This window comes from Coregonus lavaretus (assembly GCF_964263955.1).
Source record: "Coregonus lavaretus genome assembly, contig: HAP1_SCAFFOLD_47, whole genome shotgun sequence".
NCBI classification, from domain to species: domain Eukaryota; kingdom Metazoa; phylum Chordata; class Actinopteri; order Salmoniformes; family Salmonidae; genus Coregonus; species Coregonus lavaretus.
In genome coordinates, this window is record NW_028161510.1 from 3,658,787 (window position 1) to 3,730,875 (window position 72,089).

At 42.1% G+C, this 72,089-nt stretch overlaps 3 protein-coding genes across 5 annotated transcripts; all 3 read right to left on the reverse strand.

Moving 5' to 3' along the window:
• Positions 1-3,736: 3,736 nt before the first annotated feature.
• LOC311120579 (uncharacterized protein) lies at positions 3,737-23,570 on the reverse strand. Of its 2 annotated transcripts, none has more exons than XM_084195168.1 (2): positions 22,984-23,570; positions 3,737-5,141 (listed from the first exon to the last, which is right to left on the reverse strand). In XM_084195168.1, the coding sequence occupies exons 1-2, from the start codon at positions 23,354-23,356 to the stop codon at positions 4,504-4,506; spliced, it is 1,011 nt and encodes a 336-aa protein (XP_084051294.1). In that variant the 5' UTR covers positions 23,357-23,570; the 3' UTR covers positions 3,737-4,503. The 2 variants fall into 2 exon arrangements, with proteins under 2 accessions (XP_084051294.1, XP_084051293.1); XM_084195167.1 differs by lacking the exon at positions 3,737-5,141 and adding an exon at positions 10,892-12,927.
• Positions 23,571-27,861: 4,291 nt separating this feature from the next.
• On the reverse strand, positions 27,862-42,758 carry LOC311120577 (uncharacterized protein). Of its 2 annotated transcripts, none has more exons than XM_084195165.1 (2): positions 42,212-42,758; positions 27,862-29,411 (listed from the first exon to the last, which is right to left on the reverse strand). In XM_084195165.1, exons 1-2 carry the CDS (start codon positions 42,591-42,593, stop codon positions 28,522-28,524), a joined length of 1,272 nt encoding a protein of 423 aa, XP_084051291.1. In that variant the 5' UTR covers positions 42,594-42,758; the 3' UTR covers positions 27,862-28,521. The 2 variants fall into 2 exon arrangements, with proteins under 2 accessions (XP_084051291.1, XP_084051290.1); XM_084195164.1 differs by lacking the exon at positions 27,862-29,411 and adding an exon at positions 35,403-37,360 and having other exon boundaries at positions 42,212-42,752.
• A 9,217-nt stretch (positions 42,759-51,975) lies between these two features.
• On the reverse strand, positions 51,976-64,381 carry LOC311120533 (uncharacterized protein; the record flags this gene model as incomplete). The annotated part of the gene is made up of 4 exons (XM_084195117.1): positions 63,764-64,381; positions 56,741-56,939; positions 56,300-56,608; positions 51,976-51,988 (listed from the first exon to the last, which is right to left on the reverse strand). The coding sequence occupies exons 1-4, from the start codon at positions 64,179-64,181 to the stop codon at positions 51,976-51,978; spliced, it is 939 nt and encodes a 312-aa protein (XP_084051243.1). The 5' UTR covers positions 64,182-64,381.
• Positions 64,382-72,089: the final 7,708 nt, after the last annotated feature.

Genomic DNA, 72,089 nt, shown 5'->3' on the forward strand with positions numbered 1-72,089 from the left:
CCTCCTGTCTCCTGATTCTGTCTCTTTGACCCTACTCTCCTCCCTTTCCGCATCCTATGACTCACACTGTCCCCTTTCCTCCCGGCCGGCTCGGCCCTCCCTTCCTGCTCCGTGGCTGAGTGACTCATTGCGAGCTTACAGAGGGTAGTGCGTACGGCCCAGTACATCACTGGGGCCATGCTTCCTGCCATCCAGGACCGCTATACCAGGTGGTGTCAGAGGAAGGCCCTCAAAATTGTCAAAGACTCCAGCCACCCTAGTCATAGACTGTTCTCTCTGCTGGGGGTAGCCATTTGATTAGCTGTTCAGGAGTCTTATGGCTTGGGTGTAGAAGCTGTTAGAAAGCCTTTTGGACCTGGACTTCGCGCTCCGGTACCGCTTGCCGTGGTGGTAGCAAAAAAACAGTCTATGACTAGGGTGGCTAGAGTCTTTGATCATTTTTAGGGGAAGTAATCAGGGTAGTGATGAAGTCCAGGTGTGCGTAATGATGGTTGCCAGGTGTGCGTAATGATGGTTGCCAGGTAGCGTAACGATGGTTGCCAGGTGTGCGTAACGATGGTTGCCAGGTGTGCGTAACGATGGTTTCCAGGTGTGCGTAATGATGCCAGGACCGGTGGTTAGTAGACCGGCGACGTCGAGCACCGGAGCAGGAGGACACGTGACAGAGGTCACATTTCTCCACACCACAGGAGGCTGGTGGCACCTTAATTGGGGAGGACGGGCTCATGTTAATGGCTGGAGCGGAAATAGTGGAATGGCATCAAATCCATCAAACACATGGTTTCCATGATGCCATTCCATTGGCTCCCTTCCAGTCATTATGAGCCGTCCTCCACTCAGCAGACTCCTGTCCTCCAAAACCCATCTCTCTAAGCTTTTTACACAAACGGGGTACTTTGTTATTGTTTCAACTGCGGATTGCACTTTTTTAAAAAGAAAAATATTATTATGGTCATTTCTTAGGCCATTTCTTAACATCTGCATTAAGGCCATTTCTAAACATCTGCATTAAGGCCATTTCTTAACATCTGCATTAAGGCCATTTCTTAACATCTGCATTAAGGCCATTTCTAAACATCGGCATTAAGGCCATTTCTTAACATCTGCATTAAGGCCATTTCTAAACATCTGCATTAAGGCCATTTCTTAACATCTGCATTAAGGCCATTTCTTAACATCTGCATTAAGGCCATTTCTAAACATCTGCATTAAGGCCATTTCTAAACATCTGCATTAAGGCCATTTCTTAACATCTGCATTAAGGCCATTTCTTAACATCTGCATTAAGGCCATTTCTTAACATCTGCATTAAGGCCATTTCTTCTTCATTCAGTCCAATAAACAGAGAAGCTACAGCCCTGTAGAAAGTCCACTTCAACTGTCTTCACACTTTGTAGCGTTACAAAGTGGGATTGAAATAGATTGAATTAGAATTTTTGGTAATTGATCTACAAAGAATACTCCATAATGTTAAATGTGAAAAGAAAATTTTACAAATCTTTACAAATTAAACAAAAATGTAATAACTAAAATGGTAATTGCATAAGTATTCACACCCTTTGTTTAGGCAAGCATAAATTAGTTCAGAAGTGAGCTTGGGCTTAACAAATCACATAATAAGTTATATGGACTCACTCTGTGTGAAATAATAGTTGACATAATTTTTTGAATGACTACCACTTCCAACAACCTACAACACAAGGAAACCCTGCTTCAGTCTGCTTTACCTAGAGGAAAACCTGCTTCAGTCTGCTTTACCTAGAGGAAACCCTGCTTCAGTCTGCTTTACCTAGAGGAAACCCTGCTTCAGTCTGCTTTACCTAGAGGAAACCCTGCTTCAGTCTGCTTTACCTAGAGGAAACCCTGCTTCAGTCTGCTTTACCTAGAGGAAACCCTGCTTCAGTCTGCTTTACCTAGAGGAAACCCTGCTTCAGTCTGCTTTACCTAGAGGAAACCCTGCTTCAGTCTGCTTTACCTAGAGGAAACCCTGCTTCAGTCTGCTTTACCTAGAGGAAACCCTGCTTCAGTCTGCTTTACCTAGAGGAAACCCTGCTTCAGTCTGCTTTACCTAGAGGAAACCCTGCTTCAGTCTGCTTTACCTAGAGGGAAACCCTGCTTCAGTCTGCTTTACCTAGAGGAAACCCTGCTTCAGTCTGCTTTACCTAGAGGAAACCCTGCTTCAGTCTGCTTTACCTAGAGGAAACCCTGCTTCAGTCTGCTTTACCTAGAGGAAACCCTGCTTCAGTCTGCTTTACCTAGAGGAAACCCTGCTTCAGTCTGCTTTACCTAGAGGAAACCCTGCTTCAGTCTGCTTTACCTAGAGGAAACCCTGCTTCAGTCTGCTTTACCTAGAGGAAACCCTGCTTCAGTCTGCTTTACCTAGAGGAAACCCTGCTTCAGTCTGCTTTACCTAGAGGAAACCCTGCTTCAGTCTGCTTTACCTAGAGGAAACCCTGCTTCAGTCTGCTTTACCTAGAGGAAACCCTGCTTCAGTCTGCTTTACCTAGAGGGAACCCTGCTTCAGTCTGCTTTACCTAGAGGAAACCCTGCTTCAGTCTGCTTTACCTAGAGGAAACCCTGCTTCAGTCTGCTTTACATAGAGGAAACCCTGCTTCAGTCTGCTTTACATAGAGGAAACCCTGCTTCAGTCTGCTTTACCTAGAGGGAACCCTGCTTCAGTCTGCTTTACCTAGAGGGAACCCTGCTTCAGTCTGCTTTACCTAGAGGAAACCCTGCTTCAGTCTGCTTTACCTAGAGGAAACCCTGCTTCAGTCTGCTTTACCTAGAGGAAACCCTGCTTCAGTCTGCTTTACCTAGAGGAAAACCTGCTTCAATCTGCTTTACCTAGAGGAAACCCTGCTTCAGTCTGCTTTACACCAGACACTGGGAGAGGAATTCACCTTTCAGCAGGACAATAACCTACAACACAAGGCCAAGTCTACACTGGAGTTGCTCACCAAGAAGACACTGAATGTTCCTGAGTGGCCTAGTTACAGTTTGGGCTTTAATCTGCTTGAAAAATCTATGGCAAGACTTGAAAATTGCCATCTAACATCTTGACAGAGCTTGAAGAATGTTGAAAATAATTATGGGCAAATATTGCACAATCCAGGTGTGCAAAGCTCTTATGAGACTTACCCAAGAAGACTCAGCTGTAATCGCTGCCAAAAGGTATTTCTAACATTTATTGACTCACTGAATACTAACCAAGATACAGTATATTAGCGTTTTATTTTTCATCAATCTTTTTTAAAAAGTCTGCAATTTTTCTTTCACGTTGACAGTATTTTTTGTAGATCGTTGATAAAAAAAAGAGAATTAAATCAATTTTAATCCCACTTTGTAACACAATAAAATGTGATGAAATCCAAGGGGGGTGAAGACTCTCTTAGGCCCTGTAGATCTACTAAACTAGGTCTATACTGCTCCTACATGGTGTAACAATACATCATATAGATGTATATAATGAACAGACTAGATCTATACTGCTCCTACATGGTGTAACAATACATCATATAGATGTATATAATGAACAGACTAGATCTATACTGCTCCTACATGGTGTAACAATACATCATGTAGATGTATATAATGAACAGACTAGATCTATACTGCTCCTACATGGTGTAACAATACATCATGTAGATGTATATAATGAACAGACTAGGTCTATACTGCTCCTACATGGTGTAACAATACATCATATAGATGTATATAATGAACAGACATAAATGTAGAATAATGAACTAGTGTTCCACATTTTATTTCTATTCAGATAAAATTACACTGCATTAATAAAATCATTTTTACAATCAGCACCAGTTCTCTCTGACATGGTGGAATAATACTGATGGGAACAGTCATGAGGTAGTGAATGTTTTTCATGTCAACAACTTATCAATGTTCTCAGAACAACATCATCACATTTTCATACTCCTTTAGCTTGACGTCTAGTACACAAATTAACTCAATGAAACACAACAAGTAAATTCAAAAGGTTTCAATGTTAGAATCAAGAAATGCACATGCTATGAATCTAGTTAATCATTTACATTTTGCAATATCAAAATCATGTAATCAAATTCATTTTGCAATATCCAAATCATATATCCAATCAATTTCAATCAAATTCATTTAGCAAAAGCCTAATCTTATATATCAAATCAAAGTCTATAGGTTTCAAGGTTAGAATCAAGAAATGCAAAGTTCCATTCATCTATATAATAATTTACATTTAGCAATATCCAAATTATATAATGAACAACTGAGGGTGTATACCTGTAACCAATGCATTAAAGTTCATAACCAAAACAAAATACACATTTTATAGTATTTAATCTGATTTTAGATATGATCAGGCCTCGAGGTGAAAAAACAAAAATATGCCTATTTTTGAGTAAGAATTCATATAAACAAAATGATTTCATGTGGCATAAACAAAAACACAAATTGTCAGTTAAAAACATAAGTCAGAACACAGCCTCTCTATTCTCTCATGTGATTTCAGGTTCTCTGACTGGGAAATTGTCCTTCCACACAGAGAGAGAGCAGTGGTGGGGCTTTTTTCGTGTGTGTTCTCTTATGCTCCTTCAGACTCCTTAACCAGGTAAAACTCTTTCCACACTGGGAACATAAAAAATGCTTTTCTCCTGTGTGTATTCTCTCATGCTCCTTCAGGCTCCCTAACCAAGTAAAACTCTTTCCACACTGGGAACATTGGAAAGGCTTTTCCCCTGTGTGTGTCCTCTCATGAGCTTTTAGGTCCCCTACTCGGGAAAATCTCTTTTTACACTGGGAGCAGTGGTAAGGCTTTTCTCCTGTGTGTTTTCTCTCATGCTCTTTTAGGTGCCCTATCTGAGTAAAACTGTTTCCACAATGGGAACATTGGAATGGCTTTTCTCCCGTGTGTATTCGCTCATGCCTTTTCAGGTTAGTTAACACGGTAAAACTCTTTCTACACTGGGAACATTGGAAAGGCTTTTCTCCTGTGTGTGTCCACTCATGCCGTTTTAGGTTCCCTAAGCAGCTAAAACTCTTTCCACAGTGGGAGCAGTGGTGGTGTGTCGCTGGTTTGGACGTCTCTGGTTCTGGTTCCCCTGTAGGACTCTTCCCGCTGTCAGAGTGAGAGTCTGGTCTCTCTCCTGCCAAAGACAAACAGATTATTTAGAGACTTGAATGAAACCTCCACATGATAAAACTGTCTTCCTATGAGGTTTAATCCAGACTAGATCCCTCAATAAAAGAGCAGAGCTTGTCATCACAGAGTGGCTGTAGTGCTTTGTAGGCTGGGTAAATCCATTTGAATTCAATACATTTTTGACAGCATCCTTTTTGATTTAAAAAAAGCTTTCCTTACATGTTTGCCTTTGGAAGAAGTGGCAAGATAGTGACTTTTTGGAACTGAAAGCCAAAACATTCATGACATAATAATAATAATAATAATAATATGCCATTTAGCAGACGCTTTTATCCAAAGCGACTTACAGTCATGCGTGCATACATTTTTTTTGTGTATGGGTGGTCCCGGGGATCGAACCCACTACCTTGGCGTTACAAGCGCCGTGCTCTACCAGCTGAGCTACAGAGGACCACATAAAAGGTGCTCAAAGTTGACTCTTTTTGCAAACCCCACCATGCAATGAATCATCCATCGTCTTCATCACTGGAAAATATTAACGGTTTAGTTCGATATCATATAAAAGCTTCCAAACAGTGTTGTCAAACTATTTGATATTTATTGGGGGGAAAAAAAGTGTTTTAATAAAAACTAATGTAACCCCTTTACCGTCAATGATCTAAAAACGTTTAAACTCAGATTTTAAAAAATATATATTTTCACGTTGTAGCTTTACATCATCTGAGGTTTTTGGGTTGTGCCTGCCATCGGTTGAGACAGCATTCTCTTGAATACAGGGCGGGTGTCATTTCAAATTATAGAAATATAATTCATAGAATGGACCTATCCCTTCAGACCGCTGCAATTTAGCTGATACACCATAATGACATTTTAATTGGATAGAAATGTTTACTTCTAATTACTACAACACAAAAAGGACCACCGGTCCAATGTCAAGTTAAATGGTAAAATGTATATTATGTATATTCTATTACAGTGGGGAAAAAAAGTATTTAGTCAGCCACCAATTGTGCAAGTTCTCCCACTTAAAAAGATGAGAGAGGCCTGTAATTTTCATCATAGGTACACGTCAACTATGACAGACAAATTGAGTGAAAAAAATCCAGAAAATCACATTGTAGGATTTTTAATGAATTTATTTGCAAATTATGGTGGAAAATAAGTATTTGGTCAATGACAAAAGTTTCTCAATACTTTGTTATATACCCTTTGTTGGCAATGACACTGGTCAAACGTTTTCTGTAAGTCTTCACAAGGTTTTCACACACTGTTGCTGGTATTTTGGCCCATTCCTCCATGCAGATCTCCTCTAGAGCAGTGATGTTTTGGGGCTGTCGCTGGGCAACACGGACTTTCAACTCCCTCCAAAGATTTTCTATGGGGTTGAGATCTGGAGACTGGCTAGGCCACTCCAGGACCTTGAAATGCTTCTTACGAAGCCACTCCTTCGTTGCCCGGGCGGTGTGTTTGGGATCATTGTCATGCTGAAAGACCCAGCCACGTTTCATCTTCAATGCCCTTGCTGATGGAAGGAGGTTTTCACTCAAAATCTCACGATACATGGCCCCATTCATTCTTTCCTTTACACGGATCAGTCGTCCTGGTCCCTTTGCAGAAAAACAGCCCCAAAGCATGATGTTTCCACCCCCATGCTTCACAGTAGGTATGGTGTTCTTTGGATGCAACTCAGCATTCTTTGTCCTCCAAACACGACGAGTTGAGTTTTTACCAAAAGGTTCTATTTTGGTTTCATCTGACCATATGACATTTTCCCAATCCTCTTCTGGATCATCCAAATGCACTCTAGCAAACTTCAGATGGGCCTGGACATGTACTGGCTTAAGCAGGGGGACACGTCTGCACTGCAGGATTTGAGTCCCTGGCGGCGTAGTGTGTTACTGATGGTAGGCTTTGTAACTTTGGTCCCAGCTCTCTGCAGGTCATTCACTAGGTCCCCCCGTGTGGTTCTGGGATTCTGAGAACTTGCACAATCGGTGGCTGACTAAATACTTTTTTCCCCCACTGTATCCATATAGGTTTCCTATGGAGGATTGACAGTCCCCCCGGGGGGCCTGATTGGTGTCACTTATGCCCCCAGCCCCAGTTAACAAACCTGACTCCAACAATCAACTAATCGTGATCTTCAGTTTAGAATGCAATTAGTTTAAAATCAGCTGTGTTTGCTAGGGATTGGGGAAAAGTGTGACACCACTCTGTCCCCGAGGACTGGAGCTGCCCGTCCCGGATTTAAAAACAACACATATTTTCAAGTCAACATTCTCTGTGGACCTCCAACGATCTTTGTGGTTCCATTTGAAAGTTGAAATGTTATTCCCATTTTAGTAAAATGTATCAGCCAAAACATGACACCACCTTTTATTCTCAACAGACGGCACAACACAGGAACCTCAGATGTAAAATAGGGTCTAAGCTGCAACATACTGTATGCGAAAATGAAAAAAAATCAGAGTTTACAAGTTTAAGATAATTGACTTTAAAGGTGCAAATATTACAGATTTTATTTGATTTTTTCCCAGAAATGATTAAATAGTTTGATAACCATGTTTTTTTTTAAATGATATCGATCTGAACCGTTTTATCTTTTCCAGTGATGAAGACATGGATGTCTGATGGGTATGATGGGTAATGATCTGGCTGTGTCAAAACTAGTCAGAATTTAGAGCTGTGCAGGAATCCCTTGCTGATTTAAAACTTGTGCTTAATAAAAGTAAAACTAAATACATGTTGTTTTCAAACTCTCGTAAGAATGTTTCAGATGAACTACATGTTCACTCATTAGATGGTTCTCCAATCGAACGTGTGCCCCGCATATAAATACTTAATCATTTGGATTGACATGGATTTTATGTTTAAAATACATATAGATGAGCTGCTTAAAAAGCTAAGATTTAAAGTTGGCTTTTTCTACAGAAACAAATCGTGCCTTTCTCTAAGCAGTAGGAAGCAGATTATTCAGTCAACCTTTTTAACTGTTCTTGATTATGGTGATATTATTTATCAAAGTGCAGCTGCTACTACTCCTAAACCTTTGGATACCGTCTACCACAGTGCCCTTCGTTTTGTTACAGGCGACAGTTTTAATACTCATCACTGCATCCTGTTTCAAAAGGTTGGCTGGACTTCGCTAAAGACCCGTAGATCTCTACATTACCCCCTTTCTGTTTCCAAGGCCCTACTTCATAACCTTCTGTCTTATCTAACTTTACTGTTGAAGTATAGGCACCTGAGTTGTTTAACCCGTTCACAGGATTGGTTAACTCTTGAGGTTCCTAGGGTCTCCACCGAGCTAAAAGGTAAATCTGCTTTTAGTTTAAATTCACCACTAAGGACTCAAATTCAAAGTAAATGAAGCAATCTTTATTATCACGGAGAGGTTCACAAACTCAATACAAGCCCGATGAAACTCTGAAAAGGGACGTTCCCTTTTCAGTCCCTTTATACTGCTACACAAACAAGTAATTATAACCATGGTTGGTTCCTGCATGAGACTGACTGATATACCACACCAGGCTTCTTACCTTGAAACTGTGATACTCCTTATAGTTCCCAGAGCAATGTTCTGGGCGTACTGCCAATGCTTATCAGTGATAGAAGGGATTCCTCGATGTACAATCAGTCAGTCACTCGCAAGTTGGATATTAGAAAAGCAGCATTGTGCTAAATATAAAATAAAATGTCCATCACACACCGTATTGCTGGAATAAAATTCTAAATACATTTTATCTTGATGTTCTGGTGCTGTTCAGGCAATTTAAAGTATTGATTGGGGAATTATTTGTGGAGGAATGTAACTGTTTTTCTGGGAGATTTTGCGATGTTTTATTTTTGCTTCCCATGACTGTGTTTTTGTATTTTAATTAGTATATGTTTGGGTATAATGTGTATATTGATGTTGTATGTACATGTGTAAAAGAGACCTAGGACTCAATATATTTTCCCATGACTGTGTTTGTACATGTGTAAAATATATTTTCCCTGCTAAAGTAAGGGTTCAATAAAAAAAGGCTGTACTATTTGCAGCTCAAATCAATTTAAACTTGCGCCCATCTCTGTGAACTAATCCATTACGGAGACTAAAATACAATTAATGCTTGATCCGAAAATGTGGTCAGAGGCTCCATATTAAGGGTGTGACGCAATTGCGCAGCCTCCAGAGGCATGCAGAGGCCAAATCGAGCTCTGTACCGCATCGCCGTGCGCCTCCCAAAATGTTTGTAACAATGCACTGCTCCGTGAAGAGCAAGAAGTGTGAATGCCCTGACTTCTGCTGAGGCCGTATCACCGTAAATACTGCATGGCCAATGGAGACGTTGGGATTGACCATGCACTCAGATGCACAATGCACTTCTCTCTCCAGAATGCACTCTCTCCCACCAATTTGTGCACATTCATTGTTTCATAACTTCATTGTGTGAATTGTTTGTGTTTGATTGTCAGTGTCTATCAATTCCCCATTACATACATCACCAGAAGTACATTTACCGTAATTTCTATAATTTCTAATCTACAATGTTTGTTACGGTAACTTCTGTTAATGCATTCAATATATTATTATTATATAAATGTGCCCATTTTGGGGATCTGATAGTATTTCTGATTGGCTTAACGCACCACCACTAATGAGCTGTAGAGCTTCTCAAATTATTATTTTTCTTCACCTCAAACAGGAAGTAAACAAAGTTTTGGTTAGCTTTATGTTGGCTATTTTTAAATAGTTGGCCATGGCAATAGAAGTTACTTTTAGATTTGTATAATCTTCATTTAGATTTAGATAGAATTTTGATTAACCTAAATTAACATTTACGAGTTTTGTCTTCTGTTTGGAGCGCTCCTGTCAATGTTGAGTAAAGGACACTCACCTGATTATTCTTAGCAGTAGGACTATAGGCTACCTGGCCTGAAAAAAATATTTCCAGCTCTCTCCCTTTCGATAACCACACAGCGTGAAAGCGAAAAATGTCATGCTCTGATCCAGTGGAAACATCATAAAATAGGCCTGGCTGATTACTTCTTATCAGTGCTTGACTTGGACTGAAATAGGTTCCGGTACTCATTTTGGGTGCTGATACTGTTTATATTTAGGTGCAGGAGCTCCACAATTCTTTTCAGCTGATATTCTATAAAAACAATCTGAGGTGCCGGTACTCAGCTCCGGTGAGCTCCTGCCCAAATCAACCACTGCTTCTTATCCCTTGCTCAAATAGCAGCTGTGTCTGTCCCGAGCTCACTGGAGCAGGAAACTGAGGGCTCAGAATATTTGATACAATGTTGCAAGTTCGATAGCACAAGCTTCAGGCTGGACAGTTGATACCATGTTTCAAGTTCATTGGGCTGGACCCAGTTGATACCATGTTTCAAATTCTATAAAAGGAAGGAACAGGAGCTCAAGCAGTAGAACATCTGAGGTACTCTGCCCAAGTCAACCACCGCTTTTTATCCCTTGGCGCAAAATCGCCTACAGCTGTGTCTGTCCCGAGCTCACTGGATACTTTCCGAATGCAAAATGTAAAATGTAGTCTGAACACTTCCATGTTCATTCACTGCTTCACATGGTGTGCATGTAAACATTAGCCTTTTGCTGAGAGTTTCCATTGGTGAGGGTGGAAAATCTCAATTTCTAACATGTATGCCCCCAGAATTAAATAGAGCATCTGACCAAATTTAGAAATATTTTAGTTCTGAGTTACATTGAGACTGTCTCTTTTACAAGGGTAGCATAAAATACAAAGAACAGAATTTAGTATTTTTTTTATTTGATTTTATCTGGATCCATTACGTTGTCATTGGTAAAAATAGAAAAGAGTTGAGGGCCTAGATAGCTGCCCTGCGGTACACCACACTTTACATGTTAAACATTAGAGAAGCTTCCATTAAAGAAAACCCTCTGTGTTCTTTTACATAGATAGCTCTGAATCCACGATATGGCGGAGGTTGAAAAGCCATAACAAACAATTTTTTCAACAACAGGTTATGGTCAATCATATCAAAGGCTGCACTGAAATCTAACAGTACAGCTCCCACAATCTTCTAATTATCAATTTCTTTCAACCAATCATCAGTAATTTGCGTCAGTGTACAGTTCATGTTGAGTGCCTTTCTCTATAAGCATGCTGAAAAGTCTGTTGTTTACAGAGAAAATTTATTTGGTCAAACAGTTTACTAAGAGCTGGCAGCAAGCTGATAGGTCTGCTGGTAGAACCAGTAAAGATGCTTTACCACTCTTGGGTAGCAGAATGACTTCGGCTTCCCTCCAGGCCTGAGCACAAAGACTTTCCTCTAGGCTCAGATTAAAGATGTGACAGATAGGAGTGGCTATAGAGTCAGCTACCATCCTCAGTAGCTTTCCATCTAAGTTGTCAATGCCAGGAGGTTTGTCATTATTGATTGATAACAATAATTTTTACTAGGGAGCATAATTTTAGAGACCATTCCATGCGGTAAAAACTAAAGATAAAAAGTGATTTAATAACCCATGAGTGTGAATAAAAACACCTCCAACACAAACACACTTTTTTCCCATTTTCTAAATGTCTGACATATAACGCTCTGCCCATGTGCTATATAAAAACGATATGCAATGATGATTGTTCTGCTACCCAGGTCTGGTATTGGAGATCATTCCACACTCTGTGTTCTACTACCCAGGTCTGGTATTGGAGATCATTCCACATTCTGTGTTCTACTACCCAGGTCTGGTGTTGGAGATCATTCCACACTCTGTGGCTCTCCCGCATGTATTTTCTGATGTTTAATCAGAGACCTTGAATGAGAGTATCTCTTGTCACATTGATCACAGCTGTAAGGCTTCTCTCCTGTGTGTGTTCTCTGGTGTTGTGTCAGGTTTCTTAGGGAAGCAAAGCTCTTCCCACAGTCAGAGCAGTGGTAAGGTTTGCCTCCAGTGTGTGTTGTGTGGATTCTCTGGTGTACAGTCAGGTGTGCTGACTGAGTGAATCTCTTCCCACATTGATCACAGCTATAAGGCTTCTCTCCTGTGTGGGTTCTCTGGTGCAGCTTCAAAGTCTGTGATGTTGAAAAGCTTTTCCCACAATCTGAACAGTGGTGAAGCTTCTCTCCTGTGTGTGTCAGCTCGTGTGTTTTCAGATTACTTGAATGAGTAAAACTCTTCCCACATTGATCACAGCTATAAGGCTTCTCTCCTGTGTGGGTTCTCTGGTGCAGCATCAAAGTCTGTGATGTTGAAAAGCTTTTCCCACAATCTGAACAGTGGTGAAGCTTCTCTCCTGTGTGTGTCCGCTGGTGTGTTTTCAGGTTGCTTGGCTGAGTAAAACTCTTGTCACATTCATCACAGCTATAAGGTTTCTCTCCTGTGTGTGTCCGCTGGTGTGTTTTCATATTTCTTGAATGAGTAAAACTCTTGTCACATTGATCACAGCTAAAAGGTTTCTCTCCTGTGTGTATCCGCTGATGTGTTTTCAGATTACTTGAATGAGTAAAACTCTTCCCACATTGATCACAGCTATAAGGTTTCTCTCCTGTGTGTGTCAGCTCGTGTGTTTTCATATTTCTTGAATGAGCAAAACACTTCCCACATTGATCACAGCTATAAGATTTCTCTCCTGTGTGTACTCGCTGGTGTATTTCATGTTTTGATGAAGATTTGCAACGTTTCCCACAGTGAGGTTTCTTCCCTGTGGGTCTCCGCTGGTGTTTCTTGAGGTGTTCTGATCTGGAGAGACTCTTCTCTGCCTTGTCAGCATCATGATGTTGTTGAGGCTCCCCAGAGGATCCACAAAAGTCACGTCTCTCTCCTGTGTGAACGACAAAGTCACACAGTCACTAACCAGGTTTCCATTCAACCATTTCATTCAGATGAATTACCTGACACATGAAAAAAGTCACGACTGCGCTGATGGTAACATGAAATGCAGGTACAATTTTATAAATGCCGACAGACATTTGTTCATTCAACACGGTGGGAACTTTTTCTGTCAGTAAAATTAATTATTCGAGAAATGGCAGCGGAAACGCTTTTATGTGTCAAGCGATGATATGTTGTGTGGTCCTCCCACTACGACTCATGAAACCATGCAGTTTATTAGGCTACAGATGAAATAAGTTACGATGAACTTCACAGGGGTTGGTGAAAGTGCCACGGTGATGAGCTTGACGCTCCAATTCCAATAAGTATCGACGGTATTATTCTGGTGACATGATGATCGATGCTTGGCTGCCGATTCCCATTGAACTTGTTGTTTCTTTATTCGGTAGATGGGAATTTAACCCCAGGAGTTATTCTGCTACTACGTCATCACGCACTGACCTTTATCTGAAAACAGGTGGGATGGGAACGTGCATATTTTTGTATGAATATATTTAGAATATTCACATGAAAATCTGTCACAAATTGGAAGGAAAACCTAGCTAATCTAGTGAATTTTTAAAACAGTTTTTCACAAAACTTTGACAATTGTCTTCTAAGTCTTGTTTTGGTTCGTTTTTGGTCCACCAGCCACTGTGGCAGGCAGGTTAAAGAATATACCAGCCACTGTGGCAGGCAGGTTAAAGAATATACCAGCCACTGTGGCAGGCAGGTTAAAGAATATACCAGCCACTGTGGCAGGCAGATTAAAGAATATACCAGCCATTCAGTTTTTTGTTACCAGCCAAAATATTGTTTTTGCCATGATTACACCAAAAATCACAAAAATGAATGACCATGCTTTGTTTCTAAAACCAGAAATATATTAGTAGTAACAAGTAATGAATGACCATGCTTTGTTTCTAAAACCAGAAATATATTAGTAGTAACAAGTAATGAATGACCATGCTTTGTTTCTAAAACCAGAAATATATTAGTAGTAACAAGTAATGAATGACCATGCTTTGTTTCTAAAACCAGAAATATATTAGTAGTAACAAGTAATGAATGACCATGCTTTGTTTCTAAAACCAGAAATATATTAGTAGTAACAAGTAATGAATGACCATGCTTTGTTTCTAAAAACCAGAAATATATTAGTAGTAACAAGTAATGAATGACCATGCTTTGTTTCTAAAAACCAGAAATATATTAGTAGTAACAAGTAATGAATGACCATGCTTTGTTTCTAAAAACCAGAAATATATTAGTAGTAACAAGTAATGAATGACCATGCTTTGTTTCTAAAACCAGAAATATATTAGTAGTAACAAGTAATGTGGTCTATTGCTCAATGTCATTACATTTTTGTGACCCGAGTTTTTTTAACCACAGTGTGTTAAAACCATTAAACTTAGACACAATAGTAATGAACAGTTTATTATTTTATTTATTTAATTGTTTACTTCAGTTTATTTAGTAAATACTTGAACACTTATTTTGTATTTTTGTTATTAAAACTGCATTGTTGGTTAAGGGCCTCTACTGGATCAGTGTCCCGAAATCGGGACGGTTGTCGCTCGATATGCGATAATGTGACTAGAATGGTGTTGTAAACAACAGCCAGCTTTCCGGGACATAGACATGTCTTATATGGGCAGAAAAGCTTAAATTCTCGATAATCTAACTGCACTGTCCAATTTACAGTAGCTATTACAGTGAAAAAATACCATGCTATTGTTTGAGGACAGTGCACAACAACTGTCACGCCCTGGCTCTGGGGACTCTAGTATGTTGAGCCAGGGTGTGAGTTTTCATTGGGTTTTGTTCTAGGTTAGTATTTCTATGTTGGCCAGGGTGGCTCCCAATCGGAGACGGCTGTAGCTCGTTGTCTCTGATTGGGAGCCATACTTAGGTAGCCGTTTGGCATTGTTTGGTGTGGGATCTTGTTCCTGTGTAGGTTTGTGTTTTGCACCTTTGGACGTCACGTATCGATTTGTTGTTTTGTTCGTGTAATCATTAAATAAACAAGTATGTTCACCTTCCACGCTGCGCCTTGGTCCTCCTCCTTCAGCGTACGTGACAACAAAAAAAAAGTTATCACGGCAACTGGTTTGATACATTCACCTCTGAAGGTAAATAATGTACTTACATTCAGTAATCTTGCTCTGATTTGACATCCTGAGGGTCCCAGAGATAAAATGTAGCGTAGTTTTGTTTGATAAAATCCATTTTTATATCCTAACACGAACCATGTTGTATGCAGCGTTTCGCATGAATTCCGACTCTCTCAACTTGCAACAAAACAATCGATGAAATCTAAACGCTAAACCTGGTTTCACCCAGTCAAGTTCGGTTTCTGTGCAATCCTCAGACACTCTAGAAGGCAACCAATCTTGTTTCATCATTCTACATTACGTATTGGCTAAAACAACACGTATATTAGCCCACGACGGACAGAGCTCTCCAGCAGGTTTACCAAAACATTCAAGGGCCATTTTCTAAAAAGTGAGGTTAAAAGTTTATCAACTTTGAAAGCAAGAATTACTTTCCCATTGTTCCTCAACTGTAGTGTATTTATATACAATTTTCTAGCTCTGAGTCTCTACTTTTATCCAATGTAAAAAACACAATTTCAAATTGAGCTACATAAGACCGAATCGAGCTGGTCGGTCACAAATGTCCAAAGGTGAATCTGCTCGTCATGACATCAAGGTGCCATCTGGCGATCCAAAAGCAGTAGTCAAAGAGTTGATCGGTACTGCTTTGGTGGAGGAGGAAATCCTTCTGGAAGGAGGTTGAAAAGGGTCCTACAGGTAGTAGGGTGAGTCCTGTAGACGGGCGACTGCCAGAGTTAGAACTGAAGGCAAAGTTGGAACCTGTAGACGGGCGACTGCCAGAGTTAGAACTGAAGGCAAAGTTGGATCCTGTAGACGGGCGACTGCCAGAGTTAGAACTGAAGGCAAAGTTGGATCCTGTAGACGGGCAACTGCCAGAGTTAGAACTGAAGGCAAAGTTGGATCCTGTAGACGGGCGACTGCCAGAGTTAGAACTGAAGGCAAAGTTGGAGCAACAGAAATTAGAGTTGGAGTACAGGGAAAGAGAACATGAGGAGAGACTGGAACAAACATAAATTAGAGTTGGAGTATAGGGAAAGACATCAGGAACACGCCATTCGACTAAAAGAGAGAGATCTGGAAACGCTCCGAATCCAGTCAGGCCGTCCTGCACCCTTCAGAGTTTCATCTTGGTTGGAACAGCCGGCTTGTACCGCCCCTCAACGTAAAGGAGGTGGATGTATATTTTATTCTGTTTGAGCCACTTGCCACATCCCTAAAATGGCAGCGGGATATTTGGTCCCTAAAATGGCGGAGGGATATTTGGTCCCTAAAATGGCGGCGGGATATTTGGTCCCTAAAATGGCGGCGGGATATTTGGTCCCTGCTCCTCCATAGTGTTCTGGTTGGAAAGGCTCAGGAAGGGAAACGCCGCTTTCTCTCTTGACCAGAGTTCAGATTAAGACACTGTTAAAGCTGCTATCCTTCAGGCTTACGAGTTGGTCCCCAGAGGCATACAGACAACAGTTCCCTAAAATTACGAAAGACAGAATAACAAAGCCATATTGAGTTGGCAAGGGAACAAGCATGTATTTTTGGCTTGGTGGTGTGGTTCTCAAGAGGTCAAGGACCTTGAGGATTTAAAAGACTCGTACTTCTTCTCTGGTTCCAATGTGTTAGTACCTGGTTCCAGTGTGTTAGTACCTGGTTCCAGTGTGTTAGTACCAAGGCGTGGAGATGCTTCAGCAGCTGGTTCCAGTGTGTTAGTACCAAGGCGTGGAGATGCTTCAGCAACTGGTTCCAGTGTGTTAGTACAAGGCGTGGAGATGCTTCAGCAACTGGTTCCAGTGTGTTAGTACCAAGGCGTGGAGATGCTTCAGCAACTGGTACCAGTGTGTTAGTACAAGGCGTGGAGATGCTTCAGCAACTGGTTCCAGTGTGTTAGTACCAAGGCGTGGAGATGCTTCAGCAACTGGTTCCAGTGTGTTAGTTAGTACAAGGCGTGGAGATGCTTCAGCAACTGGTTCCAGTGTGTTAGTACCAAGGCGTGGAGATGCTTCAGCAGCTGGTTCCAGTGTGTTAGTACCTGGTTCCAGTGTGTTAGTACCAAGGCGTGGAGATGCTTCAGCAACTGGTTCCAGTGTGTTAGTTAGTACAAGGAGTGGAGATGCTTCAGCAACTGGTTCCAGTGTGTTAGTACCAAGGCGTGGAGATGCTTCAGCAGCTGGTTCCAGTGTGTTAGTACCTGGTTCCAGTGTGTTAGTACCAAGGCGTGGAGATGCTTCAGCAACTGGTTCCAGTGTGTTAGTACAAGGCGTGGAGATGCTTCAGCAACTGGTTCCAGTGTGTTAGTACCAAGGCGTGGAGATGCTTCAGCAGCTGGTTCCAGTGTGTTAGTACCAAGGCGTGGAGATGCTTCAGTAACTGGTTACAGTGTGTTAGTACCAAGGCGTGGAGATGCTTCAGCAGCTGGTTCCAGTGTGTTAGTACCAAGGCGTGGAGATGCTTCAGCAACTGGTTCCAGTGTGTTAGTACCAAGGCGTGGAGATGCTTCAGCAACTGGTTACAGTGTGTTAGTACCTGGTTCCAGTGTGTTAGTACCAAGGCGTGGAGATGCTTCAGCAACTGGTTACAGTGTGTTAGTACCAAGGCGCGGAGATGCTTCAGCAACTGGTTACAGTGTGTTAGTACAAGGCGTGGAGATGCTTCAGCAGCTGGTTCCAGTGTGTTAGTACCATGCGTGGAGATGCTTCAGCAACTGGTTACAGTGTTAGTACAAGGCGTGGAGATGCTTCAGCAACTGGTTCCAGTGTGTTAGTACCAAGGCGTGGAGATGCTTCAGCAACTGGTACCAGTGTGTTATTACCAAGGCGTGGAGATGCTTCAGCAACTGGTTACAGTGTGTTAGTACAAGGCGTGGAGATGCTTCAGCAACTGGTTCCAGTGTGTTAGTACCAAGGCGTGGAGATGCTTCAGCAACTGGTTCCAGTGTGTTAGTACCAAGGCGTGGAGATGCTTCAGCAACTGGTTCCAGTGTGTTAGTACCAAGGCGTGGAGATGCTTCAGCAACTGGTTACAGTGTGTTAGTACCAAGGCGTGGAGATGCTTCAGCAACTGGTTACAGTGTGTTAGTACCAAGGCGTGGAGATGCTTCAGCAACTGGTTCCAGTGTGTTAGTACCAAGGCGTGGAGATGCTTCAGCAACTGATTCCAGTGTGTTAGTACCAAGGCGTGGAGATGCTTCAGCAACTGGTTCCAGTGTGTTAGTACCAAGGCGTGGAGATGCGTTGCATTGGTAGTTCCTTTCTAAAATGTGGAACTCTAGTCTGGTCTTATTTCTGGTTCCGTTGTCGTTGGAGTGAGGCCTGTAATTAAATATATGCATTCACAGAAATTAATCTAACCAAATGACAGGGGATTAACGGTAGATTTACTACTGGTGACATATGTAATGGGGAATAGATTTTTTGTTAAATCAAAGGGCAATTCAAAGAATTGGTGGAAGCCAGCGGAGGACATTGTGAAGAGAGACTGGCCTATATCTTCTCCACATAACCCTTCCCCTTCTTCTCGTCTCAACATATTAAATTATACTGAAGAGGCATTATCTTCACACATATTCTAGATGCTTTTCACTGACAGTCACCACTCAGCAATCAGATAGACCTATCGCCACGGCAATGCCCAAACTGCTGGCTTCCCAAACAGGCTGTGATCTGAAACTATCCACAGCTATTTTTTATTAAAGACGCTAATGATCCCTGATTCCTCTGTGGCCAAGTCATGCTTTCTGGTGAAGTATTTTTATTTTATTTCTGTATAGACAGGAGTAAATATATAGTTTTGACAAATTAATTTCCATTGACTTTTCTATTGGACCCAGACCTGTGTCATTTCTCTTCTGTTCCATTAACTTTCCTATTGGACCCAGCGCTATGCCATTTATCTTCTGTTCTATTGGTTCTCATATCACCTCTTTCGTTGTCCAGAAGCCAAAGGCACAATCCTAGTCATATTAGCATCCCATCCTAGTCATATTAGCATCCCATCCTAGTCATATTAGCATCCCATCCTAGTCATATTAGCATCCCATCCTAGTTGTTGCATCTTTAGATTCCCCCTCTTTCTAAGTTTCTAAAATAGATTTTTTATCTCTGTCACATTTGGAACCACTATTAGGTGTGCTGGTTAGAACGGTGTTTTCCCGTGAATAGCGTTTTGGAAAATATTTTGAAAATTACACTACCGTTCAAAAGTTTGGGGTCACTTAGAAATGTCCTTGTTTTCCATGAAAACATACATGAAATTAGTTTGAATAGGAAATATAGCAAAATGCATAGTAAATGTAGTCATTGACAAGGTTAGAAATAATGATTTTTAATAGAAATAATAATTGTCCCCTTCAAACTTTGCTTTCGTCAAAGAATCCTCCATTTGCAGCAATTACAGCCTTGCAGACCTTTGGCATTCTAGTTGTCAATTTGTTGAGGTAATCTGAAGAGATTTCACCTCATGCTTCCTGAAGCACCTCCCATAAGTTGGATTGGCTTGATGGGCACTTCTTACGTACCATACGGTCAAGCTGCTCCCACAACAGCTCAATAGGGTTGAGATCCGGTGACTGTGCTGGCCACTCCATTATAGACAGAATACCAGCTGACTGCTTCTTCCCTAAGTAGTTCTTGCATAGTTTGGAGCTGTGCTTTGGGTCATTGTCCTGTTGTAGGAGGAAATTGGCTCCAATCAAACGCCGTCCACAGGGTATGGCATGGCGTTGCAAAATGGAGTGATAGCCTTCCTTCTTCAAGATCCCTTTTACCCTGTACACATCTCCCACTTTACCACCACCAAAGCACCCCCAGACCATCATATTGCCTCCACCATGCTTGACAGATGGCATCAAGCACTCCTCCAGCATCTTTTCATTTGGTCTGCGTCTCACAAATGTTCTTCTTTGTGATCCGAACACCTCAAACTTTGATTCGTCTGTCCATAATACTTTTTTCCAATCTTCCTCTGTCCAGTGTCAGTGTTATTTTGCCCATCTTAATCTTTTATTTTTATTGGCCAGTCTGAGATGTCTTTTTCTTTGCAACTCTGCCTAGAAGGTCAGCATCCCGGAGTCGCGTCTTCACTGTTGACGTCGAGACTGGTGTTTTGCGGGTACTATTTAATGAAGCTGCCAGTTGAGGACCTGTGAGGCGCCTGTTTCTCAAACTAGACACTAATGTATTTGTCCTCTTGTTCAGTTGTGCACCGGGGCCTCCCACTCCTCTTTCTATTCTGGTTAGAGCCAGTTTGCGCTGTTCTGTGAAGGGAGTAGTACACAGCGTTGTACGAGATCTTCCGTTTCTTGGCAATTTCTCGCATGGAATAGCCTTCATTTCTCAGAACAAGAATAGACTGACGAGTTTCAGAAGAAAGTTCTTTGTTTCTGGCCGTTTTAAGCCTGTAATCGAACCCACAATTGCTGATGCTCCAGATCCTCAACTAGTCTCAAGAAGGCCAGTTGTATTGCTTCTTTAAATCAGCACAACCGTTTTCAGCTATGCTAACATAATTGCAAAAGGGTTTTAAAATTATAAACTTGGATTAGGAAACACAATGTGCCATTGGAACACAGGACTGATGGTTGCTGATAATGAGCCTCTTTACGCCTATGTAGATATTCCATTTTAAAAAATCAGCCGTTTCCAGCTACAATAGCCATTCACAACATTAACAATGTCTACACTCAATTTCTGATCAATTTGATGTTATTTTAAAATGGACAAAAAAAAAGATTTTCTTTCGAAAACAAGGACATTTCTAAGTGACCCCCAAACTTTTGAACGGTGGTGTATGTTTTATTGGCTTCTTCATTACATGAGTTGCATGTCCTGTTAAGATTCATTACCATAATCTAAATGTGATTTCTGTCATTCTGAGCACCGTGGGTCGAGCACCGTGGGTCGATCACCGTGGGTCGACGAGCCTAATGGGTTATGCACCCAATACATACGGTGGGTCCGGTAAAGTTCTCAAATGGCCGGTAAATTAAAATCTTCCCGGTCACTTTGTCCGACGCCACATCTTCCTAACAGAAACCCTGGTAGCATTATTTAGCATTTAGCATTGTTAGCATGTAATGTGTATATATTATATTATACATTATAATGGGTGTAGCATTACTGAGCGAGGTCAGTGCCATCACCCAAACTGGTTGTAGATCTCAATGTGATGTGGACAGGAAGCTTTTTATAAATGTAGGAAATAAAACATATAAGTATCTCAACTGAATATTTTAAAGAAATCAAAGGAGGGGAATATGTGTAGAGTGGATGACAAAGGAGAGGGAACCCACAGTAGTTGTCTGTTATTGGAGAGGGAACACACAGTAGTTGTCTGTTATTGGAGAGGGAACCCACAGTAGTTGTCTGTTATTGGAGAGGGAACCCACAGTAGTGGTCTGTTATTGGAGAGGGAACCCACAGTAGTTGTCTGTTATTGGAGAGGGAACCCACAGTAGTTGTCTGTTATTGGAGAGGGAACCCACAGTAGTTGTCTGTTATTGGAGAGGGAACCCACAGTAGTTGTCTGTTATTGGAGAGGGAACCCACAGTAGTTGTCTGTTATTGAAGAGGGAACCCACAGTAGTTGTCTGTTATTGGAGAGGGAACCCACAGTAGTTGTCTGTTATTGGAGAGGGAACCCACAGTAGTTGTCTGTTATTGGAGAGGGAACCCACAGTAGTTGTCTGTTATTGGAGAGGGAACCCACAGTAGTTGTCTGTTATTGGAGAGGGAACCCACAGTAGTTATTGGAGAAGGAACCCACAGTAGTTGTCTGTTATTGGAGAGGGAACCCACAGTAGTGGTCTGTTATTGGAGAGGGAACCCACAGTAGTGTTCTGTTATTGGAGAGGGAACCCACAGTAGTTATTGGAGAGGGAACCCACAGTAGTTGTCTGTTATTGGAGAGGGAACCCACAGTAGTTGTCTGTTATTGGAGAGGGAACCCACAGTAGTTGTCTGTTATTGGAGAAGGAACCCACAGTAGTTGTCTGTTATTGGAGAGGGAACCCACAGTAGTTATTGGAGAGGGAACCCACAGTAGTTGTCTGTTATTGGAGAGGGAACCCACAGTAGTTGTCTGTTATTGGAGAGGGAACCCACAGTAGTGGTCTGTTATTGGAGAGGGAACCCACAGTAGTTATTGGAGAGGGAACCCACAGTAGTTAATGGAGAGGGAACCCACAGTAGTTGTCTGTTATTGGAGAGGGAACCCACAGTAGTTGTCTGTTATTGGAGAGGGAACCCACAGTAGTTGTCTGTTTTTGGAGAAGGAACCCACAGTAGTTGTCTGTTATTGGAGAGGGAACCCACAGTAGTTATTGGAGAGGGAACCCACAGTAGTTGTCTGTTATTGGAGAGGGAACCCACAGTAGTTGTCTGTTATTGGAGAGGGAACCCACAGTAGTGGTCTGTTATTGGAGAGGGAACCCACAGTAGTTATTGGAGAGGGAACCCACAGTAGTTGTCTGTTATTGGAGAGGGAACCCACAGTAGTTGTCTGTTATTGGAGAGGGAACCCACAGTAGTTGTCTGTTATTGGAGAGGGAACCCACAGTAGTTGTCTGTTATTGGAGAGGGAACCCACAGTAGTGGTCTGTAGATCTCTAGGACGTGTGGATAGGAAGACACAACTTGTTATTATTACTGGAAAATATTCATTTAAAATCCGGGAACTTTAAAACTTTAGCTCTCCAGGTCAGTAGGGTGGATGTTGCTATGGTGACCAGTAGGTTGCAGTAGTACACGTGACATACCGACAACTTTGAGAAAAAACACTATAGGAGATGGCTTTGCAAATTCATGACATGAGGCTAATAGCATAGCATCTCTCTCCATTGAATTGACGAGCGAACTCCAAATATCCAAAGTGAAAAACACATTTAAGGCGGTACTTACTGGTGATCAGATCTCCTATCTCCATCTCCTCTTCCAATGTGACAGTAATCTCTCCCTCCTTCTTCACTCCAAAACCTGCATCCTCCTCTATCTCTTCCTCCTCTTCTTTCACTGTAACATCTTCCTCCTCTTTCACTCTGAACGCGTCTTCCTCTTCTTTCACTGTAACATCCTCCTCTTTCACTCTGAACGCGTCTTCCTCTTCTTTCACTGTAACATCTTTCTCTTCTTCTTTCACGGTAACAGCTTCACCCTCTACTTGTTTTTGTATTGTAACATCCTCCTCTTCCTCCTCCTCTTTCACCAGAGCTTCTTTCTCCGTCCAGCAGACCTCCTCTTCTTTAGCAGGAAGAGAGTAGCTTGGTGAGCTCATGGTCGGGGATGTTAGCTAGCTAGGCTAGTGCTAACTTAACAAGCCAGCTAGCTGACTAATAACAACTTAATATTAAATTAAATAGGTTAACAAGTAGATACGACGGAAGTGTGTTTAAACACAGTAGCTAATATACACAGAAAGCGTCTAGTGCTTGAATCTTTCGGCTGTTGGCTAACCAGCTATGGAGGTGGTTGACTGTTGCCTCCCGTCCACTAGATTATACGTCACGCTTTCAGCATCGCCTGAAAGACGCACAGCGCCATATGCTGACTGGAGTGGGTATCGCAGTTGAGGAAAATATTTTATTTTCAAAATTTATTTTAAATGTATATAATTAAATAATACTATTATATTGAGACGTAGAAAGACAAGGATGTGTTGATTAGTGCAGATTTTTAACGAGTTCAAATAAAAACAATTATACTACAGTACATCTGCATTTAAGGCAGTTTCATTAAGTCAAACAAAATCTAAATAAGTAACTATCTAACATGCTGCTCCAACATAGTGTAACAATACATCATATAGATGTATATAATGAACAGACTAGATTTATACTGCTCCAACATGGTGTAACAATACATCATGTAGATGTATATAATGAACAGACTAGATCTATACTGCTACTACATGGTGTAACAATACATCATGTACAGTGGGGAAAAAAATATTTAGTCAGCCACTAATTGTGCAAGTTCTCCCACTTAAAAAGTTGCCTGTAATTTTCATCATAGGTACACGTCAACTATGACAGACAAATTGAGAGAAAAAAATCCAGAAAATCACATTGTAGGATTTTTTATGAATTTATTTGCAAATTATGGTGGAAAATAAGTATTTGGTCACCTACAAACAAGCAAGATTTCTGGCTCTCACAGACCTGTAACTTCTTCTTTAAGAGGCTCCTCTGTCCTCCACTCGTTACCTGTATTAATGGAACTTGTTTGAACTTGTTATCAGTATAAAAGACACCTGTCCACAACCTCAAACAGTCACACTCCAAACTCCACTATGGCCAAGACCAAAGAGCTGTCAAAGGACACCAGAAACAAAATTGTAGACCTGCACCAGGCTGGGAAGACTGAATCTGCAATAGGTAAGCAGCTTGGTTTGAAGAAATCAACCGTGGGAGCAATTATTAGGAAATGGAAGACATACAAGACCACTGATAATCTCCCTTGATCTGGGACTCACCCCGTGGGGTCAAAATGATCACAAGAACGGTGAGCAAAAATCCCAGAACCACACGGGGGGACCTAGTGAATGACCTGCAGAGAGCTGGGACCAAAGTAACAAAGCCTACCATCAGTAACACACTACGCCGCCAGGGACTCAAACCCGGCAGTCAGTACAGGCTGACTAAATACTTTTATTCCCCACTGTAGATGTATATAATGAACAGACTAGGTCTATACTGCTCCTATATGGTGTAACAATACAGTGCATTCGGAAAGTGTTCAGACCCATTGGCTTTTCCCATATTTTGTTATGTTACAGCCTTATTCTAAAATAGACTAAAATAAAATAAAAATCCTCATCAATATACACATAATGACGAAGCAAAAACACGTTTTTGTTGCTAATTTATATAAATAAAGAAATAATGAAGTATTACATTTACATAAATATTAATATTAACATTAATTAATTAATATATTAATAAAAAAATTAATATATCATTTACATACAGTGAGGGAAAAAAGTATTTGATCCCCTGCTGATTTTGTACGTTTGCCCGCTGACAAAGACATGATCAGTCTATAATTTTTATGGTAGGTTTATTTGAACAGTGAGAGACAGAATAACAACAACAAAATCCAGAAAAACGCATGTCAAAAATGTTATAAATTGATTTGCATTTTTAATGAGGGAAATAATATTTTACTCCTTTTAAAAACATGACTTAGTACTTGGTGGCAAAACCCTTGTTGGCAATCACAGAGGTCAGACGTTTCTTGTAGTTGGCCACCAGGTTTGCACACATCTCAGGAGGGATTTTGTTCCACTCCTCTTTGCAGATCTTCTCCAAGTCATTAAGGTTTTGAGGCTGACGCTTGGCAACTCGAACCTTCAGCTCCCTCCACAGATTTTCTATGGGATTAAGGTTTGGAGACTGGCTAGGCCACTCCAGGACCTTAATGTGCTTCTTCTTGAGCCACTCCTTTGTTGCCTTGGCCGTTTGTTTTGGGTCATTGTCATACTGGAATACCCATCCACGACCCATTTTCAATGCCCTGGCTGAGGGAAGGAGGTTCTCACCCAAGATTTGACGGTACATGGCCCCGTCCATCGTCCCTTTGATGCAGTGAAGTTGTCCTGTCCCCTTAGCATAAACACACCCCCAAAGCATAATGTTTCCACCTCCATGTTTGACGGTGGGGATGGTGTTCTTGGGGTCATAGGCAGCATTCCTCCTCCTCCAAACACGGCGAGTTGAGTTGATGCCAAAGAGCTCGATTTTGGTCTCATCTGACCACAACACTTTCACCCAGTTCTCCTCTGAATCATTCAGGTGTTCATTGGCAAACTTCAGACGGTCCTGTATATGTGCTTTCTTGAGCAGGGGGACCTTGCGGGCGCTGCAGGATTTCAGTCCTTCACGGCATAGTGTGTTACCAATTGTTTTCTTGGTGACTATGGTCCCAGCTGCCTTGAGATCATTGACAAGATCCTCCCGTGTAGTTCTGGGCTGATTCCTCACCGTTCTCATGATCATTGCAACTCCACAAGGTGAGATCTTGAATGGAGCCCCAGGCCGAGGGAGATTGACAGTTATTTTGTGTTTCTTCCATTTGCGAATAATCGCACCAACTGTTGTCACCTTCTCACCAAGCTGCTTGGTGATGGTCTTGTAGCCCATTCCATCCTCGTGTAGGTCTACAATCTTGTCCCTGACATCCTTGGAGAGCTCTTTGGTCTTGGCCATGGTGGAGAGTTTGGAATCTGATTGATTGATTGCTTCTGTGGACAGGTTTATTTTATACAGGTAACAAGCTGAGATTAGGAGCACTCCCTTTAAGAGTGTGCTTCTAATCTCAGCTCGTTACCTGTATAAAAGACACCTGGGAGCCAGAAATCTTTCTGATTGAGAGGGGGTCAAATACTTATTTCCCTCATTAAAATGCAAATCAATTTATAACATTTTTTACATGCGTTTTTCTGGACTTTTTTGTTGTTATTCTGTGTCTCACTGTTCAAATAAACCTACCATTAAAATTATAGACTGATCATTTCTTTGTCAGTGGGCAAACGTACAAAATCAACAGGGGATCAAATACTTTTTTCCCTCACTGTATGTATTCAGACCCTTTACTACGTACTTTGTTGAAGCACCTTTGGCAGCGATTACAGTATCGAGTCTTCTTGGGTGTGATGCTACAAGCTTGGCACACCTGTATTTGGGGAGTTTCTCCCATTCTTCTCTGCAGATCCTCTCAAGCTCTATCAGGTTGGATGGGGAGCGTCGCTACACAGCTATTTTCAGGTCTCTCCAGAGATGTTCGATCGGGTTCAAGTCTGGGCACTGGCTGGTCCACTCAAGGTTATTCAGAGACTTGTCCCGAAGCCACACCTGCGTTGTCTTGGCTGTGTGCTTAGGGTCGTTGTCCTATTGGAAGGTGAACCTTCAACCCAGTCTGAGGTCCTGAGAAGGTTTTCATCTGTACTTTGCTCCGTTCATCTTTCCCTCAATCCTGACCAGTCCCTACCGCTGAAAAACATCCCCACAGCATGATGCTGCCACCACCATGCTTCACCGTAGGAAGCATGCCGGGTTTACGCCACCTGTGACGCTTGGCATTCAGGCCAAAGAGTTGAATCTTGGTTTCATCAGACCAGAGAATCTTGTTTCTCATGGTCTGAGAGTCCTTTAGGTACCTTTTGGCATATTCCAAGCGGGCTGTCATGTGCCTTTTACTGAGCAGTGGCTTCCGTCTGGCCACTCTACCGTAAAGGCCTGATTTGTAGAGTGCTACAGAGATTGTTGTCCTTCTGGAAGGTTCTCCCATCCCAACAGAGGAACTCTGGAACTCTGTCAGTGGCCATCGGGTTCTTGGTCACCTCCCTGACCAAGGCCCTTCTCCCCCGATTGCTCAGTTTGGCTGGGCGGCCAGCTCTAGGAAGAGTCTAGGTGGTTCCAAACTTCTTCCATTTAAGAATGATGGAGGCCACTGTGTTCTTGGGAACCTTCAATATTATAGACATTTTTTGGTACCCTTCCCCAGACACAATCCTGTCTCGGAGCGCTACGGACAATTCCTTCGACCTCATGGCTTGGTTTTTGCTCTGACATGCATTGTCAACTGTGGGACCTTATATAGACAGGTATAATCGTAAACAATATGATTTCATGTGCCATGAACAAAAACACTAAATTCTCAGTCAAAAACAAAAGTCAGAACACAGCCTCACTATTCTCTCATGTGATTTTATTTCTATTCAGATAAAATTACGCTGCATTAATAAAATCATTTTTACAATCAGCACCAGTTCTCTCTGACATGGTGGAATAATACTGATGGGAACATTCATGAGGTAGTGAATGTTTTTCAGGTCAACAACTTATCAATGTTATCAGAACATCACATTTTCATACACCTTTAGCTTGAGGACTTTATTATACAAATTAACTAAATGAAACACAAGTAAATTCAAAAGGTTTCAATGTTAGAATCAAGAAATGCACATGCTATGAATCTAGTTAATCATTTACATTTTGCAATATCCAAATCATGTAATCAAATTCATTTTGCAATATCCAAATCATATATCCAATCAATTTCAATCAAATTAATTTAGCAAAAGCCTAATCTTATATATCAAATCAAAGTCTATAGGTTTCAAGGTTAGAATCAAGAAATGCAAAGTTCCATTCATCTATATAATAATTTACATTTAGCAATATCCAAATAATATAATGAACAACTGAGGGTTTATACCTGTAACCAATGCATTAAAGTTCATAACCAAAACAAAACACACATTTTATAGTATTTAATCTGATTTTAGATATGATCAGGCCTCGAGGTGAAAAAACTAAAATATGCCTATTTCTGAGTAAGAATTCATATAAAGAAAATGATTTCATGTGGCATAGACAAAAACACAAATTGTCAGTTAAAAACATAAGTCAGAACACAGCCTCTCTATTCTCTCATGTGATTTCAGGATCTCTGACTGGGAAATTGTCCTTCCACACAGAGAGTGAGAAGTGGTGGGGCTTTTTTCGTGTGTGTTCTCTTATGCTCCTTCAGTCTCCTTAACCAGGTAAAACCCTTTCCACACTGGGAGCAGTGGTAAGGCTTTTCTCCTGTGTGTATTCTCTCATGCACTTTTAGATACCCTCTCTGAGTAAAACTCTTTCCACAATGGGAACATTGGAATGGCTTTTCTCCTGTGTGTATTCTCTTATGCTCCTGCAGGCTCCTTAAGCAGGTAAAACTCTTTCCACACTGGGAACATTGGAAAGGCTTTTCTCCTGTGTGTATTCTCTCATGCACTTTTAGATACCCTCTCTGAGTAAAACTCTTTCCACATTGGGAACATTGATAAGGCTTTTCTCTTGTGTGTGTCCTCTCATGCTCCGTCAGGCTCCTTAACTGAATAAAACTCATTCCACATTGGGAACATTGATAAGGCTTTTCTCCTGCGTGTATTCTTTCATGTATTTTCAGGTTAGCTGACACAGTAAAACGCTTTCCACACTGGGAACAATGATAAGGCTTTTCTCCTGTGTGTATTCTCTCATGCTGTTTTAGGTGCCCTATCTGAGTAAAACTCTTTCCACATTGGGAGCATTGATAAGGCTTTTCTCCTGTGTGTATTCTCTCGTGCCTTTTCAGGTTATATAACATGGTAAAACTCTTTCCACACTGGGAACATTGGATAGGCTTTTCTCCTGTGTGTGTCCTCTCATGAGCTTTGAGGTCCCCTGATCGGGAAAATCTCTTTTCACATTGGAAGCAGTGGTGTTGTCTCGCTGGTTTGGCCGTCTCTGGGTCTGGTTCCGCTGTAGGACTCTTCCCGCTGTCAGAGTGAGAGTCTGGTCTCTCTCCTGCCAAAGACAAACAGAGTATTTAGTTAAACAGAGACTTTAATGAAACCTCCACATGATAAAACTGTCTTCCTATGATGTTTAACCTAGACTAGATCCCTAAATAAAAGAGCAGAGCTTGTCATCACAGAGTGGCTGTAGTGCTTTGTAGACTGGGTAAATCCATTTGAATTCAATACATTTTTGACAGAATCCCTTTTGATTTAAAAAAAGCTTTCCTTACATGTTTGCCTATGGAAGAAGTGGTAAGAAAGTTACTTTTTGTAACTGAAAGCCAAAACATTCATGAGATAAAGGGATGTAGCTCAGTTGATAGAGCATGGCGTTTGCAACGCCAGGGTTGTGGGTTCGATTCCCACGGGGGGCCAGTATAAAAAAATATATATATATGTATTCACTAACTGTAAGTCGCTCTGGATAAGAGCGTCTGCTAAATGACGTAAATGTAAATGTAAATAAAGGTGCTCAAAGTTGACTATTTTTGCAAACCTCACCATGCAATGAACCATCCATCGTCTTCATCACTGGAAAATATTAACGGTTGAGTTTGAGATCATTTAAAAGCTTCCAAACAGGGTGGTCAAACTATTTGATTATTTCTTGAGAAAAAAGTGTTTTAATAAAGGCCTGATTGGTGTCACTTTTGCCCCAATCACAGCTAATAAACCTGACCCCAATAATCAACTAATCATGATGTTCAGTTTAGAATGCATTTAGTTTAATCAGCTGTGTTTGCTAGGGATGGGGGAAAAGTGTGACACCACTCCGTCCCCGAGGACTGGAGCTGCCCGTCCTAGATTCAAAACAACACATATTTTCAAGTCAACATTCTCTGTGGACCTCCAACAATCTTTGTGGTTCCATTTGAAAGGTGAATAACATTTACATTTCAACTTTTAGTAAATGTTTCAGCCACGACACCACCCTGTAAAATAGGATCAAAGCCTTAACTTACTGTATGGGTCTACATACTGTATGGGTCTAAGATACAACATACTCTCTATGGGTCTAAGATACAACATACTGTATGGGTCTAAGATACAACATACTGTATGGGTCTAACAACATACTGTATGGGTCTAACAACATACTGTATGGGTCTAAGACATTTGAAACCCCACCGGAGACATTTGAAACCCCACCTCTTTAAGGAATACCTGGGATAGGATAAAGTAATCCTTCTACCCCCCCCCCCAAAAAAAAAAAAAAAAGAGCGTCTGCTAAATGACGTAAATGTGCCCTTGAGCAAGGCACTCAACCCTAATTGCTCCTGTAAGTCACTCTGGATAAGAGCGTCTGCTAAATGACTAAAATGTAAATGTAAATGTAACATACTGTATGGGTCTAAGATACAACATACTGTATGGGCCTAAGATACAACATACTGTATGGGTCTAAGATACAACATACTGTATGGGTCTAAGATGCAACATACTGTATGGGTCTAAGATGCAACATAATGTATGGGTCTAAGATACAACATACTGTATGGGTCTAAGATACAACATACTGTATGGGTCTAAGATACAACATACTGTATGGGTCTAACAACATACTGTAGGGGTCTAAGATACAACATACTGTATGGGTCTAAGATACAACATACTGTATGGGTCTAAGATACAACATACTGTATGGGTCTAAGATACAACATACTGTATGGGTCTAAGATACAACATACGGTATGGGTCTAAGATACAACATACTGTATGGGTCTAAGATACAACATACTGTATGGGTCTAACAACATACTGTATGGGTCTAAGATACAACATACTGTATGGGTTTAAGCCACAACTGATGGATGGATTGTGCGTTCCTGGTGTAACTCGGGCAGTTGTTGTTGCCATCCTGTACCTGTCCCGCAGGTGTGATGTTTGGATGTACTGATCCTGTGCAGGTGTTGTTACACGTGGTCTGTCACTGCGAGGACGATCAGCTGTCCGTCCTGTCTCCCTGTAGCGCTGTCTTAGGCGTCTCACAGTACGGACATTGCAATTTATTGTCCTGGCCACATCTGCAGTCCTCATGCCTCCTTGCAGCATGCCTAAGGCACGTTCACGCAGATGAGCAGGGACCCTGGGCATCTTTCTTTTGGTGTTTTTCAGAGTCAGTAGAAAGGCCTCTTTAGTGTCCTAAGTTTTCATAACTGTGACCTTAATTCCCTACCGTCTGTAAGCTGTTAGTGTCTTAACAACCGTTCCACAGGTGCATGTTCATTAATTGTTTATGGTTCATTGAACAAGCATGGGAAACAGTGTTTAAACCCTTTACAATGAAGATCTGTGAAGTTATTTTGATTTTTACGAATTATCTTTGAAAGACAGGGTCCTGAAAAAGGGACGTTTCTTTTTTTGCTGAGTTTAGATAAGCTGGTTAAGAAGCTAAGATTTAAAGTTGGCTTTTTCTACAGAAACAGATGGTTCCTTTCTCTAAGCAGTAGGAAGCAGATTATTCAGTCAACCTTTTTATCTGTTCTTGATTATGGTGATATTATTTAACAAAGTCCAGCTGCTACTACTCCTAAACCTTTGGATGCCGTCTACCACAGTGCCCTTCGTTTTGTTACAGCTGACAGTTTTGATACTCATCACTGCGTCCTGTATCAAAAAGTTGTCTGGACTTCGCTAAAGACCCGTAGATCTCTACATTACCCCCTTTCTGTTTCCAAGGCCCTACTCCATAACCTTCTGTCTTATCTAACTTTGCTGTTGAAGTATAGACATCTGAGTTGTTTAACCCGTTCACAGGATTGGTTAACTCTCGAGGTTCCTAGGGACTCCACCGAGCTGGGTAAATCTGCTTTTAGTTTTAACGTATTACTGGAACAAAGTTCTAAAATAAATTGTTTCTTGATGTTCTGGTGCCGTTCGGGCATTGATTGGGAATTTATTTGTGGCGAAATGTAACAGTTTTTCTGGGTGATTCGTGATGTTTGCTTTTTGTTTGTATTTTAAAGAGTATATGTTTGGGTATTATGTGTATATTGATGTTGTATATACATGCATAAAAGACACCTAGGTCTCAATATATTTTCCCATGACTGTGTTTTTGTATTTTAATTAGTATATGTTTCTGTATTATGTGTATATTGATGTTGTATATACATGCATAAAAGACACCTAGGTCTCAATATATTTTCCCATGACTGTGTTTTTGTATTTTAATGAGTATATCTTTGGGTATAATGTGTATATTGATGTTGTATATTCATGTGGAAAAGAGACCTAGGTCTCAATATATTTTCCCATGACTGTGTTTTTGTATTTTAATGAGTATATCTTTGGGTATAATGTGTATATTGATGTTGTATACTCATGTGGAAAAGAGATCTAGGTCTCAATATATTTTCCCATGACTGTGTTTTTGTATTTTAATGAGTATATGTTTGGGTATAATGTGTATATTGATGTTGTATATACATGTGGAAAAGAGATCTCAATATATTTTCCCTGTTAAAGTAAAGGTTCCATAAAAAGGGCATTTATTATTTGCAGCTCAAATCAATTTAAACTGTTTTTCCTCAAAGACTATTGATGCGGCATCTAAAAGTGATGGACTACAAACTGAGGGATGCTGCTATTGGGAAAGGAATGGTTTCCTCCTCATACAAGCTGGTTGGCCTCTCCTCCCCAAACAGGAATGGTTTCCTCCTCATACAAGCTGGTTGGCCTCTCCTCCCCAAACAGGAATGGTTTCCTCCTCATACAAGCTGGTTGGCCTCTCCTCCCCAAACAGGAATGGTTTCCTCCTTAGACAAGCTGGTTGGCCTCTCCTCCCCAAACAGGAACGGTTTCCTCCTTAGACAAGCTGGTTGGCCTCTCCTCCCCAAACAGGAATTGTTTCCTCCTTAGACAAGCTGGTTGGCCTCTCCTCCCCAAACAGGAACGGTTTCCTCCTTAGACAAGCTGGTTGGCCTCTCCTCTCCAAACAGGAATGGTTTCCTCCTCATAAAAGCTGGTTGGCCTCTCCTCCCCAAACAGGAATGGTTTTCCTCCTCATACAAGCTGGTTGGCCTCTCCTCTCCAAACAGCAACGATTTCCCTCTAATACAGTGCCTTCGGAAAGTATTCAGACCCCTTGACTTTTTCCACATTTTGTTACGTTACAGCCTTATTCTAAAATTGATTTTAAAAGATTATTCCTCATCAATCTACACACAATACCCAATAATGACAAAGCAAAAGCTGTTGTTGTTTTTTACGGAAATATCACATTTACATACGTATTCAGACCCTTTACTCAGTACTTTGTTGAAGCACCTTTGGCAGCGATTACAGCATCGAGTCTTCTTGGGTATGATGCTACAAGCTTGGCACACCTGTATTTGGGGAGTTTCTCCCATTCTTCTCTGCAGATCCTCTCAAGCTCTGTCAGGTTGGATGGGGAGCGTCGCTGCACAGCTATTTTCAGTTCTCTCCAGAGATGTTCGATCGGGTTCAAGTCCGGGCTCTGGCTGGGTCACTAAAGGACAGTCAGAGACTTGTCCTGAAGCCACTCCTGTGTTGTTTTGGATGTGTGCTTAGGATCGTTGTCCTGTTGGAAGGTGAACCTTCGCCCCAGTCTGAGGTCCTGAGCACTCTGGAGCAGGTTTTCATCAAGGATCTCTCTGTACTTTGCTCCGTTAATCTTTCCCTCGATCCTGACTAGTTTCCCAGTCCCTGACGCTAAAAAACATCCCCACAGCATGATGCTGCCACCACCATGCTTCACCGTAAGGATGGTGCCAGGTTTCCTCCAGACGTGACGCTTGGCATTCAGGTCAAAGTGTCTTGGTTTCATCAGACCAGAGAATCTTGTTTCTCATGGTCTGAGAGTCTTTAGGTGCCTTTTGGCAAACTCCAAGCGGGCTGTCATGTGCCTTTTACTGAGGAGTGGCTTCCATCTAGCCACTCTACCATAAAGGCCTGATTGGTGGAGTGCTGCAGAGATGGTTGTCTTTCTGGAAGGTTCTCCCAACACCACAGAGGAACTCTGGAGCTCTGTCAGAGTCACCATCGGGTTCTTGGTCACCTCCCTGACCAAGGCCCTTCTCCCCCGATTGCTCAGTTTGGCCGGGCGGCCAGCTCTAGGAAGAGTCTTGGTGGTTCCAAACCTCTTCCATTTAAGAATGATGGAGGCCACTGTGTTGTTGGGGACATCAATGCTGTAGAAATGTTTTGGTACCCTTCCCCAGATCTGTGTCTCTACACAATCCTGTCTCAGAGCTCTATGGACAAATACTTCATCCTCATGGCTTGGTTTTTGCTCTGACATGCACTGTCAACTGTGGGACCTTATATAGACAGGTGTGTGACTTTCCAAATCATGTCCAATCAATTGAATTTACCACAGGTGGACTCCAATCAAGTTGTAGAAACATCTCAAGGATGGTCAATGGAAACAGGATGCACCTGAGCTCAATTTCAAGTCTCATAAAGGGTCTGAATACTTAGGTAAATAAAGGTATTTCTGTTTTTATTTTTAATAAATGTGAAAATAATTCTAAAAACCTGTTTTCGCTTTGTCATTATGGGGTACTGTGTGTAATTTAATCCATTTTAGAATAAGGCTGTAACGAAACAAAATGTGGAAAAAGTCAAGGGGTCGGAATACTTTCCGAATGCACTTGATATGGAAACTGCTTAGTGACAAAAAATGTGTTTTTATATCTCTCAGATATAGGACAGACATTTAAAACAATCGTCCTTTAGATTTTTGGGGGGGGACTATCTGTTGTTCCATGTAGTGAATGTGTTATTCAATGTGTTTGTATGGGCTAATAGCAGTATCGGCAAATAATCTTTCGACATGAAATAACTTTTTATTATTTTTTTGTTGATACTTCAAGGGGTCTTACAATTCAAAATCAAATAGCAAAATGATCCTTGGTATAACCTTCATAAAACCATTCCATGCTCAGTAGACCCCCCCTCCCCTATCCTTAGACAGGGCTTAGACTGTAAAGGGTTTAAACTATCATTTCGATCTTATGGATGGTCAGTCCTTGCATTCATAGCTTTGTCTCAAATAAAAACCAAATCAAAGTTTGTCATGTGCACAGGACACAGCAGGTGTAAACAGTACAGTGAAAACGTAAAGGTACGTCCGTTGGGGGAAACAGAGACCCATTTTCACTCCAGAGAACACGTTTCCACTGTCCAATGGCAGCGAGCTTTACACCACTCCAGCCGATACTTGGCATTGCTCATGGTGATCTTAGGCTTGTGTGCGGCTGCTCGGCCAAGGAAACCCATTTCATGAAACTCCCGACAAACAGTCCTTGTGCTGATGTTGCTTCCAGAGGCAGTTTGGAACTCGGTAGTGAGTGTTGCAACCGAGGACAGACGACTTTCACGCGCTTCAGCATTCGGCGGTCCCGTTCTGTGAGCTTGTGTGGTCTACCATTTTGCGGCTAAGCCGTTGTTGCTTGTAGACGTTTCCACTTCACAATAACAGCACTTACAGTTGACTGGGGCAGCACAAGCAGGGCAGAAATGTGACTTGTTGGAAAGGTGGCATCCAATGACGGTGCCACATTGAAAGTCACTGAGCTCTTCAGTAAGGCCATTCTACTGTCAATGTTTTTCTATGAAGATTGCTCGATTTCATACACCTGTCATACACCTAATTTTTTACATCTCATTTATACATGATACAATTTTTTTTTTTTTTAAGTCAACCGATTTTTAAATGATTTCATTAAACAACATGATTTTATGTGGCATCAACAACAACACAAATTCTCAGTCAAAAACATAAGTCAGAACACAGTCTCTCTATTCTCTCATGTGATTTCAGGTCCTCTGACTGGGAAAATGTCTTTCCACAGTGAGAGCAGTGGTATGTCTTCTCCTCCTGTGTATGTATTCTTTCATGCTTATTCAGATGTCTTAACCGGTTAAATGTCTTTCCACACAGGGAGCAGTGGTAGGTCTTATCCCCTCCTGTGTGTGTCCTCTCATGCCTAGTCAGGCCCCCTAACTTGGTAAAACTCTTTCCACACAGGGAGCATTGGTATGGCTTTTCTTGTGGGTGTGTCCTCTCATGCTGTTTCAGGTTAACTAAACCCCTGAAAGTCTTTCCACACTCGGAACATTGATAAGGCTTCTCTCCTGTGTGTATTCTCTCATGAGTTTTCATGTTTATTAACCAGGTAAAAGTCATTCCACAGTGGGAGCAGTGGTAAGGCTTCTCTCCTGTATGTATCCTCCCGTGTAATTTCATGGACTTTAACTGGGTAAACCTCTTTCCACACATGGTGCATTGGTAAGGCTTTTCTCCTGTATGTGTCCTCTCATGCATTTTCAAGGTGCCTAACCATCTAAAACTCTTTCCACACTGGGGACAGTGGTAAGGCTTCTCTCCTGTGTGTATTCTCTTATGCTGTTTCAGGCTCACTAAACCCCTAAAACTCTTTCCACACTGAGAGCATTGGTAAGGCTTCTCTCCTGTGTGTGTCCCCTTGTGTCTATTTAGGTTCCCTAACTGGCTAAAACTCTTTCCACAGTGGGAACATTGGAAAGGATTTTCTCCAGTGTGTATTCTCTCATGCGTTTTCAGGCTCCCTAACCAGGTGAAAGTCATTCCACATTTGGAGCAGTGGTAAGGCTTCTCTCCCGAGTGTATTCTCTTGTGTATTAACAGGTACCCTAATTCGTTAAAACTCTTTCCACACTCGGAACACCGGAAAGGTTTTTCTCCTGTGTGTGTCCTCTCATGCCTTTTAAGGTGATATAACCAAAGAAAACCTTTCCCACACTCGGAACATTGGAAAGTATTTTTCCCTGTGTGTGTCCTCTCATGTTTCTTCAGGCTCCCTAACTTAGTAAAATTCCTTCCACAGTGGGAGCAGTGATGTTGTCCTGCTGGTTTGGGAGCCTCTGATTGGTCTGATTGCCCTGAAGGACCCTCGTCTGGGTCCCCTGAAGGACTCTTCCCGCTGTCAGAGGGAGAGTCTGGTCTCTCTCCTGCCAAAGACAAACAGAGTATCCAGTTACTGTGTGTCCAAACTTGTGAAACAGACGTCTATGATTGGTTCAGATTTGGTCTTGTTTGGGGGTGGAGTTCATTAAAGTAATAGCCAGTGTGAAGAACAGTGGTCACCAAGGCAACCTAGACAATCATCAAACATTTTGGTCGCAGTGTGTTTTCTGTTTGCTCCCGCAGTATTCTTAAAGTTCATGTGAATTTAGCAGTAAAACCGGATTTCTTTTCAAATATTATTTTGGTGACCCCTTTCTGGAGTACGCAAGACTCTACTTTGCTTTCAAAATGTCACGAAACATAAAGACAAAAACAGGACTGAGGAAGAACCCGGCCTACAAGACCCAGTTTCATCACTGTCCTCTCCTGAGCCTGAAAGCCCAGAGACTCGCACTTTGCCCAGAGGTGTGGTTTTGTCTGGGGGCGCTAAAATGAACATTCGAGGCCATCAATCAAGCTTCTTCTACACTCTGAGAAAGTTAAGATGAAAATGTATGTAGTTGAATACAAGCATCATATTCCCTATATAGTGCACTACTTTAGACCACTGTGGGCAAGAGGTTTCTGGTACTTTTCAAAGCAGATTCAACTAATCTGCGAAACGAGACTGCCTGTTATTGCATCACTCAAAACAACAACAGAGTTCCACACCATGATGATTACAGCCCTTTACACCTGACTCCGACCTGACTACCTGAAAAAGGTGCAGGAGACCTGACTACCTCTCTGGAGGCTGACGTGAAACGCCTGGCTGGGAGAGCTGACTACCTCTCTGGAGGCTGACATGAAACGCCTGGCTGGGAGACCTGACTACCTCTCTGGAGGCTGACGTGAAACGCCTGGCTGGGAGAGCTGACTACCTCTCTGGAGGCTGATGTGAAACGCCTGGCTGGGAGAGCTGACTACTTCTCTGGAGGCTGACATGAAACGCCTGGCTGGGAGACCTGACTATCTCTCTGGAGGCTGACGTGAAACGCCTGGCTGGGAGAGCTGACTACCTCTCTGGAGGCTGACGTGAAACGCCTGGCTGGGAGAGCTGACTACCTCTCTGGAGGCTGACGTGAAACGCCTGGCTGGGAGAGCTGACTACCTCTCTGGAGGCTGACGTGAAACGCCTGGCTGGCTGATCTGAAAAAGGTGCAGGAGACCTGACTACCTCTCTGGAGGCTGATGTGAAACACCTGGCTGGGAGACCTGACTACCTCTCTGGAGGCTGACGTGAAACGCCTGGCTGGGAGAGCTGACTACCTCTCTGGAGGCTGACGTGAAACGCCTGGCTGGGAGAGCTGACCACCTCTCTGGAGGCTGACGTGAAACGCCTGGCTGGCTGATCTGAAAAAGGTGCAGGAGACCTGACTACCTCTCTGGAGGCTGACGTGAAACGCCTGGCTGGGAGACCTGACTACCTCTCTGGAGGCTGACGTGAAACGCCTGGCTGGGAGACCTGACTACCTCTCTGGAGGCTGACTTTAAACGCCTGGCTGGGAGAGCTGACTACCTCTCTGGAGGCTGACATGAAACGCCTGGCTGGCGGATCTGAAAAAGGTGCAGGAGACCTGTGTGAGCTTAGAGGGATTTTCTTGCCCCAATAACCTGAAACTGGTATCGGTCCCAGAGTCAGCGGAAATGCCTCGCGCAAACAGATTTTGTTTCCGGGCTGCTGAAGGATGTTCTAGCTAGTTCTAACTGGAAGGAGGTTGAATTGTTTAGTTCTAATGTTGTCATTCTGTCATTCTATTCAGCTTCTTTTTCCAAGTATCTTTATATTATATTACATCATATTATTATATTATATTATACATTATAACATTATATAGTAACATTATTACTCTGATAATTATTCCTGGGGATTATTAGCAAATAAATCTAAAAACCTGTTTTTGCTTTGGCATTATGGGGTATTGTGTGTAGATTGACGAGGAACATTTTTATATAATCAATTTTAGAATAAGGCTGTAAAGTAACAAAAATGTGGAAGAAGTCAAGGAAAGAAATTCCACAAATTAACTTTTAACAAGGCACACCTGTTAATTGAAATGCATTCCAGGTGACTACCTCATGAAGCTGGTTGAGAGAATGCCAAGCGTGTGCAAAGCTGTCGTCAAGGCAAAGGGTGGCTACTTTGAAGAATCTTTAACTTTTTTGGTTACTACAAGATTCCATATGTGTTATTTCATAGTTTTGATGTCTTCACTATTATTCAACAATGTAGAAAATAGTAAAAAATAATGAAAAACCCTTGAATGAGTAGGTGTCCAAATGTTTCACTGGTACTGTATATATACAGTGGGAGAACAAGTATTTGATACACTGCCGATTTTGCAGGTTTTCCTACTTACAAAGCATGTAGAGGTCTGTAATTTTTTATCATAGGTACACTTCAACTGTGAGAGACGGAATCTAAAACAAAAATCCAGAAAATCACATTGTATGATTTTTAAGTAATTAATTTGCATTTTATTGCATGACATTGGTGGTCCTCTGTAGCTCAATTGGTAGAGCACGGCGTTTGTAACGCCAGGGTAGTGGGTTCGATCCCCGGGACCACCCATACGTAAAAACGTATGCACACATGAGTGTAAGTCGCTTTGGATAAAAGCATCTGCTAAATGTCATATAATATTATTATAATAACGCCAATATTCCTCTTATAAACACTCAACCAGGAAGCTGTCTAACACCCCCCTGTATATAGCCTCCCTACTGTTATTTTAATTTGACTTCTGCTCTTTTTTCAACTTTTTTTGTTGTTGTTGTTTTATTTTACTTTTTTATTTAAAAATAAATGCGTTGTTGGTTAAGGGCTTGCAAGTAAGCATTTCACGGAAATGTCCACACCTGTTGTATTCGGGCGCATGTGGCAAATAAAATTTGATTTGATTTGATTACTCCTGGTGACTTTCCAGACTTCATTGAGGTGATGGCTGTTCTCATATCAGATTCTAGTATAGGCGCATCCAAATCCTTTATTTGATCTGGGGACACCCCCTGGGAAAAAAAGGCATTCAATTTAACTGGGTCTAAGTTACATTCAGACTTATATAAAGAGTCCAATAAAAGTCATAAAACACATTGTTAATATCTTTTGTACCAGTCAGTACCTCCACACTTCCACTTTTGATACCTGGTATTACAAAACTGGCATCTTTTTTGTTTCAATTGTCCAGCCAATAATGGACCTGTTCTTTCACCACTTTCATCAAAGCAGAAACATATTCAGCCTTTTTTGTTACAGATCTCACGTCATTGAAAACTTCAGATCACAGACTTGTTTCAATAGGAATGTTTCTCGGATAACTATTTTCCCCCAACTCTTTACATTTGAGACTTTAGTTTTTTCCAACTCTTTCTCCATCTTCCCTTTTCTTTCTGCTGGTGTGTGCTATTATTGTGCCCATAACATAAGCTTTAGTCCTTCCAAGTCACCTCTCTCTTCTCCCGATACGTTCCCTTCTGCAGCCGCCAGTACTCTCTCTCCAGATCCCTGAGAAAGCGGATGATGATCGGTCTAAGGCGGCTGATTCTACCGTGGTATTGTTGCTAGGGAACGGTGGACTCCGTTGAAGCTCGGATTTGTCCAGATCCACCCCAAGAGCTTCCCAGATAATTTGTCTCACGCATTCCCGCGGCCTGCTATCCTCCAGACCCTCCTTGACCCCTAAAAGTCTACAGAGCTAGAACGTTAGCCGCTGCGCTAGCGATTGTGCTATGTGTGTTGAAGCTGAATTAAACGTAGACATTGTTGAAAAACTTAGATAAAACAAAACAAAAAAATCCCTCAAAAACAATGATTCTAAATTGACTATTCTATCGAACTATGAGGAAACTGGGAGGGTTTTATCGGGAGGCTCATTTCAGACAACCACCTTGCTTCCCAACATCCCGTGACTCAAGAGTTGTGTTTATTTTGATGGTCGAGCGAGAGTTGGTCACCATCTGGATGTCACAGTGACTTACCAATTAGTTCCTTCCGCTTTCAAGACAACTGGGGAATCGGTCATTCTGACATTTCCGACTTGAACACTCATAGAAACATTTCCTTGGTTTCCCCACTTGGAAAAAATCGGTATCGACCAACAGGAAGCTCTACACAACAAACTTCCATACACTTTAACTATGAGGTTCCGAGTTATCTTGAAAGCACCAACACATTACTGATTTCAGGAGCAGGAAGACGAGCCGTGCGAACGACCATTACACCTAATAAAATACCAAATCACCGGTGTTCGAGGTGCATGCCGGCCTGAGGTGCTTCCCACTGGGCAGCTGTATCACGGTGTCGCCGGCGGTAGTTAACGTGGCCAAATGTTTTCCACCTAGTTGTAAGCAGCATAACAGCCTGCACGGCTAGTCTGTGTTTCACTGTGTCCTTAGGCCCGGCCTGCCGAGCACTGCTTTACGCCGAGGGAAGTAGCTAGTTGGCTAACCTCGTCCCACACTGCGTGGAAGTGTCTGGGAACGAGATTACTAGCTAGCACAAGCTAGTGTAGCCAGAGAGGAAGAGAGAGAACCAACTCACGGGAATATATCTCCTTCCAGCAGGTGGAGTTTTTGTATGGAGGTCAATGAGCTGGTCCAAGTTGGTCAACAAAATGAATGGCTTACGTACTACGTGATGTTTACTTGATCGAATAGAAGTTTCGTGATGCTTAAGTTGTTCTGAGTGTACTGATAAGTAGGACACGTGACATACCGACAACTTTGAGAAAAAACACTATAGGAGATGGCTTTGCAAATTCATAACATGATGCTAGTAGCATAGCATCTCTCACCATTGAATTGACAAGCGAACTCCAAATATCCCAAGTGAAAAACACATTTAAGGCGGTACTTACTGGTGTTAATCAGATCTCCTATCTCCTCCTCTTCATCTTTCAATGTGACAGTAATCTCTCCCTCCTTCTTCACTCCAAAACCTGCATCCTCCTCTATCTCTTCTTCCTCTTCTTTCATTGTAACATCTTCCTCCTCTTTCACTCTGAACGCGTCTTCCTCTTCTTTCACTGTAACATCCTCCTCCTCTTTCACTCTGAACGCGTCTTCCTCTTCTTTCACGGTAACGTCATTCTCTTCTTCTTTCACGGTAACAGCCTCACCCTCTACTTGTTTTTGTATTGTAACATCCTCCTCTTCCTCCTCCTCTTTCACTAGAGCTTCTTTCTCCGTCCAGCAGACCTCCTCTTCTTTAGCAGGAGGAGAGTAGCTTAGTGAGCTCATGGTCGGGGATGTTAGCTAGCTAGGCTAGTGCTAACTTAACCAGCCAGCTACTGTAGCTGACTAATAAAAACAACTTAATATTAAATTAAATAGGTTAACAAGTAGATACGACGGAAGTGTGTTTAAAACACAGTAGCTAATATACACCGAAAGCGTCTAGAGCTTGAATCTTTCGGCTGTTGGCTAACCAGCTATGGAGGTGGTTGACTGTTGCCTCCCGTCCACTAGATTATACGTCACGCTTTCAGCATCGCCTGAAAGACACACATCGCCATCTGCTGACTGGAGTGGGTATCGCGGTTGAGGATCTTTTTTTTATTGACAAAGTATATTTTAAATGTATTTAATTATATAATACTATAATATTGAGTCGTACTAAGACAGGGATGTGCTGATTGATTAGTGCAGATTTTTAACGAGTAAGAATAAAAACAATTATACTACAGCACATCTGCATTTAAGGCAGTTTCATTAAGTCAAACAAAATCTAAATAAGTAACTATCTAACATGCTGCTCCAACATAGTGTAACAATACATAAAGTAGATGTATATAATGAACAGACTAGATCTATACTGCTCCTACATGGTGTAACAATACATCATGTAGATGTATATAATGAACAGACTAGCTCTATACTGCTCCTACATGGTGTAACAATACATCATGTAGATGTATATAATGAACAGACTAGGTCTATACTGCTCCTACATGGTGTAACAATACATCATATAGATGTATATAATGAACAGACTAGGTCTATACTGCTCCTACATGGTGTAACAATACATCATGTATATAATGAACAGACTAGCTCTATACTGCTCCTACATGGTGTAACAATACATCATATAGATGTATATAATGAACAGACTAGGTCTATACTGCTCCTACATGGTGTAACAATACATCATGTAGATGTATATAATGAACAGACTAGGTCTATACTGCTCCTACAAGGTGTAACAATACATCATGTAGATGTATATAATGAACAGACTAGGTCTATGCTGCTCCTACATGGTGTATCAATACATCATATAGATGTATATAATGAACAGACTAGATCTATACTGCTCCTACATGGTGTAACAATACATCATGTACAGTGGGGAATTTTTTTTTAGTCAGCCACTAATTGTGCAAGTTCTCCCACTTAAAAAATTGAGAGAGGCCTGTAATTTTCATCATAGGTACATGTCAACTATGACAGACAAATTGAGAGAAAAAAATCCAGAAAATCACATTGTAGGATTTTTTATGAATTTATTTGCAAATTATGGTGGAAAATAAGTATTTGGTCACCTACAAACAAGCAAGATTTCTGGCTCTCACAGACCTGTAACTTCTTCTTTAAGAGGCTCCTCTGTCCTCCACTCGTTACCTGTATTAATGCCACTTGTTTGAACTTGTTATCAGTATAAAATACACCTGTCCACAACCTCAAACAGTCACACTCCAAACTCCACTATGGCCAAGACCAAAGAGCTGTCAAAGGACACCAGAAACAAAATTGTAGACCTGCACCAGGCTGGGAAGACTGAATCTGCAATAGGTAAGCAGCTTGGTTTGAAGAAATCAACCGTGGGAGCAATTATTAGGAAATGGAAGACATACAAGACCACTGATAATCTCCCTTGATCTGGGACTCACCCCGTGGGGTCAAAATGATCACAAGAACGGTGAGCAAAAATCCCAGAACCACACGGGGGGACCTAGTGAATGACCTGCAGAGAGCTGGGACCAAAGTAACAAAGCCTACCATCAGTAACACACTATGCCGCCAGGGACTCAAATCCTGCAGTCAGTACAGGCTGACTAAATACTTTTTTTCCCCACTGTAGATGTATATAATGAACAGACTAGGTCTATACTGCTCCTACATGGTGTAACAATACAGTGCATTCGGAAAGTGTTCAGACCCATTGGCTTTCCCCACATTTTGTTATGTTACAGCCTTATTCTAAAATAGACTAAAATAAAATAAAAATCCTCATCAATATACACATAATGACGAAGCCAAAACACATTTTTGTTTTTAATTTATATAAATAAAGAAATAATGAAGTATTACATTTACATAAATATTAATATTAACATTAATTAATTAATACATTAATAAAAACTTTAATATATCATTTACATACAGTGAGGGAAAAAAGTATTTGATCCCCTGCTGATTTTGTACGTTTGCCCGCTGACAAAGACATGATCAGTCTATAATTTTTATGGTAGGTTTATTTGAAAAGTGAGAGACAGTATAACAACAACAAAATCCAGAAAAACGCATGTCAAAAATTTTATAAATTGATTTACATTTTTAATGAGGGAAATAAGTATTTGACCCCTTTGCAAAACATGACTTAGTACTTGGTGGCAAAACCCTTGTTGGCAATCACAGAGGTCAGACGTTTCTTGTAGTTGGCCACCAGGTTTGCACACATCTCAGGAGGGATTTTGTTCCACTCCTCTTTGCAGATCTTCTCCAAGTCATTAAGGTTTTGAGGCTGACGTTTGGCAACTCGAACCTTCAGCTCCCTCCACAGATTTTCTATGGGATTAAGGTTTGGAGACTGGCTAGGCCACTCCAGGACCTTAATGTGCTTCTTCTTGAGCCACTCCTTTGTTGCCTTGGCTGTTTGTTTTGGGTCATTGTCATACTGGAATACCCATCCACGACCCATTTTCAATGCCCTGGCTGAGGGAAGGAGGTTCTCACCCAAGATTTGACGGTACATGGCCCCGTCCATCGTCCCTTTGATGCAGTGAAGTTGTCCTGTCCCCTTAGCATAAACACACCCCCAAAGCATAATGTTTCCACCTCCATGTTTGACGGTGGGGATGGTGTTCTTGGGGTCATAGGCAGCATTCCTCCTCCTCCAAACACGGCGAGTTGAGTTGATGCCAAAGAGCTCGATTTTGGTCTCATCTGACCACAACACTTTCACCCAGTTCTCCTCTGAATCATTCAGGTGTTCATTGGCAAACTTCAGACGGCCCTGTATATGTGCTTTCTTGAGCAGGGGGACCTTGTGGGCGCTGCAGGATTTCAGTCCTTCACGGCATAGTGTGTTACCAATTGTTTTCTTGGTGACTATGGTCCCAGCTGCCTTGAGATCATTGACAAGATCCTCCCGTGTAGTTCTGGGCTGATTCCTCACCGTTCTCATGATCATTGCAACTCCACAAGGTGAGATCTTGAATGGAGCCCCAGGCCGAGGGAGATTGACAGTTATTTTGTGTTTCTTCCATTTGCGAATAATCGCACCAACTGTTGTCACCTTCTCACCAAGCTGCTTGGTGATGGTCTTGTAGCCCATTCCATCCTCGTGAAGGTCTACAATCTTGTCCCTGACATCCTTGGAGAGCTCTTTGGTCTTGGCCATGGTGGAGAGTTTGGAATCTGATTGATTGATTGCTTCTGTGGACAGGTTTCTTTTATACAGGTAACAAACTGAGATTAGGAGCACTCCCTTTAAGAGTGTGCTCCTAATCTCAGCTCGTTACCTGTATAAAAGACACCTGGGAGCCAGAAATCTTTCTGATTGAGAGGGGGTCAAATACTTATTTCCCTCATTAAAATGCAAATCAATTTATAACATTTTTTACATGCGTTTTTCTGGACTTTTTTGTTGTTATTCTGTGTCTCACTGTTCAAATAAACCTACCATTAAAATTATAGACTGATCATTTCTTTGTCAGTGGGCAAACGTACAAAATCAACAGGGGATCAAATACTTTTTTCCCTCACTGTATGTATTCAGACCCTTTACTACGTACTTTGTTGAAGCACCTTTGGCAGCGATTACAGCATCGAGTCTTCTTGGGTGTGATGCTACAAGCTTGGCACACCTGTATTTGGGGAGTTTCTCCCATTCTTCTCTGCAGATCCTCTCAAGCTCTATCAGGTTGGATGGGGAGCGTCGCTACACAGCTATTTTCAGGTCTCTCCAGAGATGTTCGATCGGGTTCAAGTCTGGGCACTGGCTGGTCCACTCAAGGTTATTCAGAGACTTGTCCCGAAGCCACACATGCGTTGTCTTGGCTGTGTGCTTAGGGTCGTTGTCCTATTGGAAGGTGAACCTTCAACCCAGTCTGAGGTCCTGAGAAGGTTTTCATCTGTACTTTGCTCCGTTCATCTTTCCCTCGATCCTGACAAGTCCCTACCGCTGAAAAACATCCCCACAGCATGATGCTGCCACCACCATGCTTCACCGTAGGAAGCATGCCGGGTTTACGCCACCTGTGACGCTTGGCATTCAGGCCAAAGAGTTCAATCTTGGTTTCATCAGACCAGAGAATCTTGTTTCTCATGGTCTGAGAGTCCTTTAGGTACCTTTTGGCATATTCCAAGCGGGCTGTCATGTGCCTTTTACTGAGCAGTGGCTTCCGTCTGGCCACTCTACCGTAAAGGCCTGATTTGTAGAGTGCTACAGAGATTGTTGTCCTTCTGGAAGGTTCTCCCATCCCAACAGAGGAACTCTGGAACTCTGTCAGTGGCCATCGGGTTCTTGGTCACCTCCCTGACCAAGGCCTTTCTCCCCCGATTGCTCAGTTTGGCTGGGCGGCCAGCTCTAGGAAGAGTCTAGGTGGTTCCAAACTTCTTCCATTTAAGAATGATGGAGGCCACTGTGTTCTTGGGAACCTTCAATATTACAGAATTTTTTTGGTACCCTTCCCCAGACACAATCCTGTCTCGGAGCGCTACGGACAACTCCTTCGACCTCATGGCTTGGTTTTTGCTCTGACATGCATTGTCAACTGTGGGACCTTATATAGACAGGTATAATCGTAAACAATATGATTTCATGTGGCATGAACAAAAACATTAATTCTCAGTCAAAAACAAAAGTCAGAACACAGCCTCACTATTCTCTCATGTGATTTTATTTATATTCAGATAAAATTACGCTGCATTAATAAAATCATTTTTACAATCAGCACCAGTTCTCTCTGACATGGTGGAATAATACTGATGGAAACAGTCATGAGGTAGTGGATGTTTTTCATGTTAACAACTTATCAATGTTATCAGAACATCACATTTTCATACACCTTTAGCTTGAGGACTTTATTATACAAATTAACTAAATGAAACACAAGTAAATTCAAAAGGTTTCAATGTTAGAATCAAGAAATGCACATGCTATGAATCTAGTTCATCATTTACATTTTGCAATATCCAAATCATGTAATCAAATTCATTTTGCAATATCCAAATCATATATCCAATCAATTTCAATCAAATTAATTTAGCAAAAGCCTAATCTTATATATCAAATCAAAGTCTATAGGTTTCAAGGTTAAAATCAAGAAATGCAAAGTTCCATTCATCTATATAATAATTTACATTTAGCAATATCCAAATAATAGAATGAACAACTGAAGGTTTATACCAGTAACCAATGCATTAAAGTTCATAACCAAAACAAAACACACATTTTATAGTATTTAATCTGATTTTAGATATGATCAGGCCTCGAGGTGAAAAAACCAAAATATGCCTATTTTTGAGTATGAATTCATATAAACAAAATGATTTCATGTGGCATAGACAAAAACACAAATTGTCAGTTAAAAACATAAGTCAGAACACAGCCTCTCTATTCTCTCATGTGATTTCAGGTTCTCTGACTGGGAAATTGTCCTTCCACACAGAGAGTGAGAAGTGGTGGGGCTTTTTTCGTGTGTGTTCTCTTATGCTCCTTCAGTCTCCTTAACCAGGTAAAACCCTTTCCACACTGGGAGCAGTGGTAAGGCTTTTCTCCTGTGTGTATTCTCTCATGCACTTTTAGATACCCTCTCTGAGTAAAACTCTTTCCACAATGGGAACATTGGAATGGCTTTTCTCCTGTGTGTATTCTCTTATGCTCCTGCAGGCTCCTTAAGCAGGTAAAACTCTTTCCACACTGGGAACATTGGAAAGGCTTTTCTCCTGTGTGTATTCTCTCATGCACTTTTAGATACCCTCTCTGAGTAAAACTCTTTCCACATTGGGAACATTGATAAGGCTTTTCTCTTGTGTGTGTCCTCTCATGCTCCTTCAGGCTCCTTAACTGAATAAAACTCATTCCACATTGGGAACATTGATAAGGCTTTTCTCCTGTGTGTATTCTTTCATGTATTTTCAGGTTAGCTGACACAGTAAAACGCTTTCCACACTGGGAACATTGATAAGGCTTTTCTCCTGTGTGTATTCTCTCATGCTGTTTTAGGTGCCCTATCTGAGTAAAACTCTTTCCACATTGGGAACATTGATAAGGCTTTTCTCCTGTGTGTATTCTCTCGTGCCTTTTCAGGTTATATAACATGGTAAAACTCTTTCCACACTGGGAACATTGGATAGGCTTTTCTCCTGTGTGTGTCCTCTCATGAGCTTTGAGGTCCCCTGATCGGGAAAATCTCTTTTCACATTGGAAGCAGTGGTGTTGTCTCGCTGGTTTGGCCGTCTCTGGGTCTGGTTCCCCTGAAGGACTCTTCCCGCTGTCAGAGTGAGAGTCTGGTCTCTCTCCTGCCAAAGACAAACAGAGTATTTAGTTAAACAGAGACTTTAATGAAACCTCCACATGATAAAACTGTCTTCCTATGATGTTTAACCTAGACTAGATCCCTAAATAAAAGAGCAGAGCTTGTCATCACAGAGTGGCTGTAGTGCTTTGTAGACTGGGTAAATCCATTTGAATTCAATACATTTTTGACAGCATCCCTTTTGATTTAAAAAAAGCTTTCCTTACATGTTTGCCTATGGAAGAAGTGGTAAGAAAGTTACTTTTTGTAACTGAAAGCCAAAACATTCATGAGATAAAGGGATGTAGCTCAGTTGATAGAGCATGGCGTTTGCAACGCCAGGGTTGTGGGTTCGATTCCCACGGGGGGCCAGTATAAAAATATATATATGTATTCACTAACTGTAAGTCGCTCTGGATAAGAGCGTCTGCTAAATGACGTAAATGTAAATGTAAATAAAGGTGCTCGAAGTTGACTATTTTTGCAAACCCCACCATGCAATGAACCATCCATCGTCTTCATCACTGGAAAATATTAACGGTTGAGTTTGAGATCATTTAAAAGCTTCCAAACAGGGTGGTCAAACTATTTGATTATTTATTGAGAAAAAAGTGTTTTAATAAAGGCCTGATTGGTGTCACTTTTGCCCCAATCACAGCTAATAAACCTGACCCCAATAATCAACTAATCATGATGTTCAGTTTAGAATGCATTTAGTTTAATCAGCTGTGTTTGCTAGGGATGGGGGAAAAGTGTGACACCACTCCGTCCCCGAGGACTGGAGCTGCCCGTCCTGGATTCAAAACAACACATATTTTCAAGTCAACATTCTCTGTGGACCTCCAACAATCTTTGTGGTTCCATTTGAAAGGTGAATAACATTTACATTTCAACTTTTAGTAAATGTTTCAGCCACGACACCACCCTGTAAAATAGGATCTAAGCCTTAACTTACTGTATGGGTCTACATACTGTATGGGTCTAAGATACAACATACTGTATGGGTCTAAGATACAACATACTCTCTATGGGTCTAAGATACAACATACTGTATGGGTCTAAGTTACAACATACTGTATGGGTCTAACAACATACTGTATGGGTCTAAGCTACAACATACTGTATGGGTCTAAGATACAACATACTGTATGGGTCTAAGATACAACATACTGTATGGGTCTAAGATACAACATACTGTATGGGTCTAAGATACAACATACTGTATGGGTCTAAGATACAACGTACTGTATGGGTCTAAGATACAACGTACTGTATGGGTCTAAGATACAACATACTGTATGGGTCTAAGATACAACATACTGTATGGGTCTAAGATACAACATACTGTATGGGTCTAAGATACAACATACTGTATGGGTCTAAGATACAACATACTGTATGGGCCTAAGATACAACATACTGTATGGGCCTAAGATACAACATACTGTATGGGTCTAAGATACAACATACTGTATGGGTCTAACAACATACTGTATGGGTCTAAGATACAACATACTGTATGGGCCTAAGATACAACATACTGTATGGGTCTAAGATACAACATACTGTATGGGTCTAAGATACAACATACTGTATGGTTCTAAGATACAACATACTGTATGGGTCTAAGATACAACATACTGTATGGGTCTAAGATACAACATAGTGTATGGGTCTAAGATACAACATACTGTATGGGTCTAAGATACAACATACTGTATGGGTCTAACAACATACTGTAGGGGTCTAAGATACAACATACTGTATGGGTCTAAGATACAACATACTGTATGGGTCTAAGATACAACGTACTGTATGGGTCTAAGATACAACATACGGTATGGGTCTAAGATACAACATACTGTATGGGTCTAAGATACAACATACTGTATGGGTCTAACAACATACTGTATGGGTCTAAGATACAACATACTGTATGGGTCTAAGATACAACATACTGTATGGGTTTAAGCCACAACTGATGGAGGGATTGTGCGTTCCTGGTGTAACTCGGGCAGTTGTTGTTGCCATCCTGTACCTGTCCCGCAGGTGTGATGTTCGGATGTACTGATCCTGTGCAGGTGTTGTTACACGTGGTCTGTCACTGCGAGGACGATCAGCTGTCCGTCCTGTCTCCCTGTAGCGCTGTCTTAGGCGTCTCACAGTACGGACATTGCAATTTATTGTCCTGGCCACATCTGCAGTCCTCATGCCCCCTTGCAGCATGCCTAAGGCACGTTCACGCAGATGAGCAGGGACCCTGGGCATCTTTCTTTTGGTGTTTTTCAGAGTCAGTAGAAAGGCCTCTTTAGTGTCCTAAGTTTTCATAACTGTGACCTTAATTCCCTACCGTCTGTAAGCTGTTAGTGTCTTAACGACCGTTCCACAGGTGCATGTTCATTAATTGTTTATGGTTCATTGAACAAGCATGGGAAACAGTGTTTAAACCCTTTACAATGAAGATCTGTGAAGTTATTTTGATTTTTACGAATTATCTTTGAAAGACAGGGTCCTGAAAAAGGGACGTTTCTTTTTTTGCTGAGTTTAGATAAGCTGGTTAAGAAGCTAAGATTTAAAGTTGGCTTTTTCTACAGAAACAGATGGTTCCTTTCTCTAAGCAGTAGGAAGCAGATTATTCAGTCAACCTTTTTATCTGTTCTTGATTATGGTGATATTATTTAACAAAGTCCAGCTGCTACTACTCCTAAACCTTTGGATGCCGTCTACCACAGTGCCCTTCGTTTTGTTACAGGCGACAGTTTTGATACTCATCACTGCGTCCTGTATCAAAAAGTTGTCTGGACTTCGCTAAAGACCCGTAGATCTCTACATTACCCCCTTTCTGTTTCCAAGGCCCTACTTCATAACCTTCTGTCTTATCTAACTTTGCTGTGGAAGTATAGACATCTGAGTTGTTTAACCCGTTCACAGGATTGGTTAACTCTCGAGGTTCCTAGGGTCTCCACCGAGCTGGGTAAATCTGCTTTTAGTTTTAACGTATTACTGGAACAAAGTTCTAAAATAAATTGTTTCTTGATGTTCTGGTGCCGTTCGGGTAATTTCAAGTATTGATTGGGAATTTATTTGTGGCGATATGTAACAGTTTTTCTGGGTGATTCATGATGTTTGCTTTTTGTTTGTATTTTAAAGAGTATATGTTTGGGTATTATGTGTATATTGATGTTGTATATACATGCATAAAAGACACCTAGGTCTCAATATATTTTCCCATGACTGTGTTTTTGTATTTTAATGAGTATATCTTTGGGTATAATGTGTATATTGATGTTGTATATTCATGTGGAAAAGAGACCTAGGTCTCAATATATTTTCCCATGACTGTGTTTTTGTATTTTAATGAGTATTTGTTTGGGTATAATGTGTATATTGATGTTGTATATACATGTGGAAAAGAGATCTCAATATATTTTCCCTGTTAAAGTAAAGGTTCCATAAAAAGGGCATTTATTATTTGCAGCTCAAATCAATTTAAACTGTTTTTCCTCAAAGACTATTGAAGCGGCATCTAAAAGTGATGGACTACAAACTGAGGGATGCTGCTATTGGGAAAGGAATGGTTTCCTCCTCATACAAGCTGGTTGGCCTCTCCTCCCCAAACAGGAATGGTTTCCTCCTCATACAAGCTGGTTGGCCTCTCCTCCCCAAACAGGAATGGTTTCCTCCTTAGACAAGCTGGTTGGCCTCTCCTCCCCAAACAGGAATGGTTTCCTCCTTAGACAAGCTGGTTGGCCTCTCCTCCCCAAACAGGAACGGTTTCCTCCTTAGACAAGCTGGTTGGCCTCTCCTCCCCAAACAGGAATGGTTTCCTCCTTAGACAAGCTGGTTGGCCTCTCCTCCCCAAACAGGAACGGTTTCCTCCTTAGACAAGCTGGTTGGCCTCTCCTCCCCAAACAGGAACGGTTTCCTCCTTAGACTAGCTGGTTGGCCTCTCCTCTCCAAACAGGAATGGTTTCCTCCTCATACAAGCTGGTTGGCCTCTCCTCCCCAAACAGGAATGGTTTCCTCCTCATACAAGCTGGTTGGCCTCTCCTCTCCAAACAGCAACGATTTCCCTCTAATACAGTGCCTTCGGAAAGTATTCAGACCCCTTGACTTTTTCCACATTTTGTTACGTTACAGCCTTATTCTAAAATTGATTTTAAAAGATTATTCCTCATCAATCTACACACAATACCCAATAATGACAAAGCAAAAGCTGTTGTTGTTTTTTACGGAAATATCACATTTACATACGTATTCAGACCCTTTACTCAGTACTTTGTTGAAGCACCTTTGGCAGCGATTACAGCATCGAGTCTTCTTGGGTATGATGCTACAAGCTTGGCACACCTGTATTTGGGGAGTTTCTCCCATTCTTCTCTGCAGATCCTCTCAAGCTCTGTCAGGTTGGATGGGGAGCGTCGCTGCACAGCTATTTTCAGGTCTTTCCAGAGATGTTCGATCGGGTTCAAGTCCGGGCTCTGGCTGGGTCACTTGTCCTGAAGCCACTCCTGTGTTGTTTTGGATGTGTGCTTAGGATCGTTGTCCTGTTGGAAGGTGAACCTTCGCCCCAGTCTGAGGTCCTGAGCACTCTGGAGCAGGTTTTCATCAAGGATCTCTCTGTACTTTGCTCCGTTAATCTTTCCCTCGATCCTGACTAGTTTCCCAGTCCCTGACGCTAAAAAACATCCCCACAGCATGATGCTGCCACCACCATGCTTCACCGTAAGGATGGTGCCAGGTTTCCTCCAGACGTGACGCTTGGCATTCAGGTCAAAGTGTCTTGGTTTCATCAGACCAGAGAATCTTGTTTCTCATGGTCTGAGAGTCTTTAGGTGCCTTTTGGCAAACTCCAAGCGGGCTGTCATGTGCCTTTTACTGAGGAGTGGCTTCCATCTAGCCACTCTACCATAAAGGCCTGATTGGTGGAGTGCTGCAGAGATGGTTGTCTTTCTGGAAGGTTCTCCCAACACCACAGAGGAACTCTGGAGCTCTGTCAGAGTCACCATCGGGTTCTTGGTCACCTCCCTGACCAAGGCCCTTCTCCCCCGATTGCTCAGTTTGGCCGGGCGGCCAGCTCTAGGAAGAGTCTTGGTGGTTCCAAACCTCTTCCATTTAAGAATGATGGAGGCCACTGTGTTGTTGGGGACATCAATGCTGTAGAAATGTTTTGGTACCCTTCCCCAGATCTGTGGCTCTACACAATCCTGTCTCAGAGCTCTATGGACAATTCCTTCATCCTCATGGCTTGGTTTTTGCTCTGACATGCACTGTCAACTGTGGGACCTTATATAGACAGGTGTGTGCCTTTCCAAATCATGTCCAATCAATTGAATTTACCACAGGTGGACTCCAATCAAGTTGTAGAAACATCTCAAGGATGGTCAATGGAAACAGGATGCACCTGAGCTCAATTTCAAGTCTCATAAAGGGTCTGAATACTTAGGTAAATAAAGGTATTTCTGTTTTTATTTTTAATAAATGTGAAAATAATTCTAAAAACCTGTTTTCGCTTTGTCATTATGGGGTACTGTGTGTAATTTAATCCATTTTAGAATAAGGCTGTAACGAAACAAAATGTGGAAAAAGTCAAGGGGTCGGAATACTTTCCGAATGCACTTGATATGGAAACTGCTTAGTGACAAAAAAATTGTTTTTATATCTCTCAGATATAGGACAGACATTTAAGAACAATCGTCCTTTAGATTTTTTGGGGGGGACTATCTGTTGTTCCATGTAGTGAATATGTTATTCAATGTGTTTGTATGGGCTAATAGCAGTATCGGCAAATAATCTTTCGACATGAAATAACTTTTTATTATTTTTTTGTTGATACTTCAAGGGGTCTTACAATTCAAAATCAAATAGCAAAATTATCCTTGGTATAACCTTCATAAAACCATTCCATGCTCAGTAGACCCCCCCTCTCCTATCCTTAGACAGGGCTTAGACTGTAAAGGGTTTAAACTATCATTTCGATCTTATGGATGGTCAGTCCTTGCATTCATAGCTTTGTCTCAAATAAAAACCAAATCAAAGTTTGTCATGTGCACAGGACACAGCAGGTGTAAACAGTACAGTGAAAACGTAAAGGTACGTCCGTTGGGGGAAACAGAGACCCATTTTCACTCCAGAGAACACGTTTCCACTGTCCAATGGCAGCGAGCTTTACACCACTCCAGCCGATACTTGGCATTGCTCATGGTGATCTTAGGCTTGTGTGCGGCTGCTCGGCCAAGGAAACCCATTTCATGAAACTCCCGACAAACAGTCCTTGTGCTGATGTTGCTTCCAGAGGCAGTTTGGAACTCGGTAGTGAGTGTTGCAACCGAGGACAGACGATTTTCACGCGCTTCAGCATTCGGAGGTCCCGTTCTGTGAGCTTGTGTGGTCTACCATTTTGCGGCTAAGCCGTTGTTGCTTGTAGACGTTTCCACTTCACAATAACAGCACTTACAGTTGACTGGGGCAGCACAAGCAGGGCAGAAATGTGACTTGTTGGAAAGGTGGCATCCAATGACGGTGCCACAATGAAAGTCACTGAGCTTTTTTTTAAGTCAACCGATTTTTAAATGATTTCATTAAACAACATGATTTTATGTGGCATCAACAACAACACAAATTCTCAGTCAAAAACATAAGTCAGAACACAGTCTCTCTATTCTCTCATGTGATATAAGGTCCTCTGACTGGGAAAATGTCTTTCCACAGTGAGAGCAGTGGTATGTCTTCTCCTCCTGTGTATGTATTCTTTCATGCTTATTCAGATGTCTTAACCGGTTAAATGTCATTCCACACAGGGAGCAGTGGTAGGTCTTATCCCCGCCTGTGTGTGTCCTCTCATGCCTAGTCAGGCCCCTTAACTTGGTAAAACTCTTTCCACACAGGGAGCATTGGTATGGCTTTTCTTGTGGGTGTGTCCTCTCATGCTGTTTCAGGTTAACTAAACCCCTGAAAGTCTTTCCACACTCTGAACATTGATAAGGCTTCTCTCCTGTGTGTATTCTCTCATGAGTTTTCATGTTTATTAACCAGGTAAAAGTCATTCCACAGTGGGAGCAGTGGTAAGGCTTCTCTCCTGTATGTATCCTCCCGTGTAATTTCATGGACTTTAACTGGGTAAACCTCTTTCCACACATGGTGCATTGGTAAGGCTTTTCTCCTGTATGTGTCCTCTCATGCATTTTCAAGGTGCCTAACCATCTAAAACTCTTTCCACACTGGGGACAGTGGTAAGGCTTCTCTCCTGTGTGTATTCTCTTATGCTGTTTCAGGCTCACTAAACCCCTAAAACTCTTTCCACACTGAGAGCATTGGTAAGGCTTCTCTCCTGTGTGTGTCCCCTTGTGTCTATTTAGGTTCCCTAACTGGCTAAAACTCTTTCCACAGTGGGAACATTGGAAAGGATTTTCTCCAGTGTGTATTCTCTCATGCGTTTTCAGGCTCCCTAACCAGGTGAAAGTCATTCCACATTTGGAGCAGTGGTAAGGCTTCTCTCCCGAGTGTATTCTCTTGTGTATTAACAGGTACCCTAATTCGTTAAAACTCTTTCCACACTCGGAACACCGGAAAGGTTTTTCTCCTGTGTGTGTCCTCTCATGCCTTTTAAGGTGATATAACCAAAGAAAACCTTTCCCACACTCGGAACATTGGAAAGTATTTTTCCCTGTGTGTGTCCTCTCATGTTTCTTCAGGCTCCCTAACTTAGTAAAATTCCTTCCACAGTGGGAGCAGTGATGTTGTCCTGCTGGTTTGGGAGCCTCTGATTGCCCTGAAGGACCCTGGTCTGGGACCCTTGAAGGACTCTTCCCGCTGTCAGAGGGAGAGTCTGGTCTCTCTCCTGCCAAAGACAAACAGAGTATCCAGTTACTGTGTGTCCAAACTTGTGAAACAGACATCTATGATTGGTTCAGATTTGGTCTTGTTTGGGGGTGGAGTTCATTAAAGTAATAGCCAGTGTGAAGAACAGTGGTCACCAAGGCAACCTAGACAATCATCAAACATTTCGGTCGCAGTGTGTTTTCCATTTGCTCCCGCAGTATTCTTAAAGTTAATGTGAATTTAGCAGTAAAACCGTATTTCTTTTCAAATATTATTTTGGTGACCCCTTTCTGGAGTACGCAAGACTCTACTTTGCTTTCAAAATGTCACGAAACATAAAGACAAAAACAGGACTGAGGAAAAACCCGGCCTACAAGACCCAGTTTCATCACTGTCCTCTCCTGAGCCTGAAAGCCCAGAGACTCGCACTTTGCCCAGAGGTGTGGTTTTGTCTGGGGGCGCTAAAATGAACATTCGAGGCCATCAAGCTTCTTCTACGCACTGAGAAAGTTAAGATGAAAATGTATGTAGTTGAATACAAGCATCATATTCCCTATATAGTGCACTACTTTAGACCACTGTGGGCAAGAGGTTTCTGGTACTTTTCAAAGCAGATTCAACTAATCCGCCAAAACGAGACAGCCTGTTATTGCATAACTCAAAACAACAACAGAGTTCCACACCATGATGATTACAGCCCTTTACACCTGACTCCGACCTGACTACCTCTCTGGAGGCTGACGTGAAACGCCTGGCTAGGAGACCTGACTACTTCTCTGGAGGCTGACTTTAAACGCCTGGCTGGGAGAGCTGACTACCTCTCTGGAGGTTGACGTGAAACGCCTGGCTGGCGGATCTGAAAAAGGTGCAGGAGACCTGACTACCTCTCTGGAGGCTGACGTGAAACGCCTGGCTGGGAGAGCTGACTACCTCTCTGGAGGCTGACGTGAAACGCCTGGCTAGGAGAGCTGACTACCTCTATGGAGGCTGACGTGAAACGCCTGGCTGGGAGAGCTGACTACCTCTCTGGAGGCTGACGTGAAACGCCTGACTGGGAGACCTGACTACTTCTCTGGAGGCTGACGTGAAACGCCTGGCTGGAGGATCTGAAAAAGGTGCAGGAGAGCTGACTACCTCTCTGGAGGCTGACGTGAAATGCCTGGCTGGGAGAGCTGACTACCTCTCTGGAGGCTGACGTGAAACGCCTGGCTGGCAGATCTGAAAAAAGTGCAGGAGACCTGACTAGCTCTCTGGAGGCTGACGTGAAACGCCTGGCTGGGAGACCTGACTACCTCTCTGGAGGCTGACGTGAAAGGCCTGGCTGCGGATCTGAAAAAGGTGCAGGAGAGCTGTGTGAGCAGAGGGATTTTCTTGCCCCAATAACCTGAGACTGGTATCGGTCCCAGAGTCAGCGGAAATGCCTCGCGCAAACAGATTTTGTTTCCGGGCTGCTGAAGGATGTTCTCATTTACGTTACATTTACGTCATTTAGCAGACGCTCTTATTCAGAGCGACTTACAAATTGGTGCATTCACATCTTTCGGCTGTTGGCTAACCAGCTACGGAGGTGGTTGACTGTTGCCTCCCGTCCACTAGATTATACGTCACACTTTCAGCATCGCCTGAAAGACACACATCGCCATCTGCTGACTGGAATGGGTATCGCAGTTGAGGAAAATATTTTATTATATAGATGTATATAATGAACAGACTAGGTCTATACTGCTCCTACATGGTGTAACAATTCATCATATAGATGTATATAATGAACAGACTAGGTCTATACTGCTCCAACATGGTGTAACAATACATCATATAGATGTATATAATGAACAGACTACGTCTATACTGCTCCTACATGGTGTTACAATACATCATATAGATGTATATAATGAACAGACTAGGTCTATACTGCTCCTACATGGTGTAACAATACATCATGTAGATGTATATAATGAACAGACTAGATCTATACTGCTCCTACATGGTGTAACAATACATCATGTACATTTACATTTACATTTTAGTCATTTAGCAGACGCTCTTATCCAGAGCGACTTACAGGAGCAATTAGGGTTAAGTGCCTTGCTCAAGGGCACATTTACGTCATTTAGCAGACGCTCTTATCCAGAGCGACTCACCAATTGGTGCGTTCACCCTATAGCCAGTGGGATAACCACTTTACAATTTTGGGGGGGGGGGGGTAAGGGATTACATTATCCTATCCCAGGTATTCCTTAAAGAGGTGGGGTTTCAAATGTCTCCGGAAGGTGGTGAGTGACTCCGCTGTCCTGGCGTCGTGAGGGAGCTTGTTCCACCATTGGGGTGCCAGAGCAGCGAACAGTTTTGACTGGGCTGAGCGGGAACTGTGCTTCCGCAGAGGTAGGGGAGCCAGCAGGCCAGAGGTGGATGAACGCAATGCCCTTGTTTGGGTGTAGGGACTGATCAGAGCCTGAAGGTACGGAGGTGCCGTTCCCCTCACAGCTCCGTAGGCAAGCACCATGGTCTTGTAGCAGATGCGAGCTTCAACTGGAAGCCAGTGGAGTGTGCGGAGGAGCGGGGTGACGTGAGAGAACTTGGGAAGGTTGAACACCAGACGGGCTGCGGCATTCTGGATGAGTTGTAGGGGTTTAATGGCACAGGCAGGGAGCCCAGCCAACAGCGAGTTGCAGTAATCCAGACGGGAGATGACAAGTGCCTGGATTAGGACCTGTGCCGCTTCCTTTGTAAGGCAGGGTCGTACTCTCCGAATGTTGTAGAGCATGAATCTACAGGATCGGGTCACCGCCTTGATGTTAGCGGAGAACGACAGGGTGTTGTCCAGGGTGTTGTCCAGTTCTCGCCATGGATGAGAAGCCCCTGATTGATCGTGCCCACCGGTCACTGCGCCCAAGGCCACAGGGCAGTGAGAGGCCCCCGTGACATCATTCAGCACTTTTTCCATGAGAAGATGTCGATTCTCTGAGCCCACAATACCACTCTGAGCTTTCAAGGACAGAGCTTCTCTATCTACCAGGACTACTCCCCCCACTGTGTCCAGGCAGCGCTCAGCTTTCGGGCAGGCCAAATGACAGCTACGCGACCATCCAGGTGTGAAGTACGGACTGCGATTCCCGGCCCACCTGTGGCTTTCTCATGATGTAAAAGACTACACTTTTGACTCTCCACAGGGAGGCTATGGCTCACATCAAGAAGTCTTGAACTCATAGATCAGAAACAGTGGCTTGTTAATAGTAACAGTAAGAAGCTGTAGCAGAACTATGTTTAGTTCTAACTGTATTATCCTGTACAGTTCGGGAGGAGGCGAACCCACTCAGGCTTATTTGATGTGATCCAATGTTTTGATCATCTAGTTTGCTTGCCTTACAAGCGTTCAGTCACTTTTATTGAATGTTATTAGGGTTTACGTAATTCCTTTGTTTACTGTCTCATTTACCTACATGTTTGGTTATTTGTTTACAGCATCCGTTTGTCTCGACTCAGTAAACAGTAAATGTGCCGAAGCTACACGTTTTGATTTTATTGAAACGTTTTGGGGTTGGGGGGGGGGGGTGTTCATCACTTCAATGTTGTAGCTTTTTAATGTAATTTTTACCCAGTAAACTTTCAACGTTGCACAGACGTAGTTTTGTGGTCTTGGCTGTACGTTGTCACATCGTCCAACTAGATTTATAGTTTTGTCGTTTTACTACGAGTTGCTTACTTTAAAATGAGAGGTTTTGGGCAAAGAGCCTTGATACATGATATTTATTTTCTCTCCCGTTATATAGACTGGGGATACCATTTTATACATCTACAAGTAGTGCTTTTCTAATTTCGTTTGGTCTTTCTTGGGATTCACTTTGAATTCTCTCTCCTTTTTTTTTTGCTGCCTGATTCACGAACACAGAACACTACTTTAAAAAGGACTGGGTTTGGGTTTAAGACCGCACTCTCAGACTGACTGGGAGAGAAAAAGTGTTCTATTTAGGCTTGTACCTCGTTTGGGGAGGTATTGTCTGGGGTGGGGGGGGGGGTGGAGGAAGGAGGTTGAATTGTTTAGTTCTAATGTTGTCATTCTGTCATTCTATTCAGTTTCTTTTTCCAAGTATCTTTATATTATATTACATCATATTATTATATTATATTATACATTATAACATTATATAGTAACATTATTACTCTGAGAATTATTCCTGGGGATTATTAGCAAATAAATCTAAAAACCTGTTTTTGCTTTGGCATTATGGGGTATTGTGTGTAGATTGACGAGGAACATTTAATTCAATTTTAGAATAAGGCTGTAACGTAACAAAAATGTGGAAGTCAAGGAACGAAATTCCACAAATTAACTTTTAACAAGGCACACCTGTTAATTGAAATGCATTCCAGGTGACTACCTCATGAAGCTGGTTGAGAGTATGCCAAGCGTGTGCAAAGCTGTCGTCAAGGCAAAGGGTGGCTACTTTGAAGAATCTCAAATATAAAATATATTTTGATTTGTTTAACACTTTTTTGGTTACTACATGATTCCATACGTGTTATTTCATAGTTTTGATGTCTTCACTATTATTATACAATGTAGAAAATAGTAAAAAATTAAGAAAAACCCTTGAATGAGTAGATGTCCAAATTTTTCACTGGTACTGTATATATACAGTGGGGAGAACAAGTATTTGATACACTGACGATTTTGCAGGTTTTCCTACTTACAAAGCATGTAGAGGTCTGTCATTTTTATCATAGGTACACTTCAACTGTGAGAGACGGAATCTAAAACAAAAATCCAGAAAATCACATTGTATGATTTTTAAGTAATTAATTTGCATTTTATTGCATGACATAAGTATTTGATCACCTACCAACCAGTAAGAATTCCGGCTCTCACAAAACTGTTAGTTTTTCTTTAAGAAGCCCTCCTGTTCTCCACTCATTACCTCTATTAACTGCACCTGTTTGAACTCGTTACCTGTATAAAAGACACCTGTCCACACACTCAATCAAACAGACTCCAACCTCTCCACAATGGCCAAGACCAGAGAGCTGTGTAAGGACATCAGGGATAAAATTGTAGATCTGCACAAGGCTGGGATGGGCTACAGGACAATAGGCAAGCAGCTTGGTGAGAAGGCAACAACTGTTGGCGCAATTATTAGAAAATGGAAGAAGTTCAAGATGACGATCAATCACCCTCGGTCTGAAGCTTCATGCAAGATCTCACCTCGTGGGGCATCAATGATCATGAGGAAGGTGAGGGATCAGCCCAGAACTACACGGCAGGACCTGGTCAATGACCTGAAGAGAGCTGGGACCACAGTCTCAAAGAAAACCATTAGTAACACACTACGCCGTCATGGATAAAAATCCTGCAGCGCACGCAAGGTCCCCCTGCTCAAGCCAGCGCATGTCCAGGCCCGTCTGAAGTTTGCCAATGACCATCTGGATGATCCAGAGGAGGAATGGGAGAAGGTCATGTGGTCTGATGAGACAAAATTAGAGCTTTTTGGTCTAAACTCCACTCGCCGTGTTTGGAGGAAGAAGAAGGATGAGTACAACCCCAAGAACACCATCCCAACCGTGAAGCATGGAGGTGGAAACATCATTCTTTGGGGATGCTTTTCTGCAAAGGGGACAGGACGACTGCACCGTATTGAGGGGAGGATGGATGGGGCCATGTATCGCAAGATCTTGGCCAACAACCTCCTTCCCTCAGTAAAAGCATTGAAGATGGGTTGTGGCTGGGTCTTCCAGCATGACAACAACCCGAAACACACAGCCAGGGCAACTAAGGAGTGGCTCCGTAAGAAGCATCTCAAGGTCCTGGAGTGGCCTAGCCAGTCTCCAGACCTGAACCTAATAGAACATCTTTGGATGGAGCTGAAAGTCCGTATTGCCCAGCGACAGCCCCAAAACCTGAAGGATCTGGAGAAGGTCTGTATGGAGGAGTGGGCCAAAATCCCTGCTGCAGTGTGTGCAAACCTGGTCAAGACCTACAGGAAACGTATGATCTCTGTAATTGCAAACAAAGGTTTCTGTACCAAATATTAAGTTCTGCTTTTCCGATGTATCAAATACTTATGTCATGCAATAAAATGCAAATTAATTACTTAAAAATCATACAATGTGATTTTCTGGATTTTTGTTTTAGATTCCGTCTCTCACAGTTGAAGTGTACTTATGATAAAAATTACAGACCTCTACATGCTTTGTAAGTAGGAAAACCTGCAAAATCGGCAGTGTATCAAATACTTGTTCTCCCCACTGTATATACATGTGTAAAAGACACCTAGGTCTCAATATATCTTCCCATGACTGTGTTTTTGTATTTTAATGAGTATATGTTTGAGAACAAGTATTTGATACACTGCCGATTTTGCATCGGTACACTGTGTCCTTAGCCCCGGCCTGCCGAGCACTGCTTTACGCCGAGGGAATGTAGCTAGTTGGCTAACCTCGTCCCACACTGCGTGGAAGTGTCTGGGAACGAGATTACTAACTAGCTAGCACAAGCTAGTGTAGCCCTAGAGGAAGAGAGAGAACCAACTCACGGGAATATCTCTCCATCCAGCAGGTGGAGTTTTTGTATGGAGGTCTGTGAGCTGGTCCAAGTTGGTCAACAAAATGAATGGCTTACGTGCTACGTGATGTTTACTTGATCGAATAGAAGTTTCGTAATGCTTAAGTTGTTCTGAGTGTACTGATAAGTAGGACACGTGACATACCGACAACTTTGAGAAAAAACACTATAGGAGATGGCTTTGCAAATTCATAACATGATGCTAGTAGCATAGCATCTCTCACCATTGAATTGACAAGCGAACTCCAAATATCCAAAGTGAAAAACAAATTTAAGGCGGTACTTACTGGTGTTAATCAGATCTCCTATCTCCTCCTCTTCATCTTTCAACGTGACAGTAATCTCTCCCTCCTTCACTCCAAAAACTGCATCCTCCTCTATCTCTTCTTCCTCTTCTTTCACTGTAACATCTTCCTCCTCTTTCACTCTGAACGCGTCTTCCTCTTCTTTCACTGTAACATCCTCATCCTCTTTCACTCTGAACGCGTCTTCCTCTTCTTTCACTGTAACATCCTCCTCCTCTTTCACTCTGAACGCGTCTTCCTCTTCTTTCACTGTAACATCTTTCTCTTCTTCTTTCACGGTAACAGTCTCACTCTCTACCTGTTTTTGTATTGTAATATCCTCCTCCTCTTTCACTAGAGCTTCTTTCTCCGTCCAGCAGACCTCCTCTTCTTTAGCAGGAGAGTAGCTTAGTGAGCTCATGGTCGGGGATGTTAGCTAGCTAGGCTATTGCTACCTTAACCAGCCAGCTACTGTAGCTGACTAATAAAAACAACTTAATATTAAATTAAATAGGTTAACAAGTAGATACGACCGAAGTGTGTTTAAAACACAGTAGCTAATATACACCGAAAGCGTCTAGTGCTTGAATCTTTCGGCTGTTGGCTAACCAGCTACGGAGGTGGTTGACTGTTGCCTCCCGTCCACTAGATTATACGTCACACTTTCAGCATCGCCTGAAAGACACACATCGCCATCTGCTGACTGGAATGGGTATCGCAGTTGAGGAAAATATTTTATTATATAGATGTATATAATGAACAGACTAGGTCTATACTGCTCCTACATGGTGTAACAATTCATCATATAGATGTATATAATGAACAGACTAGGTCTATACTGCTCCAACATGGTGTAACAATACATCATATAGATGTATATAATGAACAGACTACGTCTATACTGCTCCTACATGGTGTTACAATACATCATATAGATGTATATAATGAACAGACTAGGTCTATACTGCTCCTACATGGTGTAACAATACATCATGTAGATGTATATAATGAACAGACTAGATCTATACTGCTCCTACATGGTGTAACAATACATCATGTACATTTACATTTACATTTTAGTCATTTAGCAGACGCTCTTATCCAGAGCGACTTACAGGAGCAATTAGGGTTAAGTGCCTTGCTCAAGGGCACATTTACGTCATTTAGCAGACGCTCTTATCCAGAGCGACTCACCAATTGGTGCGTTCACCCTATAGCCAGTGGGATAACCACTTTACAATTTTGGGGGGGGGGGGGTAAGGGATTACATTATCCTATCCCAGGTATTCCTTAAAGAGGTGGGGTTTCAAATGTCTCCGGAAGGTGGTGAGTGACTCCGCTGTCCTGGCGTCGTGAGGGAGCTTGTTCCACCATTGGGGTGCCAGAGCAGCGAACAGTTTTGACTGGGCTGAGCGGGAACTGTGCTTCCGCAGAGGTAGGGGAGCCAGCAGGCCAGAGGTGGATGAACGCAATGCCCTTGTTTGGGTGTAGGGACTGATCAGAGCCTGAAGGTACGGAGGTGCCGTTCCCCTCACAGCTCCGTAGGCAAGCACCATGGTCTTGTAGCAGATGCGAGCTTCAACTGGAAGCCAGTGGAGTGTGCGGAGGAGCGGGGTGACGTGAGAGAACTTGGGAAGGTTGAACACCAGACGGGCTGCGGCATTCTGGATGAGTTGTAGGGGTTTAATGGCACAGGCAGGGAGCCCAGCCAACAGCGAGTTGCAGTAATCCAGACGGGAGATGACAAGTGCCTGGATTAGGACCTGTGCCGCTTCCTTTGTAAGGCAGGGTCGTACTCTCCGAATGTTGTAGAGCATGAATCTACAGGATCGGGTCACCGCCTTGATGTTAGCGGAGAACGACAGGGTGTTGTCCAGGGTGTTGTCCAGTTCTCGCCATGGATGAGAAGCCCCTGATTGATCGTGCCCACCGGTCACTGCGCCCAAGGCCACAGGGCAGTGAGAGGCCCCCGTGACATCATTCAGCACTTTTTCCATGAGAAGATGTCGATTCTCTGAGCCCACAATACCACTCTGAGCTTTCAAGGACAGAGCTTCTCTATCTACCAGGACTACTCCCCCCACTGTGTCCAGGCAGCGCTCAGCTTTCGGGCAGGCCAAATGACAGCTACGCGACCATCCAGGTGTGAAGTACGGACTGCGATTCCCGGCCCACCTGTGGCTTTCTCATGATGTAAAAGACTACACTTTTGACTCTCCACAGGGAGGCTATGGCTCACATCAAGAAGTCTTGAACTCATAGATCAGAAACAGTGGCTTGTTAATAGTAACAGTAAGAAGCTGTAGCAGAACTATGTTTAGTTCTAACTGTATTATCCTGTACAGTTCGGGAGGAGGCGAACCCACTCAGGCTTATTTGATGTGATCCAATGTTTTGATCATCTAGTTTGCTTGCCTTACAAGCGTTCAGTCACTTTTATTGAATGTTATTAGGGTTTACGTAATTCCTTTGTTTACTGTCTCATTTACCTACATGTTTGGTTATTTGTTTACAGCATCCGTTTGTCTCGACTCAGTAAACAGTAAATGTGCCGAAGCTACACGTTTTGATTTTATTGAAACGTTTTGGGGTTGGGGGGGGGGGGTGTTCATCACTTCAATGTTGTAGCTTTTTAATGTAATTTTTACCCAGTAAACTTTCAACGTTGCACAGACGTAGTTTTGTGGTCTTGGCTGTACGTTGTCACATCGTCCAACTAGATTTATAGTTTTGTCGTTTTACTACGAGTTGCTTACTTTAAAATGAGAGGTTTTGGGCAAAGAGCCTTGATACATGATATTTATTTTCTCTCCCGTTATATAGACTGGGGATACCATTTTATACATCTACAAGTAGTGCTTTTCTAATTTCGTTTGGTCTTTCTTGGGATTCACTTTGAATTCTCTCTCCTTTTTTTTTTGCTGCCTGATTCACGAACACAGAACACTACTTTAAAAAGGACTGGGTTTGGGTTTAAGACCGCACTCTCAGACTGACTGGGAGAGAAAAAGTGTTCTATTTAGGCTTGTACCTCGTTTGGGGAGGTATTGTCTGGGGTGGGGGGGGGGGTGGAGGAAGGAGGTTGAATTGTTTAGTTCTAATGTTGTCATTCTGTCATTCTATTCAGTTTCTTTTTCCAAGTATCTTTATATTATATTACATCATATTATTATATTATATTATACATTATAACATTATATAGTAACATTATTACTCTGAGAATTATTCCTGGGGATTATTAGCAAATAAATCTAAAAACCTGTTTTTGCTTTGGCATTATGGGGTATTGTGTGTAGATTGACGAGGAACATTTAATTCAATTTTAGAATAAGGCTGTAACGTAACAAAAATGTGGAAGTCAAGGAACGAAATTCCACAAATTAACTTTTAACAAGGCACACCTGTTAATTGAAATGCATTCCAGGTGACTACCTCATGAAGCTGGTTGAGAGTATGCCAAGCGTGTGCAAAGCTGTCGTCAAGGCAAAGGGTGGCTACTTTGAAGAATCTCAAATATAAAATATATTTTGATTTGTTTAACACTTTTTTGGTTACTACATGATTCCATACGTGTTATTTCATAGTTTTGATGTCTTCACTATTATTATACAATGTAGAAAATAGTAAAAAATTAAGAAAAACCCTTGAATGAGTAGATGTCCAAATTTTTCACTGGTACTGTATATATACAGTGGGGAGAACAAGTATTTGATACACTGACGATTTTGCAGGTTTTCCTACTTACAAAGCATGTAGAGGTCTGTCATTTTTATCATAGGTACACTTCAACTGTGAGAGACGGAATCTAAAACAAAAATCCAGAAAATCACATTGTATGATTTTTAAGTAATTAATTTGCATTTTATTGCATGACATAAGTATTTGATCACCTACCAACCAGTAAGAATTCCGGCTCTCACAAAACTGTTAGTTTTTCTTTAAGAAGCCCTCCTGTTCTCCACTCATTACCTCTATTAACTGCACCTGTTTGAACTCGTTACCTGTATAAAAGACACCTGTCCACACACTCAATCAAACAGACTCCAACCTCTCCACAATGGCCAAGACCAGAGAGCTGTGTAAGGACATCAGGGATAAAATTGTAGATCTGCACAAGGCTGGGATGGGCTACAGGACAATAGGCAAGCAGCTTGGTGAGAAGGCAACAACTGTTGGCGCAATTATTAGAAAATGGAAGAAGTTCAAGATGACGATCAATCACCCTCGGTCTGAAGCTTCATGCAAGATCTCACCTCGTGGGGCATCAATGATCATGAGGAAGGTGAGGGATCAGCCCAGAACTACACGGCAGGACCTGGTCAATGACCTGAAGAGAGCTGGGACCACAGTCTCAAAGAAAACCATTAGTAACACACTACGCCGTCATGGATAAAAATCCTGCAGCGCACGCAAGGTCCCCCTGCTCAAGCCAGCGCATGTCCAGGCCCGTCTGAAGTTTGCCAATGACCATCTGGATGATCCAGAGGAGGAATGGGAGAAGGTCATGTGGTCTGATGAGACAAAATTAGAGCTTTTTGGTCTAAACTCCACTCGCCGTGTTTGGAGGAAGAAGAAGGATGAGTACAACCCCAAGAACACCATCCCAACCGTGAAGCATGGAGGTGGAAACATCATTCTTTGGGGATGCTTTTCTGCAAAGGGGACAGGACGACTGCACCGTATTGAGGGGAGGATGGATGGGGCCATGTATCGCAAGATCTTGGCCAACAACCTCCTTCCCTCAGTAAAAGCATTGAAGATGGGTTGTGGCTGGGTCTTCCAGCATGACAACAACCCGAAACACACAGCCAGGGCAACTAAGGAGTGGCTCCGTAAGAAGCATCTCAAGGTCCTGGAGTGGCCTAGCCAGTCTCCAGACCTGAACCTAATAGAACATCTTTGGATGGAGCTGAAAGTCCGTATTGCCCAGCGACAGCCCCAAAACCTGAAGGATCTGGAGAAGGTCTGTATGGAGGAGTGGGCCAAAATCCCTGCTGCAGTGTGTGCAAACCTGGTCAAGACCTACAGGAAACGTATGATCTCTGTAATTGCAAACAAAGGTTTCTGTACCAAATATTAAGTTCTGCTTTTCCGATGTATCAAATACTTATGTCATGCAATAAAATGCAAATTAATTACTTAAAAATCATACAATGTGATTTTCTGGATTTTTGTTTTAGATTCCGTCTCTCACAGTTGAAGTGTACTTATGATAAAAATTACAGACCTCTACATGCTTTGTAAGTAGGAAAACCTGCAAAATCGGCAGTGTATCAAATACTTGTTCTCCCCACTGTATATACATGTGTAAAAGACACCTAGGTCTCAATATATCTTCCCATGACTGTGTTTTTGTATTTTAATGAGTATATGTTTGAGAACAAGTATTTGATACACTGCCGATTTTGCATCGGTACACTGTGTCCTTAGCCCCGGCCTGCCGAGCACTGCTTTACGCCGAGGGAATGTAGCTAGTTGGCTAACCTCGTCCCACACTGCGTGGAAGTGTCTGGGAACGAGATTACTAACTAGCTAGCACAAGCTAGTGTAGCCCTAGAGGAAGAGAGAGAACCAACTCACGGGAATATCTCTCCATCCAGCAGGTGGAGTTTTTGTATGGAGGTCTGTGAGCTGGTCCAAGTTGGTCAACAAAATGAATGGCTTACGTGCTACGTGATGTTTACTTGATCGAATAGAAGTTTCGTAATGCTTAAGTTGTTCTGAGTGTACTGATAAGTAGGACACGTGACATACCGACAACTTTGAGAAAAAACACTATAGGAGATGGCTTTGCAAATTCATAACATGATGCTAGTAGCATAGCATCTCTCACCATTGAATTGACAAGCGAACTCCAAATATCCAAAGTGAAAAACAAATTTAAGGCGGTACTTACTGGTGTTAATCAGATCTCCTATCTCCTCCTCTTCATCTTTCAACGTGACAGTAATCTCTCCCTCCTTCACTCCAAAAACTGCATCCTCCTCTATCTCTTCTTCCTCTTCTTTCACTGTAACATCTTCCTCCTCTTTCACTCTGAACGCGTCTTCCTCTTCTTTCACTGTAACATCCTCATCCTCTTTCACTCTGAACGCGTCTTCCTCTTCTTTCACTGTAACATCCTCCTCCTCTTTCACTCTGAACGCGTCTTCCTCTTCTTTCACTGTAACATCTTTCTCTTCTTCTTTCACGGTAACAGTCTCACTCTCTACCTGTTTTTGTATTGTAATATCCTCCTCCTCTTTCACTAGAGCTTCTTTCTCCGTCCAGCAGACCTCCTCTTCTTTAGCAGGAGAGTAGCTTAGTGAGCTCATGGTCGGGGATGTTAGCTAGCTAGGCTATTGCTACCTTAACCAGCCAGCTACTGTAGCTGACTAATAAAAACAACTTAATATTAAATTAAATAGGTTAACAAGTAGATACGACCGAAGTGTGTTTAAAACACAGTAGCTAATATACACCGAAAGCGTCTAGTGCTTGAATCTTTCGGCTGTTGGCTAACCAGCTACGGAGGTGGTTGACTGTTGCCTCCCGTCCACTAGATTATACGTCACGCTTTCAGCATCGCCTGAAAGACACACATCGCCATCTGCTGACTGGAATGGGTATCGCAGTTGAGGAAAATATTTTATTATATAGATGTATATAATGAACAGACTAGGTCTATACTGCTCCTACATGGTGTAACAATTCATCATATAGATGTATATAATGAACAGACTAGGTCTATACTGCTCCAACATGGTGTAACAATACATCATATAGATGTATATAATGAACAGACTAGGTCTATACTGCTCCTACATGGTGTTACAATACATCATATAGATGTATATAATGAACAGACTAGGTCTATACTGCTCCTACATGGTGTAACAATACATCATGTAGATGTATATAATGAACAGACTAGATCTATACTGCTCCTACATAGTGTAACAATACATCATGTACATTTACATTTACATTTTAGTCATTTAGCAGACGCTCTTATCCAGAGCGACTTACAGGAGCAATTAGGGTTAAGTGCCTTGCTCAAGGGCACATTTATGTCATTTAGCAGACGCTCTTATCCAGATGGGATAACCACTTTACAATTTTTTTTGGGGGGGGGGGGGGTGGAAGGATTACTTTATCCTATCCCAGGTATTCCTTAAAGAGGTGGGGTTTCAAATGTCTCCGGAAGGTGGTGAGTGACTCCGCTGTCCTGGCGTCGTGAGGGAGCTTGTTCCACCATTGTAGATGCATATAATGAACAGACTAGGTCTATACTGCTCCTACATGGTGTAACAATACATCATATAGATGTATATAATGAACAGACTAGATCTATACTGCTCCTACATGGTGTAACTATACATCATATAGATGTATATAATGAACAGACTAGATCTATACTGCTCCTACATGGTGTTACAATACAGTGCATTCGGAAAGTGTTCAGACCCATTGGCTTTTCCCACATTTTGTTACGTTACAGCCTTAATCTAAAATAGACTAAAATAAAATAAAAATCCTCATCAATATACACATAATGACGAAGCAAAAACACGTTTTTGTTGCTAATTTATGTAAATAAACAAATAATTAAGTATCACATTTACATAAATATTAATATTAACATTAATTAATTAATACATTAATAAAAACTTTAATATATCATTTACATAAGTATTCAGACCCTTTACTCAGTACTTTGTTGAAGCACCTTTGGTAGCGATTACAGCATCGAGTCTTCTTGGGTATGACGCTACAAGCTTGGCACACCTGTATTTGGGGAGTTTCTCCCATTCTTCTCTGTAGATCATCTCAAGCTCTGTCAGGTTGGATGGGGAGCGTCGCTACACAGCTATTTTCAGGTCTCTCCAGAGATGTTCGATCGGGTTCAAGTCTGGGCACTGGCTGGTCCACTCAAGGTTATTCAGAGACTTGTCCCGAAGCCACACCTGCGTTGTCTTGGCTGTGTGCTTAGGGTCGTTGTCCTATTGGAAGGTGAACCTTCGCCCCCCAGTCTGAGGTCCTGAGAGCTCTGGAGCAGGTTTCATCTGTACTTTGCTCCATTCATCTTTCCCTCGATCCTGACTAGTCTCTACCACTGAAAAACATCCCCACAGCATGATGCTGCCACCACCATGCTTCACCGTAGGGAGGATGCCAGGTTTACGCCACCCGTGACGCTTGGCGTTCAGGCCAAAGAGTTCAATATTGGTTTCATCAAACCAGTGAATCTTGTTTCTCATGGTCTGAGAGTCCTTTAGGTACCTTTTGGCATATTCCAAGCGGGCTGTCATGTGCCTTTTACTGAGGAGTGGCTTCCGTCTGGCCACTC

Coding starts and splice junctions, on each gene's coding strand:
- LOC311120579 (XM_084195167.1), bottom strand. CDS start 23,356: ATGAGCTCACCAAGCTACTCTCTTCCTGCTAAAGAAGAGGAGGTCTGC. Junction 12,928..22,983: donor GATAGGAGATCTGATCACCA/GTAAGTACCGCC, acceptor TCGTTCACACAG/GAGAGAGACGTGACTTTTGT.
- LOC311120577 (XM_084195164.1), bottom strand. CDS start 42,593: ATGAGCTCACTAAGCTACTCTCCTCCTGCTAAAGAAGAGGAGGTCTGC. Junction 37,361..42,211: donor AGGAGATCTGATTAACACCA/GTAAGTACCGCC, acceptor TGTCTTTGGCAG/GAGAGAGACCAGACTCTCCC.